The sequence below is a fragment of the Trichomycterus rosablanca genome, chromosome 27, assembly GCF_030014385.1.
Source record: "Trichomycterus rosablanca isolate fTriRos1 chromosome 27, fTriRos1.hap1, whole genome shotgun sequence".
NCBI classification, from domain to species: Eukaryota; Metazoa; Chordata; class Actinopteri; order Siluriformes; family Trichomycteridae; genus Trichomycterus; species Trichomycterus rosablanca.
In genome coordinates, this window is record NC_086014.1 from 6,249,547 (window position 1) to 6,321,635 (window position 72,089).

At 40.9% G+C, this 72,089-nt stretch overlaps 3 protein-coding genes and 1 long non-coding RNA gene across 4 annotated transcripts; all 4 read left to right on the plus strand.

Moving 5' to 3' along the window:
* The first annotated feature begins 2,198 nt into the window (after window positions 1-2,198).
* Window positions 2,199-15,092, plus strand: adarb1a (adenosine deaminase RNA specific B1a). The gene is made up of 10 exons (XM_062989303.1): window positions 2,199-2,313; window positions 2,526-2,585; window positions 6,432-7,303; window positions 9,427-9,541; window positions 10,173-10,341; window positions 11,471-11,622; window positions 11,943-12,111; window positions 12,686-12,867; window positions 14,437-14,615; window positions 14,825-15,092. The coding sequence occupies exons 1-10, from the start codon at window positions 2,199-2,201 to the stop codon at window positions 14,999-15,001; spliced, it is 2,190 nt and encodes a 729-aa protein (XP_062845373.1). The 3' UTR covers window positions 15,002-15,092.
* A 10,899-nt stretch (window positions 15,093-25,991) lies between these two features.
* Window positions 25,992-27,415, plus strand: LOC134304112 (uncharacterized). The gene is made up of 3 exons (XR_010007758.1): window positions 25,992-26,166; window positions 26,294-26,517; window positions 27,240-27,415. It is a non-coding gene; the product is annotated as an uncharacterized LOC134304112 (long non-coding RNA).
* Window positions 27,416-38,592: 11,177 nt separating this feature from the next.
* On the plus strand, window positions 38,593-43,198 carry nr0b1 (nuclear receptor subfamily 0, group B, member 1). The gene is made up of 2 exons (XM_062989858.1): window positions 38,593-39,243; window positions 41,107-43,198. The coding sequence occupies exons 1-2, from the start codon at window positions 38,601-38,603 to the stop codon at window positions 41,346-41,348; spliced, it is 885 nt and encodes a 294-aa protein (XP_062845928.1). The 5' UTR covers window positions 38,593-38,600; the 3' UTR covers window positions 41,349-43,198.
* Window positions 43,199-58,989: 15,791 nt separating this feature from the next.
* LOC134303853 (uncharacterized) lies at window positions 58,990-60,651 on the plus strand (the record flags this gene model as incomplete). The annotated part of the gene is made up of 1 exon (XM_062989304.1): window positions 58,990-60,651. A coding segment is annotated over one exon (1,662 nt), but the record flags the coding sequence as incomplete, so codon positions are not given.
* Window positions 60,652-72,089: the final 11,438 nt, after the last annotated feature.

Genomic DNA, 72,089 nt, shown 5'->3' on the forward strand with positions numbered 1-72,089 from the left:
GTGCCCTGTTATGATGGGAAATGTATTTATTTACATTCAAAATGCAGCTGCCCGTCTGGTTTTTAACCAGCCCAAACTCTGCCACATCACCCCACTGCTGCGTTCTCTTCACTGGCGTCCTGTAGCTGCACACATTCAGTTTAAAACACTGATGCTCGCCTACAAAGCCAAAAATGGACCAGCCCCAAGCTACCTTCGTGGTCTAATCAAACCCCGCTCTGTACCACGCAACCTCCGAGCCACCAGTCTCGCTCGACTCGAGCCTCCATCCAGGACTAAAGGAAGACAAGCATCAAGGCTCTTCTCTGTTCTAGCGCCCAAGTGGTGGAATGAACTTCCTCTGTCTGTCCGAACAACAGTCTCTTGCTGTCTTTAAAAAGCGATTAAAAACCCACCTTTTTACTAAGCACTTAAGCTGACTTGTACTTATTTACTAACATCTTGTTCCATCCTTTTCCATTTCCAAAAAAAAAAAAAAAAAAACCCCCCCAAAAAAACACCAACACTTTGGTTCTAACAGGTTTTAGCAGATTTGTGTTCTTCGACTGTTGTTTACCTAAACTTGAGAAATGAAATGTTCACTTTGCAAGCACTTCTGTAAGTCGCTCTGGATATGAGCGTCTGCTAAATGCTGAAAATGTAAATGTAAATGTATTTATTTATTAATTCTTGTACTCGTACACAGAGAACGTGTAGACGCCTGGAGTTGCTATTGATGTCCGCTAGGCGGCGCCAGATCGCTGTGAATAACAGAGGTCTTAATACTTGACCTGAATTTTCTATTATGGCTGTTGTAAAGTGTTAAGTTTACTCACCCCTGATCAGATTACTTGTTTTGTTAATTTTCTGTCTTTAAGAGACATTAACACAGTGCACATTTCATACAAAATATAGTTTATTTGCTAAATGTAACATATTGTACACACATGTAATTCGTTCAATGTTAAATGTAGAAAATAAAGAGCTCTCGGGCAGCGCAGTAATCTAATGTGCTAGTTTCTCACCACTGTGATCTCCAGTTTCATCTCAGCTGTGCTGTCGACCTGGTTCGCAGTCTAACAGACACAATTGTTCAAAATTAATTGGCATGTCTGCTTTGACAAAACACTGAATTGTCCTATACATACCTAGCCGCTAGATGCACAAATCAGTGCATTGTAGTGCCGGTCCCAAGCCCGGATAAATAGGGAGGGTTGTGTCAGGAAGGGCATCCGGCATTAAAAAAAAAACTGTGCCAAATCCCGCCGGCGACCCCTAACGGGAAGAAGCCAGAAATGCCGACCCTGTATCCGAAAAACGGGACAAAGGCTGAGGAACAAGGAGATGTCTGCTATTGGCAACCTGTTCTCGTCACAGAGAATAGGTTTGGCAGGGGGGTCTATGATTGTCTTGGGAGGCAAATCTCAGCCTATGGTTGGTGAGGTGCCTGTTCGCTCACAGTTTACCCCTGTTTGGGGTTATTTATTCTTTATATCTGGCAAATCTGACTGAGAATTCAAGGTGTCTGCTTGGAAGGCTCTACAAAAAGTTAAGTAGTTTGCATGGTCAGGAGCCCATTGAGCGAATATGACCTCCAGCGGGCTACTGGTGTGCATGTTTCTGACCAGGCTGTTAGAAACGGACTCCTAGAGGCTGGCGTAAGTGCCCGACATTCTCTAATGGGACTTGTCTAATGGGACAGTGCTCATTTAACGTTCGCTAGAGAACACCAGAATTGGCATGTCCGCTATTGGCAACCTGTTCTCGTCACAGAGAACAGGTGTAACAGGGGGTCTATGATGGTCTTGGGAGGCAAATCTCAGACTATGGTTGGTGAGGTGCCTGTTCGCTCATATCTGGCAAATCTGACTGAGAATTCAAGGTGTCTGCTTGGAAGGTGACTGTGCAGTTGTAGGTGTTGTTTTTGTAATAAAAAAAACACTACAGCAAATATGAACTTCACAATTTACCTGTTGATTTAAGGCTCAATACAGCTGTAATAATCTGTCTATATCGCAATATTAATGGTACCAGTAAACACTCTTTAATCATCAGATAGGAAACACCATCATATCATTCAGCCCTACATCACAACTCTCTCCCTCTACCTAATTATGTTTTTATTCTGTTTCTCTCTCTCCTTTGTCTCATGAGTGAAAGGGAGGGTAAGAGGGTGTTGGTGTGGGATGGGGTGTATATGTGAATAGCTGATATTACTCATGAGTCTTCCAAAGTCGTGCTGGAGCATGGCTGCGTTATATCACTGTATGATTCGCAGGAGGTACAAACGCAAGCGCAAAAAACGATCCGAACGCAAAGGTACCACCGGTTGGTGTAAGTGTATGTGCGTGTGTGTGTGTGTGTGTGTGTGTGTGTGTTTGACACTTAATTATAGCATAATCAAAATGTAAGTTATAATATAGAGTTATGTGTTAAGAATCCTATTACAAACTCTTGTACTATTTTACAGTTGTAATTTTAGTACATTAAGCAGTAGTGCTTTGATGTTTATGTTCCATATTTAGAGCGTGTCTCTGTGTTTTCAGGTCGTGTTAAAGATTTACAGTCAGTTCTTGGTGTGATTGTGGATGAGGAGGACATAATGAGTAAGTCTTTCACACCTCTGTCTTGTTTAGAGCGTCTGTACGAAGCATGTCAAAGGTTAACACGTTGTATGATGTATTGTGTGCTGAGTGCTCAAAATGTTAAGCAGCAGGCTGAATGAGGTTAGCTTAAAAGCTTTAAAATGATAATGGCTTTGTATAGCATGTATAGTGTTATTTTACCCTGCAGTACATAAACATAAAGGATTTTAATTAGCCACGCTTAGAATCGTCAGCAACTAAGAGTGCAGTCGGCAGTAAAAGGCTCCAATGTGGAGCATCTTGCATTCAATTTAGCACTTTATCTTATTTGAATATGTTCCGTGCCGCTCAGGTGGCGCAGCGGTAAAATACGCTAGCACACCAGAGCTGGGATCTCTGATACATCGTATGGAATCTTCGGCTCTGCAATCCGGCTGGGCTGGGCAGCCACATGAACAACGATTGGCTGTTGTTCAGGGTGGGATGAGCCGGACCAGGGTTCCTCATAACTGGTGCAATTACGACCTCTGCTGGCAGAGTTGGGGAATAATGCCGATCAGGGTGTGGCTCTCCGTGCACAAGGCTGATCTGCATATGAACTCGTTTCGTGCAGGTGAAAAGATGCAGTCGGTACTGCTCACGTGTCGGAGTCACGTCAGCAGTGGAGGGTTGTATCGGTAGAGGTGAAGTGTAACACAGGGTAATTGGATACGACTAATCCAAGTCGTCTTTCAAGTAACTACATGCTAGTTTTTTATAAGCTTTGTCCATAAAAATCCTGATCTTTGCATCCCTGAATAATCCTTTCACTAGACGTGTTAAATAGAACTGCCAGACGTTTCTATTAACATGGACTTGTCTTTTATCCACTGAACTAACATTAGCTGACTAGCTTGCTCAGTTGCCCGTATGTGCTCTGTCCTCATAACCTTATAATCAACTGTACAGTAATACTCTCGTGGCTCTGTGGGACCAAGATACATCACATCACCAACAAAGTAAATTAGCGTCCAATTTTTACCCAATTGCATTATGCTTCCTCACGCCCCCTCCGACACGGGTGCAGTAGCCGAGTGCATCTTTCCACCCTCATGATGCGAGTTCATATGCGGATCAGCTTTGCACAACCTGATCGCACCGTTCCTACGACTCCAGCCAGCAGAGGTCGTAATTCGCTGTAATCCGTGTCCATCAGGCTTATCCTACTCTATGAACAACAAGCCACAAGTTGTTCATGTAGCCGCCCAGCCCAGCCGGATGGCAGAGCTGAGTCTCGAACCGACGAGTTCGAAATGTCAGCTCTGGTGTGCTAGTGTGTTTTACCTCTGCGCCACCTCATGCTTTGTGTTTCTAGTTCTGTAATTGTGTTAATTCCTTCTCATCACCTGCTTCTCTCCCTTGCCTTTGTAAATAAATGTGCTTTAATATAACTGTATTATATTGAATTACAGGTAATTACTACACACTGAATGTTTTGATATAAAACACTGGATCAGAAATGTGTCGAGCATTCATCAGCACTTGATTATCACAGCATGTCAGAGAGGGATGATTGTTTATGTTACTTTATTGTTTATGCCTAACTGAATTGCTGGTTCAGACAGGCGCCTGACCTTCATAATGACTTAGTTGTGTGTCTTCCTTATTCTCCTTGCTCTCCTATTGTTCTTTTTAACTTTCGTCCTTGTGCACCAAAAAGAGTAAGCTAACGAGCTTTTGCTGCAGGATGTTATAAATGAGAATTTACACTTAACGTTAGGGATGTAACGATTCACCACAATACAGTTAATAATCGAGAACCGAAAATTCCACGATTCAAATCGATTGGACATGTAAAATGAATCGATATTCACTTTAAACAGCAGAGAGCACTGGCGCTATACACCTCGCCTTGTTGAACGTCACTGGCGCTATACTCCTGGTTGCCAATTGGTCTTAATTCAAAATTGTTTTGCGTAGTTTGTACCTACCTCAGAAATACTGGGCATTTATTATTTAGATAAATAAAAGATAACCACAAATACAGTATATTCTTTTCTTTTTTAAGAAAAATAATGAAAGGAAACTGTGGCATAATTTGTCTTCAATTTCAGTTCAAAAAAATCGGGGAAAAAATCGTATCGTGAACCCAGTATCGTGAATCGCATCGCATCGTGGGTAGAGTGTATCGTTACATCCCTACTTAACGTTGCTAACTAGAGTTGATGTGGGTTTCTTTAAAACTGGGTTTTGAAGACATTCAAAACTCAAACATGCTTAGTCAATATCCACACTTGTTTTGTTCCTTTAGTAGTTAATGCACACTATTCAGCCAAGCTGTAATTAAAACACATTAGGGCTGGGCGGTATGATCAAAAAATTTTTTTAAGATTCGCGGTATATCTCGGTATGTTTTTTATTGTGTGACAGGGACTTTTTATGTCTGTGGCTTATTCTACTGTCATAAGTACATAGAATATATTCATTCATTCATTCATTTTCTTAACCGCTTATCCAATTAGGGTCGCTTTAGCCTACTCCAGCTTTTCAATGTGCACAAGGCACACAGTAACACCCTGGACGGGACGCCAGTCCATCGCGGGGCAGACACACACACACACCCATTCATAGGGCAATTCAGTGTCTCCAATTAACCTGAATGCATGTTTTTAGACTGTGGGAGGAAAACCCACGCAGACACGGGGAGAACATGCAAACTCCGCACAGAAAGGACCCGGACCGCTCCACCTGGGGATCAAACCCAGGACCTTCTTGCTGGGAGGCGACAGTGCTACCCACCGAGCCACCCAGAGTACTATAAGCTTTGCTTGGCCCCACAAAATGACACAATATATGATGGGATTAGTACGCGTGAAACAGTTGCAATAAATACAAACATATTTTAATTTTTAAATTTCATATTTAAGTATTGTACAGTACAATTACACTTAGTTCTCCCTTTAACAAATAAAACGACGTTTGCAAACTCCACTGTACAACCTGACCACAGGTCTGTTGTAGAGAAGTGGACGACTTTGATACTTCTCTGCCTCCAGTTTGCTTATAACGTCGGTTTAGCAACTGACCTGAAGTATTTTCACCCTGTAAGACATACCCGGAACCCACCGTTTTAATTATTGCTCTGAAAGTGTCTTTCTCGACTGTGTATAGAGGAATATTATATGATTTGCTGTCTGCTGAAGCCTACAGCTGAAATTTAACTGTGAAAAATCCATACGGTATGAGGAATCAAAGACGAATGTACCGTCATACCGTCCAGCTCTACATCACATCATTTAAAAACATGACATGACAACATAAAGTGCTTTTGTGTTTCATCTGGATACTGGATTTGTCTAATAAGAGGTATAATTGTGCAAACATGAATCACAAAGATCTGAAACCACATGAAACACTGTTTAGTTCTCTTAAAATATTGACCTAAATACTTCTTCCCACTAAACAAAATGGCATTTGGGATTTAGCCACAAATTTAACTTTCTGTATCGTAAATCGTAAATTGGGTCTGTATGTTGATTTCCATTTAACAACAATATAATACCACTAACAAAAGAATAATTACATAATTACAAAATTGTTATTATTATTTTCTATTCATAGCATTTTGTGCAAATTGGCTGAAATTAAATTCACATCTTACAGCTACTCATAGACTAGTAATATTTTTTTACTGCTGCGTAAATACTATTCAGTAACAGGGATAAATACAACCCTCCAAAATGGGTGATAAGATTTATTGAACATTTTTTAAAAGAACTCACATCAACTTGAACTGGTTACAAAGCAGAGGTGAACTCATCTCTAAATTTTGCATTTACAAGATCCTGCATTGAAGGCGTTGTAAGTTACTCTCTCTGGGCATCGCAGGTTCATGCAGCACTGACATTAAAGAGAACTGCAATCTGGACAACCGCTCAGCCAAGACAGGACCGGGGACGGGGTTACAAACAGCTAATGGGAGCCTGCCGAGGGGCTCAAACCGTAAGCGCCCGTTGGAGGAGGGCAATCGAGGTCATGCCAACTCCAAATTCCGTCCCAAGAGGCGCAAAAAAGCAGCGAGTCAGGTGTCGCCCAAAAACGCGCTGATGCAGCTGAACGAGATCAAACCTGGCCTACAGTACAAGCTTCTGTCGCAGTCGGGGCCCGTTCACGCTCCCGTCTTCTCCATGAGCGTGGAGGTCAACGGACAGCGTTTCGAGGGCATCGGGCCCACCAAAAAAAAGGCCAAGCTAAACGCTGCGGAGATGGCGCTGCGTTCCTTCGTTCAGTTTCCCAATGCCTCAGAGGCTCACGTGGCCATGGGTCGCACACTCAGCACAGACACCGACTTCACCTCAGATCAAGCCGACTTCCCGGACGTCCTGTTTAACGGATTTGAGACGCCCCGCTGCCCTAGCACCAACGGTCAACGACGCCCCCCGAATGAGCCCCTGATGCCGGTTTTAGTGTCGCAGCAGAGCCACATGAGCCACGGCAAGAACGCAGTAATGATCCTGAACGAACTCCGGCCTGGCCTCAAGTACGAGTTTGTTGCCGAAACCGGAGAGAGCCACGCGAAGAATTTTGTGATGTCTGTAACCGTGGACTCGCAGGTTTTTCAGGGCTCAGGACGGAATAAGAAGCTGGCGAAGTCACGTGCTGCTCAGGCTGCACTTTCAGGCCTCTTCAACATGCAGCTAGATCAGACGCCATCCAAACAGCCAATACCAAGAGACGGGCTGCAGTTACACCTACCGCAGGTAAAGAAAAACACATACAACGTACAAACCCAGCTGACATTCCTAGCAGTCTATACTATTTATTTTGTTGAATAAATGTTGTCCTCCAGACTTTTAATATAATCAATTCATTTTTTGCATCAGTGGTTTTGTTGATCTGACATTAATCTGCACAAAGCCTGTGCCAATCTTCATTAACTTGATATTAATTAAATCAAAACCTAAGGCGGCTTTGAAAGCAAGTCAGACATTAAACCCTCAAGCTTTTCGTTTTTTATTTACATACCTTATAATTTGACTTGCATAATTCCTTTGTTTTACCTATGAAAGAAGCTTAAAGAAACAGAATCATAATATTTAGAAACAGAAAATGCATCACTGTTACATTTCCTGCCTATACTAAAAAATCCAACACGTGGGCAGTACCGACTGCCTCTTTTCACCTGCACGAGGCGAGTTCATATGCGGATCAGCCTTGTGCGCGGAGAGCCACACCCTGATCAGCATTATTTCCCAACTCTGTGCAGGTGCCATCAATCAGCCAGTTATGAGGAATGGCTTACCCACCATATAAACAACAGTCGTTGTTCATGTGGCCTCCCAGCCCAGCCGGATGGCAGAGCTGAGATTCAATACAATGTATTCAATGGGCCAGAGATAGCTCAGTGGTTAAGGTACTGGACTAGTAAACAGAAGGTTGCCGGTTCAAGCCCCGCCACCACCAAGTTGCCACTGTTGGGTCCCTGAGCAAGGCCCTTAACCCTCAATTGCTCATCGTGTTCAGCTCATTGTGTAAGTCGCTTTGGATAAAAGCGTCTGCTAAATGCTGAAAATGTAAATGTAATGTATTCGAAATCCCAGCTCAGTGTTTTATCACTGCGCCACCTGAGCGGCCCATAAAAGAGCAGCACTTGGCAAGGGTGATGGGCTGACATGAGAATCATGTACCTTCCTGCCTCGAATATAATCATGGTGTAAGCAGGGCGTAAAACAAATAAATAAATAAATAAATGTTTGTGGCTGACATCCTTCAAACCAGTATTTAGACTTTGGATGTAAAGTGGAGTAATCACATTCAACTATTTAACTGTAAAGAAAAAGCCAGAGAACACTTGACCACTGAGGTCACTATGTCTCTATGAATTATGAACACTGGAGAAGAAAGTCATTTATCAGGGAAGTCTGGGGAATACAGTTTATGCTAGAAAATAATTATTGGGAGATAAGTCAGGGCTTGACCTGAATTACTAAAACAATGTTGTTCTCTTGGTTCTTTTGCACATGGTTTGAGGGGAGAGGTAAAATATCTGGCATTAAAAACCCTTTTTTAATATCAATATTTATAAGGGATAATAATTAATAATAATAATAATTTTAATATTAAATAAAGACAATTTTCTCTGTACTTCTCTGCCAACCAGGGGATTTAAGATTAGATTAGATTAGATTAAACTTTGTCATTGTGCAAGTTCAAAGCCAACAAAATGCAGGAGCATCTAACCAGAAGTGCAAGATAGAGATTATTTATATATATATAATACAGTATAAAGTGCAGTAGTGACCAGATAAGTAAAAAATGAAGGTGCATATATTAAAAACAGTAAACAGGTAATGGTTGTGCAGTGTATAGGCTACTATATAATTACAAGGTGACTACAGTGGCTAAATCAATTAACTACAAGGGCTAAATGAATGATAATAAATAGAAGAGAGTATATAAGTATAATGGATAATATACAATACATACATTATTGTTGTGCTGGTGTGATTAGTGCAGTACTGCCATGTGCAAATTTGCAAATACTGATATGTAAACAGATGAGATGAAACTTTTAAAGTACAAAAGTTTAGTGTGATCCAGGGTGCAGTGATATTTTAAAGTGTTGTGGTAGAGTTTAAAGGCATTGCGTTACTATTTGATAACCAACCTGTCACTGATCCACTATGATGCAGTGCAAGGTTTAGATTTACTTTAAGCTTAGTATGAGTACAGCTTTACACAGGACCTGCATTCAGATAAAATTGGTTCATCATTCTTTGGTAATTATTATAAGCAAATGTAATAAATTTTTACTGTATTAAAGAATGCCAAGGTTTTAAAAAGGCAAGTGTGTCTGTCTGTGTGTTTTTTCATCCGATGCCAGGTCCTGGCAGACGCCGTGTCTCGACTGGTGTTCGAGAAGTTCAGCGAGCTGACGGATAACTTCACTTCGCCTCATGCACGACGGAAAGTACTTGCTGGTGTCGTTATGACTACAGGTACTGATGTGCCCACATGGAGATTAAAATATGCAAATGTGACAATGTGCCACAGATTCTAACGTCTAGCTTTAAAAGTGAAGGTTCTTACAGGACACACGGTCAGGGGCAAGGTGAAAAAACTTCATTAAGCAACGTGAACAGAGCCATAGCGAACACTTGAAACACTGAAGTCCTTTGATGGATTGGCGTCCTGTCCAGGGCATTTCTGCCTTGTGTCCTTTGTATTCCAGTGGTTGTGAAAGAGAATTACAAATTCAAAATCCTTCATACATTTTCTCCTTTTTTGTCAATCAGAGAGACTCACGTGACCTTATGGAATTGAAGACAGTTTGCTAATCGGTAAATCGGCTAAAAATAAGCACAATGCTGCAGCAAGCTCATTTAAAAAACGACTAATATTATAAAAAGACGTCTTAAAGCTGTTCTTGTATTCACTTTGTTTATTCTTTTAAATACATTAACCCCTTAGTATGTATTTGAGACAATGTAAACCCCAATCTTTAACTCTTAAATTGCTTCTTATACTTATTGCTTCTTAAGTCTCATACATACTGATGATTAACATTTGGACTGCACTTTAAAAATATACAATAAAAATGTAGTTTTCAGCAATATTTCTTATTTTCAGGGACTGATGTGAAGGACGCGCAGGTGATCTGCGTTTCCACAGGCACCAAATGCATAAACGGTGAATACATGAGTGATCGAGGCCTGGCACTAAATGACTGTCATGCTGAGATCATTGCACGACGTTCACTAATCAGATATCTATACAGTCAGCTGGAGTATTTCCTCAGGTGGGTAAAAGAATAGGACACATTTTGTGAGGGTGTTTTGTAGATGTTTAACTCTTTATCTTTGATGTTGACAGATAATAAGATAAGATAAGATCTGATTTAAGGAATCAACAGCTCTTAAATTCTACATTGAAGGAATTAATACACAATTAACAATAGCATAATGTTCAAGTAGTTAAATACAGTTACAACTTAAGCGTTCAAAAATTTGACCTACTCAAGTATGTATAAACATTTTTCACTGGAACATGTGGGGCTCCTTTTTTTAAAGGTCACAGATGTAAAGCACATACATTTGTGAGTACAGATTAATACTAGTACATTTACACCTCACTATAAGATAACCCATACCAACTGCATTACCTGGGGGGGGGGGGGGGGCTGGAGCCTATCCCAGCTTTGCAATGGGCGCAAGGCACACAGTAACACCCTGGACGGGGCACAAGTTTATTGCAGGGTAGATACACACACACACACACACACACACATTCCTATAGGGCAATTCAGTGTCTCCAGTTAACCTGACTGCATGCTTTTGGACTGTGGGAGGAAACCGGAGCTCCCGGAGGAAACCCACGCAGACACGGGGAGAACATGCAAACTCCACACAGAAAGGACCCGGACCGGACCGCCCCGCCTGGGGACCGAACCCAGGACCTTCTTGCTGTGAGGTCACAGTGCTACCCACTGTGCCACCCGCATCTAATATAACCTTCTTGATATTTGTTTATTCTTTTTTGTTTTTGTAAAAACCAGTGTTCTCTCACGATAAAACTAAGCCTTGATGAATGACTGATACTGCTTTGGACAACTTTGGTTTGGATTAATGTAAACCATTTGCATTAATATGGAGCCCCAGTAGTCATTATAACAATTTAGAGGTGGTGATGAGGTCCAAAAATGAGTCCACTGATGTATTTTAAATGCTATAATGCTTTGCCATGTTTCCTTTTACATCAAGTTTGGAAATGTGAAGTGTATTTGTTCTTGAGTGTAAATGGCTTTATAGCATTGGCACTGTGTTAAGCAGAGATTGAGAGATCGATAGTTTGATGGGTGACGGTGCTTAAACCCTGCATTCTTATTTTCACAAGATATTGTCTTCTAAATGTGTGTTTGTTTTGTGCAGTAACAATCCCGAGGACCACGAGAAGTCCATATTCCAGCGGTGTGAACAGAACGGCTACCAGCTAAAGAATGGAGTTCAGTTCCACCTGTACATCAGCACCTCACCATGTGGCGACGCCCGCATCTTCTCTCCACATGAAGCCGCCATTGATGGTGTGTGACTTTTTATTTCCAGTTAAACTGTTAAACTATTAAACTATTTTTCTTTTATTGCATGATGAGCAGTTGTAATCTGTTGAGTGCTACAGGTTTATCGAGTGGGGTAGTGTAAGTACCATACTGCTTGGGAAATTTTGCTTTGAATTTAGCTTGGTTCATTTATTTTTATTGAACTGAGTTTTTTTTTTAGTTTTTTATTCAAATCATATAATCTATTTTAGAAAACAATGCTAATAGGGTATACTGTTGACTGTTGTGGATGAGATGAAACACCTGGACATTACACATAAATTATGTCTTGTTGTTTGGTGCAGATCAGGGGGACAGACACCCAAACAGAAAAGCCAGAGGGCAGCTGCGCACCAAGATTGAATCCGGCGAGGGCACAATTCCTGTACGCTCCAGCAACACCATCCAGACGTGGGACGGAGTCCTGCAGGGCGAAAGGCTGCTCACCATGTCTTGCAGTGACAAGATCGCCAGGTACTACGTCATCACAAGTGCAGTGACACGAGTTGTATTATTACTAGAACACAAAAGTGTATTTTGATTAAAAAAGAGCAGTACTTTAGTCCAATCGATTTAACTAAATCTATGGAACATTCATCTTAATTTACAAGGAGATTAGGATTATAATTGAAGCAAGTACAGAAATGGCCAGATTAGTGCTACCACAGTCGTTCTGCTGTGCATATTTAATGTGAGTTCTTAAATTCAAGTTGAGGTTATCACATGGGCAGAACACAGACCTAAAAATGAGTACTGAAGCTGTTATGATTTATGGTACTGTTGTGTTTGCATGTAATTTTACCGAACATTCTATCACACCTGGAAGTAATAATTAGAGAACTGAAGAAACGATGAAAACCTGTTACACACTGGTCCACAGTTTGTATTGTATTCCTTGAATATAATAGCATATGAAAGATTGCTCACACACAAATATACAATTAAAATAATGTCCTCAAATACACCACAAACATTCACACACACAAACATTTGTGAAAATGTAAAAATGATATCTTTTTGTTTTCTCTACCTCCTTTTTACCCTACAGGTGGAATGTAGTAGGTGTGCAGGGTTCCCTGATGAGCTATTTCTCGAAGCCCATTTATTTCTCCAGTATAATCCTGGGCAGTCTGTACCACGCCGATCACTTGTCCAGGGCCATGTACCAGCGTGTCGCAGAGATGGAGGAGCTTCCATCATCGTTTACCCTCAACAGACCCCTGCTAAGCGGTAAAGCCCACCTCATCATAACACCACTGACCCAGTTCACCTGCAGAGTGGTATTTTAAATATGATTAGCCTTGTGCATAAGCTTTGCAGTTTTGCATTATCATTATAATTAAACCATACCTCACTACTGTCACAACATGGTACCATTTAGTAACACTATCAATACAAACTACAAAAAATGCTCTTGATGCAAACTGGAACGTTTGGCTGCCCATGACCCTGTTGCCGGTTTACCACTGTTCCTTCCTTGGACCACTTTTGATAAGATACTGACGGCTGCAGGAAAAGTGATAGTGAAAGATGAAGAGATAATCAGTGTTATTCACTTCACCTGTCAGTGGTCATAATGTTATGCCTGATCAGTATATATATATATATATATATATACTGTATATATATATACACACACAGTGGGGTCAAAAAGTATTTAGTCAGTCACTGATTGTGCAGGTTCTCCTACTTAGAAAGATGAGAGAGATCTGTAATCTTCTGGATCATCCATATGCTCTCTGGCAAACTTCAGACGGGCCTGGACATGTACTGGCTTAAGCAGGGGGACACGCCTGGCACTGCAGGATTTGAGTCCCTCTCGGCGTAGTGTGTTACTGATGGTAGCCTTTGTTACTTTGGTCCCAGCTCTCTGCAGGTCATTCATCAGGTCCCTCCGTGTAGTTCTGGGATTTTTGCTCACCGTTCTCATGATCATTTTGCCCCCACGTAATGAGATCTTGACCCCAAGGGAGATTATCAATGGTCTTGTATGTCTTCCATTTTCTTACAATTGCTCCCACAGTTGATTTATTCACACCAACCTGCTTGCCTATGGTAGATTCACTCTTCCCAGCCTGGTGCAGGTCTACAATTTTCTTCCTGGTGTCCTTCGACAGCTCTTTGGTCTTAGTCATGGTTGAGTTTGGAGTCTGACTGTTTGAGGCTGTGGACAGGTGTCTTTTATACAGATAACGAGGTCAAACAGGTGCCATTAATACAGGTAACGAGTGGAGGACAGAAGAGCTTCTTAAAGAAGAAGTTACAGGTCTGTGAGAGCCAGAAATCTTGCTTGTTTGTTATTGACCAAATACTTATTTTCCACCATAATTTACAAATAAATTCTTTAAAAATCCTACAATGTGATTTCCTGGATTTTTTTTTGTCATTTTGTCTCTCATAGTTGAAGTGTACCTATGATGAAAATTACAGACCTCTCTCATCTTTCTAAGTAGGAGACCCTGCACAATCAGTGGCTGACTAAATACTTTTTGACCCCACTGTATATATAGATACATTAATAAATAGATAGATAGATAGATAGATACATTTACATTTTCAGTATTTAGCAGACGCTTTTATCCAAAGCGACTTACATGATGAGCTGAACACGATGAGCAATTGAGGGTTAAGGGACCCAACAGTGGCAACTTGGTGGTGGCGAGGCTTGAACCGTCAACCTTCTCTTTACTAGTCCAGTACCTTAACCACTGAGCTATCACTGCCCTAGATAGAGCTAGATATATAAATATAAACATCATCATGTTCTGCAGTTATTTACTAAACGTTGTATTGGTGCAGGTATCAGTAATGCAGAGGCACGGCAGCCTGGTAAAGCTCCAAATTTTAGCGTGAACTGGACACTCGGAGATCAGGGACTGGAAGTCATAAACGCCACCACAGGGAAAGACGACCTCGGCCGACCTTCTCACCTCTGCAAACATGCCCTGTACAGCCGCTGGGTCTGTCTGCATGCCAAGGTATGGCATCCATATAATCCTTATAAAACACGTTACATCTAGTACACAATTCTGCTTCGATACGCTGCGTTCCCGTCAACAGCAACTAGACAGGTAGGATGTTGAAAATGGAAGCAGTTGGAATGGAATCACATCAGCAGTCCCTTTATCCTGAATGATTCTCAAGTTTGTCCCCTTTTCTCCTATATTTCTCTGTTTTTGTCTCTCAGCTCTCCCAGACTATGAGGATCAAACTGACGACGCCCAGTTTGTACCACGAAGCCAAACAGGGCGCGGTCGATTATCACACAGCCAAGCAGACTCTGATCCAGGCCTTCCAGAAAGCAGGACTCGGCGCCTGGGTCAAAAAACCCATCGAGCAGGACCAGTTCTCCCTCAGACAGTGACGGAGAGATCCGGAACAGGCAGCGAATGAAAACGAGAGCATGACTGGAAGGGGTTTTGTTTTATAGACCAGCATTTGAAAGTAATTTTAATAAGCGACTCGCAGCTTATGACTCTTTAGTCTTACTGCACTGTTATAACCTGGTTATTACATGTTGCTGTTTTATTGTAAGCGTTTGTTCAGACTGGGTGCCTTATTTTACCTTGCATGTTTTGCGAATGTGGATGCATGGCTATAAGAATGTAGTCGGTTTCGAAAATGCTCCTTTGTAACTGGCTCGTTTATGGCGAAGGTTTAAAGCCAAGGTGAACCGCCTACTTCTCGCCATAGTTAACCACCTCCTTGTTTCTACACTCACTGTCATTTTATCAGCTTTACTTACCATATAGAAGCATTTTGTAGTTCTACAATTACTGACTGCAGTCCATCTATTCCTCTGCATACCTTTTTAACCTGCTTTCACCCTGTTCTTCAATAGTCAGGACCCTCACAAGACCACTACAGAGCAGGTATTATTTAGGTGGTGGATCATTCTCAGCACTGCAGTGACACTGACATGGTGGTGGTGTGTTAGTGTGTGTTGTGCTGGTATGAGTGGATCAGACACAGCAGCGCTGCTGGAGTTTTAAACACCTCACTGTCACTGCTGGACTGGGAATAGTCCACCAACCAAAAATATCCAGCCAACAGCGCCCCATGGGCAGCGTCCTGTGATCACTGATGAAGGTCTAGAAGATGACCGACTCAAACAGCAGCAATAAATGAGCGATCGTCTCTGACTTTACATCTACAAGGTGGACCGACTAGGTAGGAGCGTCTAATAGAGTGGACACGATATTTAACACTAACACACCACCACCATGTCAGTGTCACTGCAGTGCTGAGAATGATCCACCACCTAAATAATACCTGCTCTGTAGTGGTCTTGTGAGGGTCCTGACTATTGAAGAACAGGGTAAAAGCAGGTTAAAAAGGTATGCAGAGGAATAGATGGACTGCAGTCAGTAATTGTAGAACTACAAAGTGCTTCTATATGGTAAGTGGAGCTGATAAAATGACAGCGAGTGTGGAAATAAGGAGGTGGTTTTAATGTTATGGCTGATCGGTGTATGTAAAATTGGACAATGGATTTTGTTAATCTGACCAATACCAAGGCACCCAGTCTAAACAAAAGTTGCTCCCTACCAGCAAAGAATTGTGACGTTATTGTGTTTTAATGTTATGTAAATTGTGTGAGTATAGATTGTGTGCATGTTTTAGCACAGGAATTATTAATGACTTTTTCCTTGAATGTTTTATAGTTTTAGTGGCAGCTCTTTTTTAGACTGATATAAATTTTCTCAAGTCCTAACTGCTGCAAAACATCATGAAACTTTTCCTCTTGAGGTCGGTGTAGAAATTGCTGCTAACAGTTTTTATTCACTTATTTATCCTTAGTTACTCCCTAATGATGATTAGAGGCCCATTGGCTAAAAAGCCTCCAAAGTCTAGAAACACTGGCTGCAAAGCAGAAGGCATCAAGGACTCACACTCACTTGCTGTCTCACTCTCAACTAGAGGCAAAACGGAGCCAATCCGCATCTTTAGGAAGTCTTCTATTAATAATTTTTCAATTTTTTAAATGATGGGTTGGGACAAGTTTGCATGAGGGTGTGTGGAGTCTTGGGACCCGGAATTTAAACCTCACTGCCTATAGGGAGTTAAGCACATTTCCCCATGTAGGTTTCTGGCTGATTGAGTGTTGCCTTGCGCATCGCAACACTCTTCGAATGAAGCGGTTACAGATGTCTAGACAGGAGCTTTCGTCATTTGGACAACAGCAGAATCTTGTAATGACTGTAGAGAAACAGAAGCGTGCTTTCCTCCAAACTGGAGGTAGCTAATACTGCCCTAGGCAGGAGCTTGCATCGGTTTCTGTACGAACTAAACACTGATAATAATGCTGAGCTTCTGAGTAGTCAGTATTCATAAGTAGTTTAAAGAAAAGGTTGCCCCTTTTATGAACCAGGTAATCCCATTTTAGTGTTTATCTACTGAATAGATACTGATGTAACAGAGTTTATTGTAAGATTTAACCCGTGCCAATATCATGCTTGCAAATTTTAATGTGTCTGTACCCCTGGACCCCCACTGGATCTTTTATTGTAGGCGGTCTGAACTGTTCTTGAACTCTGGCCTTTATTCATCAAACTTACATGAGCAAAACTTGAGCACAAAACTGTAACATTCATGATTTAGCTGCAATATGGTACACCACCTCCTTGTTTTTACACACTGTCCATTTTATCAGCTCCTCTTACCAAATAGAAGCACTTTGTAGTTCTACAATTACTGACTGTAGTCCATCTGTTTCTCTACATGCTTTTTAAACCTGCTTTTACTCTGTTCTTCAATGGTCAGGACCACTACAAAGTAGGTATTATTTAGGTGGTGGATCATTCTCAGCACTGCAGTGACACTGACATGGTGGTGGTGTGTTAGTGTGTGTTGTGCTGGTATGAGTGGATCAGACACAGCCGTGTCCACTCTATTAGACACTCCTACCTAGTCGGTCCACCTTGTAGATGTGAAGTCAGAGACGATCGCTCATCTATCGCTGCTGTTTGAGTCGGTCATCTTCTAGACCTTCATCGGTGGTCACAGGACGCTGCCCACAGGGCACTGTTGGCTGGATATTTGTGGTTGGTGGACTATTCTCAGTCCAGCAGTGACAGTGAGTGTATCCACTCGTACCAGCACAACACACACTAACACACCACCACCATGTCAGTGTCACTGCAGTGCTGAGAATGATCCACCACCTAAATAATACCTGCTCTGTAGTGGTCCTGTGGGGGGTCCTGACCCTTAAAGTATATAGAGAAATGTAGATGGACTACAGTCAGTAATTGTAGAGCTACAAATTGCTTTTATATGGTAAGTGGAGCTGATAAAATGGACAGTGAGTGTAGAAACAAGGAGACATTCTGTGTAAAACAGATGCAAGTGAATAGTGAATTTATGTGTTTCATGTGGATTAAATTAATGTTATGCTTAAATGGGTTTTTCTATATGATGGCAAATGAGGTCACGTTTACGTTTGCATGAGATTAAAGATATGCCTTTTTAAAATGAGTTTGCACCTGATGTTAAATGACGTGCAAATGATGACTGCTTTGCTCCTTTTAAGTATCTAATGCGGATTATGATGAATAAATGAAGGCAGATTTTATGTAAATAATGTATGTATGGGGAAAATCGAAGCATGTTTATGTTAATTGTTTGCATACATTAAATGGAAGTTTTATGTTCTAATGATGGACACTTAAATACATTAAAGATTGGGATACCTGTAATAATAAGGTGTTTTCCTGTAAATAATGCATGTTTTATCCAAATGACAGCAACCCTTCTTTTACTCATTCCTATAAGAGTTTGGTGAATAATGGCCATTGTACATAATGGATGATTTTATTTTAAATGTTCAGTTTATCTTATATTATATGTGAATTTAATAATGTTAATGTGACTATATTTAAACACTGATTCTGTTTGAGATGCACGTTTATATGCTGTACCTAACAGGTGGCATAAAGGGAAGTGTACACTGTGGGTCGAACCTGTTGAGATACTGCTGACAGTACGTTCTAATGCAACCCGTGTTTGTCATTTTTGTTGAATGCTGTAAACTGCACTAAACTTTTTACCCAAAAAAGTGCTAGTTTGTGTTCTGTCTTTATTAATCACTTTATACACCGATCAGCCATAACATTAAAACCACCTCCTTGTTTCTACACTCACTGTTTATTTTATCAGCTCCACTTACCACATAGAGGCACTTTGTAGTTCTACAATTACTGACTGTAGTCCATCTGCATGCTTTGTTAGCCCTCTTTCATGTCGTTCTTCAATGGTCAGGACCCCCACAGGACCACTACAGAGTAGGTATAATTTGGGTGGTGGATCATTCTCAGCACTGCAGTCAAGTCAAGTCAAATTTATTTATATAGCACTTTTTACAATGGACTTCACAGAATCCAGGACCAACAGACAAAAAAACCCTATTGAGCAAGCCGAGGGCGACAGTGACAAGAAAAAACTCCCTTAAAATGACAGGAAGAAACCTTGAGAGGAACAAGACTCGGCAGGGACCTTCATCCTCTTTGGGTGGCCTGGAGGATACTTTAAATAAATAGGATTTGTATTAGTGTGTGTTGTGCTGGTATGAGTGGATCAGACACAACAGCACTGATGGCATTTTGAAACACCTCACTGTCCCTGCTGGACTGAGAATAGTCCACCAACCAAAAACATCCAGCCAACAGCGCCCCATGTGCAGCGTCCTGTGACCACTGATGAGGGTCTAGAAGATGACCGACTCAAACAGAAGCAATAGATGAGCGATCGTCTCTGACTTCACATCTACAAGGTGGACCAACCAGGTAGGAGTGTCTAATAGAGTGGACAGTGAGTGGACACGGCCGTGTCTGATCCACTCATACCAGCACAACACACTAACACACCACCACCATGTCAGTGTCACTGCGGGGCTGAGAATGATCCACCACCTAAATAATACCTGCTCTGTGGTGGTCTTGTGGGGGTCCTGACCATTGAAGAACAGGGTGAAAGCAGGCTAAAAAGGAATGTAGAGAAACAGATGGACTACAGTCAGTAATTGTAGAACTACAAAGAAAACGAGGTGGTTTTAATGTTATTGCTGATCAGTGTATATGATGCTTATCAAAAGCATGAGCGTTTGATCGTCTATACATTGAGACTTCTCTTGAGAGGATTGAACCTGATTAGCACTGTGTATGTGTTTCTCACACCTGTTCATCTGAATACCATTACTCATCTTGTATATCAGGATTATTTACAGGGTTTAGTTATGGGTGAATGAATTTTGGTTTGAAAAGCTGGTAATTAGTTTCTCCACAAGAGGGCGCACTGTCTTGTATTTTTTTTTGTGACCTCCTATTTGACTTCGTGGCGCAGCGGTCTAACGTGCTGGTGTACCACTGAGGAGTGTTAGAACACGAGGGTTCGAAACTCAGCAGAGCCACCGACCTGGTCCACACAAACACAATTGGCCGTGTTTGAGAGGAGAGTAAAGGTCGGACAGTCTTATAAGTATACACCGATCAGCCATAACATTAAAACCACCTCCTTGTTTCTACACACACTGTCCATTTTATCAGCTCCACTTACCATATAGAAGCACTTTGTAGCTCTACAATTACTGACTGTAGTCCATCTGTTTATCTACATATCTTTTTAGCCTGCTTTCACCCTGTTCTTCAATGGTCAGGACCCCCACAAGACCACCACAGAGCAGGTAATATTTAGGTGGTGGATCATTCTCAGCACTGCAGTGACACTGACATGGTGGTGGTGTGTTAGTGTGTGTTGTGCTGGTATGAGTGGATCAGACACAGCAGCGCTGCTGAAGTGTTTTTTTAATACCGTGTCCACTCACTGTCCACTCTGTTAAGACACTTCTACCTAGTTGGTCCACCTTGTAGATGTAAAGTCAGAGACGATCGCTCATCTATTGCTGCTTTTTGAGTCGGTCATCTTCTAGACTTTCATCAGTGGTCACAGGTTAGGTTTGCTGGACTGAGATTAGTCCATCAACCAAATATATCCAGCCAACAGCGCCCCGTGGGCAGCGTCCTGTGACCACTGATGAAGGTCTAGAAGATGACCGACTCAAACAGCAGCAATAGATGAGCGATCGTCTCTGACTTTACATCTATAAGGTGGACCAACTAGGTAGGAGTGTCTAATAGAGTGGACAATGAGTGGACACGCTATTTAAAAACTCCAGCAGCGCTGCTGTGTCTGATCCACTCATACCAGCACAACACACACTAACACACCACCACCATGTCAGTGTCACTGCAGTGCTGAGAATGATCCACCACCTAAATATTACCTGTTCTGTAGTGCTCCTGTGGGGGTCCTGACCATTGAAGAACAGGGTGAAAGCCGGCTAAAAAGATATGTAGATAAACAGATGGACTACAGTCAGTAATTGTAGAACTACAAAGTGCTTCTATATGGCATTCAGTGATAAGTGCAAGTCGCTTTGGATACAAGCGTCTGCTAAATGCCGTAAGTGTAATGCAAAAGAACTTTCCACTTTTGTTAAAATGCTTTCAGGGACGCAGGTGGCGGCTTTGGAGATAGAACAAACGCTAATAGGAATAGCTCAGTGATGATGGAACTTAAAAATTGCTGGTGTACAGGATAAACAGAGAGAGAGAACATGTGAATATGGTCGTGAATATTCTTACCTTTCGGTCATCTGTTGACGTGGCTGGTGAACATCTATGTCAAATAATTGTGACGTTTCGGTCCTGTTCTTGTCGAGACCAAGTCTGGAGGGATACACACAGCAGAAAAGGTAAAGGGTCTTTGAGGACTTGACAGACGACAGCTGATATAACCACATGGGTGAGGGATTACTTTGGCAAACCTTTGTCAAGCACTACAATACAGAGTTACATGCACAAAAGCCACTTCAAACTTTACTGTGCAAAAAAGAAGCCTTGTGTTAACCATGTCCAGAAGCGGCGTCGACTTCTCTGGGCTTGGAGGCATCAAGGATGGACCATCACACAGTGGAAATGTGTATTGTGGTCAGATGAATCAGCATTTCAGGTCTTTTTTTTTTTAAGGAGAAAAAAAAACAAACAAAAAAAAAAAAAAACATCAAAGACGAAAAGGACCATCCAGACTGTTATCAGCAACAAGTCCAAAAGCCAGGGTCTGTCATGGTATGAGGGTGTGTCAGTGCCCTTGGTAAAGGTCATTTACACTTCTGTGATGGCAGCATTAATGCAGAAAAGTACATTGAGATCTTAGAGCAACATGTGCTGCCTTCAAGACGTCATCTTTTCCAGGGACGTCCAAGCGCAAGTAGAGGGTACGGGTACTGGACTGGCCTGCCTGCAGTCCTGACCTGTCCCCAATAGAGAACGTGTGAACGACGACCCCATACTGTTGCATCTTAAGGTGGTGTTTATTAATAAATTAAGTTGAGCAGACAAAACATGAAATATCTCAGGTTCATCCTGTCTGCAATCAAATAAAAGTCAAAGTAAATGTAAGAAACTGTGTTTTCCATGCTGTCCCAACTTTTTCTGATTCGGGGTTGTATTTTGGATTTCTTCCAGTATCTGTGTTTGGGACCACTTTATCACTTAATATCAGCATTAGTTTGTCTCTTCTGCTTCCTGTTGGCTGGCAAACCCATAATTTAGCTTTTATGCAAACATGACCCTTTGCGCTCACCTGTGAAGTCATTGTATACCCGTCCTGCTCGACCTATTAAAAAAAAAAGCCCATAAAAGTTGATGAAAGGAAGATGAATCGGATCCGAAGTAGCGTTCGACCCCCTCCCGAATCTCCTCCCCTCTCAATTACAGCACCGCAGGCCATATATTAATATGTAAAATTGGCAGAGCATGCTGGTGGATCTGCCACGGTTAAGGCCACAACCATCCATCTCGCCGGGGCGCTGATGGATGCTCCGCCTGGGGAGGCGGCAGGATGATGGAGTGGGAGCAAACGGGGATGAACTGTACTTAACCTCTTTCACCTGTAGATGAGAGAGAGGGACAAGAAAAGGGATTAACAATATAAAAATATATAGATTAGGGGGAAATGGTTAGATCCTCGTCCTCTTGGACCTAACGGCAGCTTTTGACACAGTACATCATGACATACTTATTTCCAGACTTGCATCCGTTATTTTATTCCGGTCTCTGCACGCATCACTTCCACTGGTTACCAGTATCCTCTTATCAAGAACAAACGTCCTGCCCCTGCAGTGCAGCGACACTGACATGGTGGTGGTGTGTTAGTGTGTGTTGTGCTGGTATGAGTGGATCAGACACAGCAATGCCGATGGAGTTTATAAACACCTCACTGCCACTGCTGGACTGAGAATAGTCAACCAATCAAAAACATCCAGCCAACAGCGTCCTGTGACCACTGATGAAGGTCTAGAAGATGACCGACTCAAACAGCAGCAATAGATGAGCGATCGTCTCTGACTTTACATCTACAAGGTGGACCAACTAGGTAGGAGTGTCTAACAGAGGGGACAGTAAGTGGACACGGTATTTAAAAACTCCAGCAGCGCTGCTGTGTCTGATCCACTCACACACACTAACACACCACCATCATGTCATCGTCACTGATTCTGGGAGAGTCCTGACCATTCAAGAACAGGTGAAAGCAGGCTAAAAAGGTATGTAGAGAAACAGATGGACTACAGTCAGTAATTGTAGAACTACAAAGTGCTTCTATGTGGTAAGTGGAGCTGATAACAAGGAGGTGGTTTTAATGTTATGGCTGATCGGTGTATGTTGCTCTAAGATCTCAATGTACTTTTCTGCATTAATGCTGCCATCACAGAAGTGTAAATGACCTTTACCAAGGGCACTGACACACCCCCATACCATGACAGACCCTGGCTTTTGGACTTGTTGCTGATAACAGTCTGGATGGTCCTCTGGTCGTCTTTGCTCATAAAGACTCAGCCTTTCCTGGATGCTGCTTTTGTACCAAACCATGATTACAATCACCTGTTTGGAATCACATGATTATTTAGTTTTTTCACCTCATTACTAGCCCTAAATTGCCCCCGTCCCAACTTTATTTGGAATGTGTTGCAGGCCTGAAATGCAGGAACGGATATTTATTAATAAATGAAATGAAGTTGAGCAGATAAAACATGAAATATCTCAGGTTCAGACTGTCTGCAATGAAATAAAAGTCAAAGTAAATGTAAGGAACACTGCATTATTATTTTATTTGCATTTTCCATACTGTCCCAACCTTTTTTGATTTGGGGTTGTAATTACTATTAATTCCAAAATTCTAGTTTGGCCCCACCTATTAAGACTTTGTTTCGACTCCTAGACTTTTAGACTAGGGTAATTGTGGAGTTAGTAGCTTATACATATTAATATAAGCATGAAGCACTGAAAGCGTATGGATTCTCAGTAATTAAACTGTCAAATCAGGACACACCTTTCATGATGCCTGCAAGCTTAACCATTCATGCTTTTTAAATTGCTGCACCAGGCTATTTTCCAAAAGCAAATCCCTGCCAGGTTATTACAGGAAACAGAACAGCACAAAGCAAATAGACTGCCAACTAACTGGCATACACTCTTAGGCTCTAATAATGAAGCATCATACACTAATCACCTCCTTGTTTCTACACTCACTGTCCATTTTATCAGCTCCACTTACCGACTGTAGTCTATCCGTTTCTCTAAATACTTTTTTAGCCTGCTTTTACCCTGTTCTTCAATGGTCAGGACCACAACAGGACCACTACAGAGCAGGTATTATTTAGGTAGTGGTGTGTTAGTGAGTGGATCAGACACAGCAGTGCTGCTGGAGTTTTTAAATACTGTGTCCACTCACTGTCCACTTTATTAAACACTCCTACCTAGTTGGTCCACCTTGTAGATGTAAAGTCAGAGACGATCGCTCATCTATTGCTGCTGTTTGAGTTGGTCATCTTCTAGAATTTCATTAATGGTCACAGGACGCTGCCCACGGGGCGCTGTTGGCTGGATGTTTTTGGTTGGTGGACTATTCTCAGTACAACACACACTAACACACCACCACCATGTCAGTGTTACTGCAGTGCTGAGAATGATCCACCACCTAAATAATACCTGCTCTGTAGTGGTCCTGGGAGAGTCTTGACCATTGAAGAACAGGATAACAAGTAATAGTTTTAATGTTATGACTGACATTGTATTTTATTGTACGTCAACCTTCCTGTAGTCTACATAACTGCCATTAAAGCAAGTCGACAGAGATGGACGTATTTAAAGTTCCCGTTCAAGTGCGATTTGTTGACGCCAATGCAAAGTCTATGAACTAGCTCTCCTGGCTTGTGTGCATCTAATGACTTGGCTTTTCTTTGCACCTTGAAGGACGGACCCAAGGCCAACAGTCTACGGCTCATCTGTGAATCGGTGCAAAGGAATAGAACGGCTTCAAAGTAACATCCACATGGACGGCAGGACCCAAGGTTTCCCAGCAGAACATTGCCCCAAACATCATACTGCCTCCGCCGACTTGCCTTCTTTCCATAGTGCATCCAGGTGTCATGTTCCCCGGGTAAGCGACGCACACGCACCCGGCGTTACATCCACGTGATGTAGAATAAAACGTGATTCATCAGACCAGGCCACCTTCTTTCATTGCTCTGTGGTCCAGTTCCGATGCTCACGTGCCCATTGTTGGCGCTTTCGGCAGTGGACAGGGGTCAGCATGGGCACCCTGATTGGTCTGCGCCTATGCAGCTCCATACACAACAAACTGCGATGCACTGTGTATTCTGACACCTCCCTATCAGAACCAGCATTAACTTCTTCAGCAATCTGAGCTACAGGAGGTCGTCTGTTGGATCGGACCACACGGGCCAGCCTTCGCTCCCCACGTGCATTATTGAGCCTTAGCCGCCCATGACCCTGTCGCCGGTTTACCACTGTTCCTTCCTTGAACCACTTGTAATAGATACTGACCACTGCAGACCGGGAACACCCCACAAGAGCTGCAGTTTTGGACGCTGCATTTTTCCTGCTTCTAACACATCAAGTTCGAGGATAAAATGTTCACTTGCTGCCTAATATATCCCACCCACTAACAGGTGCCGTGATAAAGAGATAATCAGTGTTATTTACCTGTCAGTGGTCATAATGCCTCGTCGGTGTATGACTTCAACTGTAAGTAATCAAAAAAAATGAACAACTCACATATTCTTATATTTATTTACATTTTACAAAATGTCTTATGTTATGTCTTTTTAGCAGTCACATATATAACTCATCAGAAACAATTAGGTATGTTGACGTAAAAGCAGTGTGTGTGTGTGCGTCTGGAAGGGAGTTGCTGTGTGTTTGACATATGCTTCTTTATGTGTTGTGAACAGACTGACCTTGTGTTTGTGTGCCTGTACGCTGGCCTTGAGCTGGGCTGAAGCGGCAGACAACCACTGCTGCTGCGCGGCCCTGAAACTGAGTGAGAAAGTGTGTGTGTGAGAGTGTGTGTGTACTAAGAAGAGCAACCACTGAAAGTACATAGCAGCATTAACTATTTATGAGTCAAAAGGGAGAGGATCCAGCAATCACATGTTTTATGATTTGGCAGGTAGGACCAAATCCGAGACCATGTTTGCAAAATTGGATTAATTTAATGACATGTGCTTTGTGTTGTGCTTTTTTATTTATTTATATATTTTCTTTATGCATTTTCTCCCCTTTTTCTTCCTTTTTAGAGCATCCAATTGCGTCATGCTTCCCCACCAATGCCGATCTCTGCTCTGATTGAGGAGAAGGAAGCTAACCCACGCACCCTCCGACACGTGGGCAGCAGCCGTGTGCATCTTATCACCTACACTTTGACGAGTGCAGTGCAGCCTAGCTGCGTGTACGGAGGGACACACCCCAAAGGCACTCTTTTTCTCATCTCTGTGCCGGCGCCATCAATCAGCCAGCAGAGGTCGTAATTGCACCAGTCATGAGAGAGAGAGACCCTATCCGGCTTAGTCCCGCCCCATATGAACAACAGGCCAATCGTTGTTCATGTGGCCGCTCAGCCTCAGCCGGCAAGGCAGAGCTGAGATTCGATACGACGTATTCGAGCTCCCAGCTCTAGTTGCAGCGTGTGCTTTTTACCGCTGCGCCACCTGAGCGGCTCTGGCATTACATTTTAGATCAGACACTAAACCGGCTACTGACCCTGACACACCAGTCACATTTGTTTATTTCAGATATATAGTATTTTTAGAGGTCCACTAGAGCAGTGTTTCCCAAGCTTTTTGAGCCACGGCACATATTTCACATTAGAAAAATCACAAGGCACACCACCAAGAAGGTGTACTGCCCTCTAGTGGAAGAGAATGTAATTGTTCTGCCTGTCACTACACACCGCAGTACCAATCAGGTGAAATTGGAAAATCTTCAACCGCAAACCTGATGATTTCTCACGGCACACTTATGTGCCGCGGCACAGTGGTTGGGAAACACTGTACTAGAGACACACACGGTGGGAACTGGTTGTCCATTGAATAAAGTTGGGGTACTTTTGTGTGAAGGCTGTTAGGCTGATAGGTGATTGTGTGTGTTCAAGCATGTATAAGGTGGGATTGTGAATACTTTTGCTCATACAGGTGATTCGCTATGGGTGATTGAAGCTAATTAACCAAACTCTTTCCTCCCCAGGTGTATTGTCTCTCAATGCAAAAAGACAGAGGTGTGGTTTACCTTGGACAGTACTTCTTCATTTGGCAATTCGGGTTCTGATGTTCATCATTTACTAGCCTGCCAGGGGTGCTATCTTGCTTCGTGGCAACAATGCTTCAAGATAAAAAAAAAGACAATGCCATAAGATTCCATAATTAAACATGTTTTAGCAATAATTTTAACTGGTATGTTTGTTGTTTATTAGGATTTTAACGTCATGTTTTACACCTTGTTTACATTCATGACAGAAACGGTAGTTACTCATTACACAAGGTACATCAGTTCACACAAGTTATGGACAATTTAGTGTCTCCAATTCACCTCACTTGCACGTCTATGGACTGTGGGAGGAACCCGGAGCTCCCGGAGGAAACCCACACAGACACGAGAAGAACATGCAATATAACGTGGCATTAACACATACATGCTTATTTTGAAGAACACAATTTCTAAATGAGGTAAATATGATGTTTTCCAACTTTCCAAACGGTGTAACACAAAGTTTAGCTATAATCTATGTAGTTGTTATATCCAATTTTATGCCTAATACATTAACATGCAAAAACTTAGGACCTGAAACTTACCACCACTTTTCATTTTGCCAAAAAAGTCGAACATTAAGCACTTTTCTCTCTCTCGCGGCTTCTGAAAAGCCTATCATCTCCACTCTGTGCTCAACTTCAAAAGCTCCTTAAAAAAATGATCCAGGGCAAACACACCACAGCCTATTTAATTTTTTTAAAAGCAGCAGCTCTAAAACAGTTCCACAAGTGGCCTTTTCATGGATGCATTAATACATTTATATAGATATTTAAATTGAAGTGCGTCGCTTACCTGGGGAACACATGGTACCAGGATGCACTATGGAAAGAAGGCAAGCCGGCGGAGGTAGTGTGATGCTTTGGGAAATGTTCTGCCAATGTACACACTTACATGGAAACAGTATTCCCTGATGAGACCCGTTGTATTTTTTATGGGTGCAACTCTAACCACCTACTACCATCCCACCCCCCACCCCCCACCCTATGCCTTCCGCCAACCCGCCAGCCCAAAGTGTTCCTTATTTCCAGTTTGGAAAGTTGGCATCCCTATGAGGAGCACAACAATGAGTTTGAGGTGTTGACTTGGCTTCCAAATTCCCCAGATCTCAGTCCATTTGAGCATCTGTGGGATGTGCTGGTCAAACAAGTCCGATCCATGGAGGCCACACCTCACAACTTACAGGAGTTAAAGGATCTGCTGCTGACATCTTGGTTCCAGATACCACAGCACATCTTCAGGAGTCTAGTGGAGTCCATGCCTCGACGGGTCAGGGCTGTTTTGGCAGCAAAAGGGGACCGACACAATATTAGGTGTACATACCAGTGTACATATTCTTATATTAATAGCTAGGCCATAAGGAACACTGTGTAAATCATTATATTCAAAATGTAATATGTAAATAACTGTATATATTACAATATTACATGCAGACGTCCCAAGTCTCCCGGAAGTTCCGGGAGTCTCCCGCATATACATAGCGGCTCCCTGATGCCCGCAAGTCAGATAAAATCTCCCGGAATCTAGAACGAGCAGCCAAGAGCGACACACACACACAGAGACTTTTTTCCCCATCGCGTATTATATCCGTATCCGCGTATACAATCTAGTGCACTATGTAGGGAACATAAATCAATTGTCTAATATACTGTCTAGTGCACTATGTAGGGAACATAAATCCATTATCTAATATACAATCTAGTGCACTATGTAGGGAACATAAATCAATTGTCTAATATACTGTCTAGTGCACTATGTAGGGAACATAAATCCATTATCTAATATACAATCTAGTGCACTATGTAGGGAACATAAATCAATTGTCTAATATACAATCTAGTGCACTATGTAGGGAACATAAATCAATTGTCTAATATACTGTCTAGTGCACTATGTAGGGAACATAATTAATTATGTAATACACTATCTAGTGCACTATGTAAGGAACACAAATCATCATCTAGTTATACTTTCTAGTGCACTATGTAGTGAACATGAATGCGTTATCTAATACACTATCTAGTGCACTATGTAGGGAGCAAAAATCCATGATCTGATATACAGTACAATATATGTACTGTGTAGGGAACATAAACCAACTGTCTAATTCCCTATCTAGTGCACTACGTAGGGAACATAAATTCATATCTAAAATACTATCTGGTGCACTATGTAGGGAACATAAATCTGTTATCTGTTATACAATTTAGTGCACTATGTAGGGAACCTAAATCCGTTAACTAAAACACTACCTAAAGCATTATGTAAGAAACATAAGTCTATTATCTAATACACTATCTAGTGCACTAAGTAAGGCACGTAAATTCTTTTCTAATATACAATCTAGTGCACTATGTAGGGAACATAAATCTATTATCTTTCACACTATGTAGTACACATTAATGTGTTTGTAACGCGAACAGTTAGCTAAGTAGCTCAGTTAGCAGCTCCTAAAAGTTCTGTTGACACGGCATATTTCTTTATTTATGTTTTCTTAGCTAGCATGTGGCTAACTACCTGTGAGCCTCAAACAAACTCTAGCAAGCTTATATATAACCTCTTTATAAACTTTCTGCTTATTTTTTAACTCTCATTCTTACGTTAACAAATGAATAAACCATAATTATATGATACCAGTTTCGTAAAATCATACAAACTTACGTTGGAAGCAAATTTGGTCCTAATCCACTCGGTTTACTCCATCAATTAAGGTTAGTGCCGAACGGTGGTACAGGCGTTCATGGGAAATGTAGTCCGATATTACTTCCTTGTAAGCTTCCTTCTACAGATAAAAGTACAACAAAGAACTACAAATTCCTGTTTACACCTTCGCGATGATATCGCCTAATTAATACATGTTTAATGATACTTTGATGCGTCCGAGCATCTCTAGAGTTTGGTGAGTTTATAAAGTAAGAAATAAACTGTACATAGACACAACTATGGGGAACAACATTTAACTGGTTTATTCTGTTGGGGCGCAGCACGGACCTTAGCAAGAGATGATCACGTGATACATACACTACACCACAGAAAATACACTGATCAGCCATAACATTAAAACCACCTCCTTGTTTCTACTCACTGTCCATTTGATCAGCTCCACTTACCATATAGAAGCACTTTGTAGTTCTACAATTACTGACTGTAGTCCATCTGTTTCTCTGCATACTGTTTTAGCCTGCTTTCACCCTGTTCTTCAATGGTCAGGACTCTTCCAGGACCACCACAGAGCAGGAATTATTTGGGTGTTGGATCATTCTCAGCACTGCAGTGACACTGACATGGTGGTGGTGTGTTAGTGTGTGTTGTGCTGGTATGAGTGGATCAGACACAGCAGCGCTGCTGGAGTTTTAAATACCGTGTTCACTCACTGTCCACTCTATTAGACACTCCTACCTAGTTGGTCCACCTTGTAGATGTAAAGTCAGAGACGATCGCTCATCTATTGCTGCTGTTTGAGTTGGTCATCTTCTAGACCTTCATCAGTGGTCACAGGACGCTGCCCACAGGGCGCTGTTGGCTGGATATATTTTTGGTTGGTGGGATATTTTTAGTCCAGCAGTGACGGTGAGGTGTTTAAAAACTCCAGCAGTGCTGCTGTGTCTTTTCCACTAATACCAGCACAACACACACTAACACACCACCACCATGTCAGTGTCACTGCAGTGCTGAGAATGACCCACCACCTAAATAATACCTGCTCTGTGGTGGTCCTGGAAGAGTCCTGACCATTGAAGAACAACAGGAAAGCAGGCTAACAAAGCATGCAGAGAAACAGATGGACTACAGTCAGTAATTGTAGAACTACAAAGTGCTTCTATATGGTAAGTGGAGCTAATACTCATTTCTCATTTCTAATCAAAACACAATTTAAACATTTTGTATGTAAGTAGTCTCAATGTTTAATAAATATAATTTGTATTTCTATTTTTATTCTGGAGTCTGACCCAGTTAACCCAATATTATTAACCCAGTTCTGCACATGCTCAGATAGTGAAATCGATGTTCTTGTTTTGCGCGTAAATAAAGGGGACGCTACTGAGCAAAAAGGATACAAAAAATAGGGTTTATTGACATGGTGGGGGCAATCAGATAAAAACAAACTGCACCACACATATCAGCAGGCTTCACTGAGTTATTTAAGCTAAAACGGATCGTGGTCCCTGTAATGTAATAAAAACACACACACACACACACACACACACACACACACACACACACACACACACACACATGCACACACATACAGTGGTGATTATCAGCAAGTTCAGGGCCAGGAGCTGCCCTACCGGTCTTTCCCATCACGGTCACTACCCCCCAGGCTACTGGTCTTTTTTATTATTATTCCAAAGTGCTACCAGACTGGCATTACATCAGCACTCGGGAACCTTATAGACAAATTTAGTACCTCACTATACACCCGTTTGAGTCTTTAACCGGTCAGTCAAGGCAAACCTGCAGACAGGATGCATTTACATTATTTGACCAAGGTAAAGAGTAAAGTCCTGCTGGATTAATAGGCTTGGTATAAAAACTGTGCCAATTCAGGTACGAAGATCGCAATGATCCGATGGGGTGATTATTAATAGAAAAGAAAGTGCAAAAATAGTAAATAAATAGATAAAGGACAAACGACTGATATCTGATAATTCACAAATAAATAAAACTAATACAATAATAATACAACCACAAATCAGAAAAATTTGGGACAGTATGGAAAATGCAAATAATAAAAAACACATAGTTTCTTACATTTACTTTGACTTTTATTTGATTGCAGACAGTTTGAACCTGAGATATTTCATGTTTTATCTGCTCAACATTTCATTTATTAATCAACATCCATTTCTGCATTTCAGGCCTGCAACACATTTAAAAAAAAGTTGGGACAGTAAAGCATTTACCACTTTGTAATGTTGCTATTTCTTTTCATCACACTGAAAAGACGTTTTGGCACCGAGGAGACCAAGTGATTTAGTGTTTCAGCTTTTATTTTGTCCCATTTTTCCTGCAAACACGTCTTAACGTGTGCAACAGTACGGGGTCGTCGTTGCCGCATTTTTTGTTTCAAAATTCTCCACACATTCTCTATTGGAGACAGGTCAGGACTGCAGGCTGGCAAGTCCAGTACCCGTACCCTCTTCCTCCGCAGCCATGCCTTTGTAATGTGTGCGGCATGTGGTCGTCCCTGGAAAAGATGACGTCTTGAAGGCAGCACATGCTCTAAGCTCTAAGATCTCAATGCTCTTTTCTGTATTAATGCTGCCATCACAGAAGTGTAAATTACTTTTGCCAAGGGCACTGACACAGCACCATACCATGACACACCCTGGCTTTTGGACTTTTTCCTGATAACAGTCTGGATGGTCCTTTTTCGTCTTTGGTCCGGACCACACGGCGTCCATTTTTTCCAAAAAATCCTGGAATGCTGATTCATCTGACCACAATACATGTTTCCACTGTGTGATGGTCCATCCTGGATGCCTCCAAGCCCAGAGAAGCCTGAACATGAGGCTTCTTTTTTGCACAGTAAAGTTTTAAGTGGCATTTGTGCATGTAACTCCGTATTGTAGCGCTTGACAAAGGTTTGCCAAAGTAATCCCTCACCCATGTGGATAACTATTGTCAACTATTGTTGAGTGGTGGTTCTTGATGCAGTGTCGTCTGAGGGATCGAAGATCACGGGTATTCGGCTTAAGCTTGTGCCCTTGTCCTTTACGCACTGAAATTCCTCCCGATTCCTTGAATGGTTTAATAATATTATGCACTGTAGAGGGAGAATATGCAAATCCCTTCCAGTCGTTCTTTGAGGTACATTTTTTTAAACATTTTTAATCATTTTCTCACACATTTGTGGACAATCTGGAGATCCTCTGATCATCTTTGCTCATCAAAGACTCAGCCCTCCCTGGATGCTGCTTTTGTACCAAACCATGATTACAATCCCCTGTTTGGAATCACATCATTATTTAGTGTTGCAGGACTAAAATGCAAAAATGGATGTTTATTATCAAATGAAATGAAGTTGAACAGACAAAACATGAAGTATATTGGGTTACAAAGTAAATGTAAGGAACACTGCATTTTTATATACTTTGCCTTTTCCATACTGTCCCAACTTTTTCTGATCTGGGGTTGTACTTTAAGCCATATGATGTATGTGACAACAAAACTTGAACTGCTTTTTGTATTAAACCTCTTTCTGTCTTTTTCCTGCACACACACACACACACACACACACACACACACACACACACAATATGAATATCCTCTCCCATAGCTCTTTAAGCTACAGACAGAGAGACAGAAGACCTTGAGAAAAAAAGAGTTTTCAATTTGTAAGTCTCTTTGCCACAAGGTCGCCTTAGTTTATGGGAAAAGTCATAGAAGCGAGCAGAGAGCGAATCAAACCGGTTTCTATAGAAACCGTCAGAACTTCTCATAACACAACACGGCACCAAGTAACGTCCTCGCACAGAATGTCTGTAGGAAAATCATGCTTTCGCTTCGTCCTTATTTGTGTTAAACCAACCGCAGGACTTTATTTTTTAAAAGCTTCACAAGGTTGCTGCTGTTCATTTCGGGCCAGTTTCTTATTCCCAAGGGGTCATGACAACCTAGTGGACTGAGTCTGGTTTGTTTCTGGCTAGAGCTGAGCAAGGAGATGACAGGTTCTTTTTAGTAGTAAGGAAAAGTCATTAGTACTGTACACTGATCAGGCATAACATTATGTCCCCCTTTTGCTGCTAAAACAGCCCTGACCCGTCGAGGCATGGACTCCACTAGACCTGGCACCAAGATGTTAGCAGTTGCAAGGTGGGGCCTCCATGGATCAGACTTGTTTGTCCAGCACGTCCCACAGATGCTCGATTGGATCGAGATCTGGGGAATTTGGAGGCCAACACTTGAAGTCAACACCTCAAACTCGTTGTTGTGCTCCTCAAACCATTCCTGAACCATTTCTGCTTTGTGACAGGGCGCATCATCCTGCTGAAAGAGGCCACAGCCATCAGGGAATACTGTTTCCATTAAAGGGTGTACATGGTCTGCAACGATGCTTAGGTCAGGACCCAAGGTTTGCCAGCAGAACATTGCCCAGAGCGTCACACTGCCTCCGCCGGCTTGCCTTCTTCCCATAGTGCCTTCTGGTGCCATGTGTTCCCCAGGTATGCGACGCACACGCACTCGGCGTTACACCCACGTGATGTAAAAGGAGACATGATTCATCAGAGCAGATCACCTTCTTCCAGTGGTCCGTGGTCCAGTTCCGATGCTCACGTGCCCATTGTTGGCGCTTTCGGTGGTGGACAGGGGTTAGCATGGGCACCCTGACTGGTCTGCGGCTATGCAGCCCCATACACAACAAACTGTGATGCACTGTGTATTCTGACACCTTTCTATCAGAACCAGCATTAACTTCTTCAGCAATTTGAGCAGTAGCTCGTCTGTTGGATCGTTCCACTTGTGTCAGTGAGCCTTGGCCGCCCATGAGCCTGTCGCCGGTTTACCACTGTTCTTTCCTTGGACCACTTATGATAAATACTGACTACTGCAGACTGGGAACACCCCGCAAGAGCATTTTTCCTGCTACTAACACATCAATAAAAGAGATAATCAGTGTTATTCACTTCACCTGTCAGTGGTCATGATGGTATGCCTGACTGATGTATGTATACATAGTACACATTTAGGGCTCTACTAAATTCACACTAAAATGTGCTTATATTGCCGTATGAATGTTCAATCACCATCAGACCCATCAGAAAAATGTTCAGTCATCCCACCAGATGGATTTCTGACAGCTGCGAACGTGTGTTCCCGCTCATCTAGGTTTTGCATGCATATCATCTGCCATTTCTTTGTCTGGTCAGAGATCAAAACCACACTCAAAAAGACACTTTCCTTCTCTATGGTGTCTGTTGCTAGCAAATAAAAGCAATGGCCACTCTAGCACGAGCGCGGATAGAGCGAGGAGAGGACGCAACGCCTCGGCCTTCAAGGCCGACTCTCCAAGTAACCAAAGAGAGCATGACCCAGAAAAGAATGCGCGGCGTTTCGTAGAAAGAGGAACGCGCCATAATCAAAAGCAAAACTTTAATTTCCCAGAGAAGCGCGCCTCTTAGACTCGGAGACCTTGAACAGAAGCTCAGTTGGATACAATACAATGTGTGTGTGTGTGTGTGTGTGTGTGTGTGTGTTGAAAGGGGAGGGGTAAAAAAGGATATGAAGGCTGTTTACTTGACATTAGCCTTGATATAAATGGTAAAAATGAGAGAAAAAATCGCTTTCAATATATCAATTGTACAAGATGGCATTTATCTTACAATATTGTAATCCTTAGTGACGGCTTTCATCCACTACACTACAGACTTGTCCTTCGACCATTCAGATCCAAGAGCACTGCCTTGATATGAATGTGTCTGTCTCTCACACATGAGCACAATACGAGTGACCCTGGGCTTTAAAGTTCTTGGGGTAATTGAAAGTATTTTGTTTCATTTGCGTCTTTGCTCTGGTCTGTGTTCTGAGCCACTCATTAACAACCAAGGAATGACACGAGTACATCCGTGTTACTGTTAATCAGACTGCTGCATTAGTCGAGGAGACTAGTCTATCGACACTGATCAGCCATAACATTAAAACCACCTCCTGTCCATTTTATCAGCTCCAATTCCCATATAGAAGCACTTTGTAGTTCTACACTTACTGATTGTAGTCCACCTGTTCTTCAATGCTCAGGACCATCAAAAGACCACCACAGAGCAGGGTGGTGGATCATTCTCAGCACTGCAGTGATACTGACATGGTGGTGGTGTGTCTTGTGCTGGTATGAGTGGATCAGACACAGCAGCACCGTGTCCACTCTATTAGACCGTGTCCACTCTAAGTCCACCTTGTAGATGTAAAGTCAGAGACGATCGCTCATCTATTGCTGCTGTTTGAGTTGGTCATCTTCTAGACCTTCATCAGTGGTAACAGGACTCTGCCTACGGGGCGCTGTTGGCTGGATATTTTTGGTTGGTGGACTATTCTCTGTCCAGCAGTGACAGTGAGATGTTTAAAGACTCCATCAGCATTGATGTGTTTGATCCACTCATACCAGCACAACACACACTAACACACCACCACCATGTCAGTGTCATTGCAATGCTGAGAATGATCCACCAGCTAAATAATACCTGCTCTGTGGTGGTCCTGGACAACAGCATGCAGAGAAATAGATGGACTGCAGTCAGTAATCGAATATACAGTAATATATATATATATTTCAATTGAAGTACCTTTCCCAGCTTTTTTAATGGGTGCAAGGCAAGGTTACCCTGACCAGTCCATTGGGTCCTGGGTTCGATCCCCAGGTGGGGTTTCTGTGTGGAGTTTGCATGTTCTCCCCGTGTCTGTGTGGGTTTCCTCCGGGAGCTCCGGTTTCCTCCCACAGTCCAAAAACATGCAGTCAGGTTCATCTGGGACACTGAATTACCCTATAGGGTCCAGGGTGTTAATATGTGTCCTGCGCCCATTGAGAAGCTGGGATAGGCTCCAGCAATTATTATTACAGCTGGGATTTTTAGCAATTATTATTACAGCTGGGATTGCCCCCTCCTGCCCCCGCCAATAGGATAAGCGGTTAAGATAGTGAGTGAGGGCTTCATCCTGATTAGGATTTGGACACCGGGTGGAATACAACCCGGGCAGGACCCTGGGCTTTAAAAGATTATTATGGCACCAGGAGTCACCGGGGTCCTGGGTTCGATCCCCAGGTAGGGGCGGTCCAAATTTTTTCTGTGCGGAGTTTGCATGTTCTCCCAATGTCTGCGTGGGTTTCCTCCGGGAGCTCCAGTTTCCTCCCACAGTCCAAAAACATGCAGTCAGGTTAATTTGAGACACTGAATTGCCCTATAGGTGAATGGGTGTGTGAATGTGTGTATGCCCTGCGATGGACTGGCGACCTGTCCAGGGTGTTACTGTGTGCCTTTCCCTCCCCCCGCAACCCTAATTGGATAAGCAGTTAGGAAAGTGAGTGAGGGCTTCATCCTTATTAGGATTAGGACAGTGGTGGGGTCTGGCGTCACCTGAAAATACTGGGCACAAGGTGGAATACAACCCGGGCAGGACCCTGAGCTTTAAAAGATGGGAGGAAACTAAAGTACCTGGAGAGAATTGATATAAGGTGAAGTTTAAGCCATTAATGTAAGGCAATACTGTATTTCTGATTGAGATTCTGAAATATGGTGCCAATTCATGCCCTTAAAGGGCATCTTGAAGGAAAACAGACATCCCAAGTGTCCCGGAAGTTCCGGGAGTCTCCCGCATGTTCATAGCGGCTCCCTGATGCCCACAAGTCAGATAAAATCTCCCGGAATCTAGAACGAGCGGCCAAGAGCGACACACGCACACGCATGCAGGCGACACAGACTTTATTCCCCGATCGCGTATTAACTCCGTTATCTGATATACAATCTAGCACACTGTGTAGGGAACATAAATCAATTGTCTGATATACTGTCTAGTGCATACGTAGGGAACATTATTCCGTTATCTGATATACAATTTAGTGCACTATGTAGGGAACATAATTAATTATGTAATACACTATCTAGTGCACTTTGTAAGGACCACAAATCATCATCTAATACTGTATACTATCTAGTGCACTATGTAGGGAATATAAATCCATGATCTGATATACAATTTAGTGCACTATGTAGGGAACCTAAATCCGTTAACTAATACGCTACCTGAAGCATTATGTAAGAAACATAAGTCTATTATCTAGTACACTATCTAGTGCACTAAGTAAGGAACATAAATTATTTTCTAATACACAATCTAGTGCACTATGTAGGGAACATAAATCTATTATCTTTCACACTATCTAGTGCACTGTGTAGTACACATTATTGTGTTTGTAACGCGAACAGTTAGCTTAGTAGCTCAGTAAGCAGCTCCTAAAAGTTCTGTTATCACCCATATCCTTTGGTGTGTGTGTGAGGTTTTTTTAGCATTTTTTTTGGGCTTGGGGGGTCGAGGTCCGGGTCCGGGGGTACCTCCCTGAAATGAGTTTTTGCAACTTGGGATGTCTGGGAAAATAATGAGCAAATAAATACGAATAAATCAATCAATAAATAAACAGCTATTTCTACGTGAATTCTTGACTGATCCCTCCTCTTGTTCATGTTGGTACATCAGTTTTGTATGCGTGCGTCAGAGAGGCGGTGGGAGGCGTCCAGCCCCGGGTAAAACTCTTAAACTAGCGCGTGTTAGTAAAAGCGCCCCCACACGCGCGCACAGACGGTGGAGATGCATGGCAGCGACCAGAGGCGAAGGTCCAGTCCGCCTCAGTCGGGATTTGTAACCTCCATGGCGCACTCGGACGGCTGCGAGTGCGGCGGAGAGCGGCGACACTCCAGCATCCTGTACAGCCTCCTGAAGAAAGAGAGCGCTCCGTGCGCGTCCGCGCGAGCGCCACGCGGCGCCAGAGTGGCCGTGACGGGGCGCATCTGCTCGTGCGCGTGCGGGGCCGAGAGACCCGTGACGCTGCGCTCTCCTCACGCCACTTGCACCGCGGCCTCCGCTGTTCTGGCCAAGACGCTGCGCTTCGTGAAGAGCGTGCCGTGTTTCGGTCAACTCCCCCCCGCGGATCAGCGCGCGCTGGTGCGCAGCGGCTGGGCACCGCTACTCGTGCTCGGCATGGCGCAGGACGGGCTGCACTTTGAGACGCGCGAGAGCACCGAGCCCAGCATGCTGCAGCGCCTGCTCACCGGTGCGCACGAGAGACCCTCCAGCCCGCGCCTGCACGCGGGGACCGACAGCGACGGAGGAGGAGGAGGGGTTGCGCTGGTAGATGCTCAAGCTATTAAAACGTTCCTCAGTAAATGCTGGGACCTGGACATCAGCACCAAGGAGTACGCTTATTTAAAAGGAGCCATTCTGTTTAACCCAGGTGAGCAAAAAGTTTGTTGACATTCCAAATGACCCTATTTTCCTATTAATGCATCCCATAATAATAATAACAATAGTAATAAATAAATGTTTAATATTTTAATAAAAGAAAACACGACTTTTTAAAGCAAAACAAAAGAACGAACAATAACAATAATATTAATTAAATAATTCATTTTAATAAATGCATTGAGTTCAGTGTAGGTCCAGTGCCACCTGGGCACAAAGCAGAAATACACCCTTGACAGGTCATCCCATTAATAATAATAATAATAATTATAATAATAATAATAATAATTGTTATTATTATTGTTTTTATTATTATAACGTTAGATAATGATACATAAATAATACGAGTAATAACAATAATAATAATAATACATTATACATAAATTATAAATTATTATTATTAAATGTATCGTTTTATGTTACCAAATATTATTGTTATTTTATTATCTTTTTATTACACATGTAGTGCCACTTGGGCACAAAGCAGAAGTACATCCTTGCCAGGGCATCTAATTGATAATAATAATAATAATAATAATAATAATAATAATTATTATTATTATTATACAATACATATAATACTTTAATTACACATAATTATTATATTTACGTATTTCTTTTATTAACTATTATTATTATTTATCTATTTATTACACATGGAAGAAACCCACATGTAAAAAATGCCACCTGGGCACAAAGCAGAAATGCACCCCTGACAGGGCATCTCATTAATAATAATATTAATAATTATTATTATAATAATTGTTATTTTTATTACGACGTTAGATAATGATACATAAATAATAATAATACATAAATTATAGATTATTATTATTAAATGTTTCTTTTTATTTTATCAACTATTAGTGTCACCTGGGCACAAAGTAGAAATACACCCTTGACAGGGCATCCCATTAACAATAATAATAAAAATGTAAATAATACTTTAATTATACATTATTGTTATTTTTTATTTTATTAACTATTATTATTATTTATCTATTTATTACACATGGAAAAAAAAAACACGTGTAGAACATGCAAAACTTCTCACAGTGTAAAACACCAGACAGTAAAGGGAGGCAAGGATTGAACCCAGTTTCATACAACAAGTGCCACCTGGGCACAAAGCAAAAATACACCCTTGACAGGGCATCTCATTAATAATAATAATAATAATAATAATAATAATAATAATTAATAATTGAACCCAGTATAGTAGGACAAGTGTATGAGAAACCCACTCTACCCCCTGTGACCATGCAGCTTGTAATAATAACAACAACCACAACAACAACAACACTAATAATAATAATAAAAATAATTCTAATAATATTGGGTGGCAGGGTGACACCTCACAGCAAGAAGGTCCAGGGTCCTTTCTGTGTGGAGTTTGTCCCTAGGTACGTGGGTGTGTGAGTGTTTATTTTGTAATGGACTGGCGACCTGTCCATCACTGTTTCCTGCCTTTCGCCCAGTGAATCTCAACCAACGCAACCCTGAATGGGATAAAGTGGTGGAAAAACAAACAATGAATGAATAGTAATAATAATAATAATACAAAGGAAAAATGATATTAATAGTAACAATAACAATAATGGTCAAGATTGTGGCAGGATTTACTGGACTGGATAAAATTTGATGAATTTTCCAGCTGTATGTAGTCTTGCTTTATACAGGACAGATCATACTAAACAAGATTTGCTTGCTGAACCTGATCACTATAAAGGTGGCATTAATAAATGAGGTTTGCCACACATTGTTTGATATTATTATGGAATAAAAAAGGGATCTACATGACTCACTGGCCTTCTTTCACGTCTGTTTGCTTGTGCCTGTGCTTTATTTTTTGCAGACATGGTCGGCCTGCAGTGTCAGCACTACATCCAGGCTCTGCAGAGCGAAGCACACCAGGCCCTTAATGAACACGTCAAACTGATTCACAGAGGAGACACCACACGCTTTGCCAAACTCTTCATTGCCCTTTCGATGCTACGATCCATCAATGCCAACGTCGTGGCGGGGCTCTTCTTCAGACCGGTCATCGGCGCGGTAAACATGGAAGAACTTCTACTCGAGATGTATTACGAGAAATAGAAAGGACTGTTGCACCAAGCAGGGACGGAAGCCGGAGAACTTTTTACACATGCTATTTTTGTACAATGTTTCATGGGACTGTATCGTCCACTATTGACTCCAAAACCCTTTCCTCTATCCATTGTTTTCTTTGTTAATTACACTGATCAGCCATAACATTAAAACCACCTCCTTGTTTCTACACTCACTGTCCATTATTATTATATTATTATTATATTATCAGCCCCACTTACCATATAGAAGCACTTTGTAGTTCTACAATTATTGACTGTAGTCCATCTATTTCTTTACTCACTTTTTTGGGCCTGCTTTCACCCTGTTCTTCAATGGTCAGGACCCTCACAGGACCACCACAAAGCAGGTATTATTTAGGTGGTGGATCATTCTCAGAACTGCAGTGACACTGACATGGTGGTGGTGTGTTAGTGTGTGTTGTGCTGGTATGAGTGGATCAGACACAGCAGCGCTGCTGGAGTTTTCAAACACCCAGATTGACCCAGATTCAAACACCCAGTTTCATAGGACGAGTGCCACCTGGGCACAAAGCAGAAATACACCCTTGACAGGGCATTTAATTAATAATTATAATACAAATGATTATTATTATATTGTTTAATATAATGATTATCTTGATGATGACATGGTGGTGGTGTGTTAGTGTGTGTTGTGCTGGTTTTTAAATACCATGTCCACTCACTGTCCATTCTATTAGACACTCCTACCTAGTTGGTCCAGCTTGTAGATGTAAAGTCAGAGATGATCGCTCATCTATTTCTGCTGTTTGAGTTGGTCATCTTCTAGACCTTCATCAGTGGTCACTGGACGCTGCCCATGGGGCGCTGTCGGCTGGATATATTTTTGGTTGGTGGACTATTCTCTGTCCAGCAGTGTCAGTGAGATGTTTAAAGACTCCATCAGCATTGTTGTGTCTGATCGACTCATACCAGCACAACACACACTACACACCACCACCATATCAGTGTCACTGCAGTGCTGAGAATGATCCACCTTCCTGTCCATTGAAGAACAGCATGAAAGGGGGCTAACAAACATTGTAGAGAAACAGATGGACTACAGAGTGTAGAAACAAGGAGGTGGTTTTAATGTAATGGCTGATCGGTGTATTGTTTTGTACAGCTTTATTATGATGTTAGCTATTTATTTGAATATATTTGAATCTAAGAAAATATACTAGGACGTTTTATTGTTACATCAATAATTGACCGCACTGAACTGGCTGGTGTACACATTTTACAACTGTATATTATTTATGATACTTTTATTCTGCATTGCAAGAAAAATGGATAAAAAAGCAAGCTATGGCATCCCAAACAGTAAAGAATGTAAATGAACAGTAAATGTGAATGTTTCCTGCCAGAAGAGGGCAACATCAGCACGCAGACCTGAACCCACCAATACCTGTATTTCAGCATAAACAATTTGCCACAGCATCAGTAACGAAGAAAGCCGCTGGTGTGGAAACGAATGTTCGGTGTCTCAGTGACAGGATTGGGCATGCTTGGATGGTGCAGGACGCCACGCCATATGTTGGCATCTGAGAACATTAGTCATAGCGGCGTTAAGCAACAGGTCTGGCTGCTGGAGCAGCCGAGCGGAACGTTCAACAGCGGCCTGCCAACTCGACTGTTTCAGGAGGAAACAAGTCTATAATATAATATGATAATAAAATGCTCTGAGCAAAAAGAGGCTCAGATCTCAGAGGTCAGATCAGGATGTGGGCTGAGCCCCTGATCTGCAGCTATAACAGCCTCTAGTTTTTTGGCATGACTTTGCCAATCTGTTGTATATATATTCAACCATACCATTAAAACCACCTCTGTTTCTCTGCATGCTTTGTTAGCCCCCTTTCATGCTGTTCTTCAATGGTCAGGACTCTCCCAGGACCACTACAGAGCAGGTATTACTTAGGTGAGGGATCATTCTCAGTACTGCAGTGACACTGACATGGTGGTGGTGTTTTAGCGTGTGGTGTGCTGGTATGACTGGATAAGACACAGCAATGCTGTCACTGCTGGACTGAGAATAGTCCACCAACCTAAAATATCCAGCCAACAGCACCCCGTGGGCAGCGTCCTGTGACCACTGATGAAGGTCTAGACGATGACCAACTCAAACAGCAGCAATAGATGAGGGACCGTCTCTGACTTTACATCTACAACGTGGACCAACTAGGCAGGAGTGTCTAATAGAGTGGACAGTGAGTGGACACGTTATTTGAAAACTCCAGCAGCGCTGCTGTGTCTGATCAACTAATACCAGCACAACACACACTAACACACCACCACCATGTCAGTGTCACTGCAGTGCTGAGAATGATCCACCACCCAAATAATACCTGCTCTGTGGTGGACATGTGGGGGTCTTGACCATTGAAGAACAGGGTGAAAGCAGGTTAAAAAGTATGTAGAGAAACAGATGGACTACAGTCAGTAATTGTAGAACTATAAAGTGCTCCTATATGGTAGGTGGAGCTGATAAAATGGACAGTGAGTGTAGAAACAAGGAGGTGGTTTTAATGTTATGGCTGATCAGTTTATATTTAGTGTATGTATATCCCACAGTCCAAAAGCATGCAGTCAGGTTAATTGGAGACACTGAATTTCTGCCCTGCAATGGACTGGCGCCCCGTCCAGGGTGTTACTGTGTGCCTTGTGCCCATTGAAAAGCTGGGATAGGCTCCAGCACCCCCCCTCGACCCTAAATGGATAAGCGGTTAAGACAGTGAGAGTGAGTGAGTGTGTAAATATATATATATATATATATACAGTGTATCACAAAAGTGAGTACACCCCTCACATTTCTGCAGATATTTAAGTATATCTTTTCATGGGACAACACTGACAAAATGACACTTTGACACAATGAAAAGTAGTCTGTGTGCAGCTTATATAACAGTGTAAATTTATTCTTCCCTCAAAATAACTCAATATACAGCCATTAATGTCTAAACCACCGGCAACAAAAGTGAGTACACCCCTAAGAGACTACACCCCTAAATGTCCAAATTGAGCACTGCTCGTCATTTTCCCTCCAAAATGTCATGTGACTCGCTAGTGTTACTAGGTCTCGGGTGTGCATAGGGAGCAGGTGTGTTCAATTTAGTAGTACAGCTCTCACACTCTCTCATACTGGTCACTGAAAGTTCCAACATGGCACCTCATGGCAAAGAACTCTCTGAGGATCTTAAAAGACGAATTGTTGCGCTACATGAAGATGGCCAAGGCTACAAGAAGATTGCCAACACCCTGAAACTGAGCTGCAGCACAGTGGCCAAGATCATCCAGCGTTTTAAAAGAGCAGGGTCCACTCAAAACAGACCTCGCGTTGGTCGTCCAAAGAAGCTGAGTGCACGTGCTCAGCGTCACATCCAACTGCTGTCATTGAAAGATAGGAGCAGGAGTGCTGTCAGCATTGCTGCAGAGATTGAAAAGGTGGGGGGTCAGCCTGTCAGTGCTCAGACCATACGCCGCACACTACATCAAATTGGTCTGCATGGCTGTCACAGAAGGAAGCCTCTTCTGAAGTCTCTACACAAGAAAGCCCGCAAACAGTTTGCTGAAGACATGTCAACAAAGGACATGGATTACTGGAACCATGTCCTATGGTCTGATGAGACCAAGATTAATTTGTTTGGTTCAGATGGTCTCAAGCATGTGTGGTGGCAATCAGGTGAGGAGTACAAAGATGTGTGTCATGCCTACAGTCAAGCATGGTGGTGGGAATGCCATGGTCTGGGGCTGCATGAGTGCAGCAGGTGTTGGGGAGTTACATTTCATTGAGGGACACATGAACTCCAATATGTACTGTGAAATACTGAAGCAGAGCATGATCCCCTCCCTCCGGAAACTGGGTCGCAGGGCAGTGTTCCAGCATGATAATGACCCCAAACACACCTCCAAGACGACCACTGCTTTATTGAAGAGGCTGAGGGTAAAGGTGATGGACTGGCCAAGCATGTCTCCAGACCTAAACCCAATAGAACATCTTTGGGGCATCCTCAAGCGGAAGGTGGAGGAGCGCAAAGTCTCGAATATCCGCCAGCTCCGTGATGTCGTCATGGAGGAGTGGAAAAGCATTCCAGTGGCAACCTGTGAAGCTCTGGTAAACTCCATGCCCAGGAGAGTTAAGGCAGTTCTGGGAAATAATGGTGGCCACACAAAATATTGACACTTCAGGAACTTTCACTAAGGGGTGTACTCACTTTTGTTGCCGGTGGTTTAGACATTAATGGCTGTATATTGAGTTATTTTGAGGGAAGAATAAATTTACACTGTTATATAAGCTGCACACAGACTACTTTTCATTGTGTCAAAGTGTCATTTTGTCAGTGTTGTCCCATGAAAAGATATACTTAAATATCTGCAGAAATGTGAGGGGTGTACTCACTTTTGTGATACACTGTATATATACTGTTTATATGTATATATACATCACACACACACACACACACACACACACACACACACACACACACACACACACACACATATATATATATATATATATATATACAGTGTATCACAAAAGTGAGTACACCCCTCACATTTCTGCAAATATTTCATTATATCTTTTCATGGGACAACACTATACACATGAAACTTGGATATAACTTAGAGTAGTCAGTGTACAGCTTGTATAGCAGTGTAGATTTACTGTCTTCTGAAAATAACTCAACACACAGCCATTAATGTCTAAATAGCTGGCAACATAAGTGAGTACACCCCACAGTGAACATGTCCAAATTGTGCCCAAATGTGTCGTTGTCCCTCCCTAGTGTCATGTGTCAAGGTCCCAGGTGTAAATGGGGAGCAGGGCTGTTAAATTTGGTGTTTTGGGTACAATTCTCTCATACTGGCCACTGGATATTCAACATGGCACCTCATGGCAAAGAACTCTCTGAGGATGTGAGAAATAGAATTGTTGCTCTCCACAAAGATGGCCTGGGCTATAAGAAGATTGCTAACACCCTGAAACTGAGCTACAGCATGGTGGCCAAGGTCATACAGCGGTTTTCCAGGACAGGTTCCACTCGGAACAGCCTTCGCCAGGGTCGACCAAAGAAGTTGAGTCCACGTGTTCGGCGTCATATCCAGAGGTTGGCTTTAAAAAATAGACACATGAGTGCTGCCAGCATTGCTGCAGAGGTTGAAGACGTGGGAGGTCAGCCTGTCAGTGCTCAGACCATACGCCACACACTGCATCAACTCGGTCTGCATGGTCGTCATCCCAGAAGGAAGCTGACGCACAAGAAAGCCCGCAAACAGTTTGCTGAAGACAAGCAGTCCAAGAACATGGATTACTGGAATGCCCTGTGGTCTGACGAGACCAAGATAAACTTGTTTGGCTCAGATGGTGTCCAGCATGTGTGGCGGCGCCCTGGTGAGAAGTACCAAGACAACTGTATCTTGCCTACAGTCAAGCATGGTGGTGGTAGCATCATGGTCTTGGGCTGCATGAGTGTTGCTGGCACTGGGGAGCTGCAGTTCATTGAGGGAAACATGAATTCCAACATGTACTGTGACATTCTGAAACAGAGCATGATCCCCTCCCTTCGAAAACTGGGCCTCATGGCAGTTTTCCAACAGGATAACGACCCCAAACACAACCTCCAAGATGACAACTGCCTTGCTGAGGAAGCTGAAGGTAAAGGTGATGGACTAAACCCAATTGAGCACCTGTGGCGCATCCTCAAGTGGAAGGTGGAGGAGTTCAAGGTGTCTAACATCCACCAGCTCCGTGATGTCATCATGGAGGAGTGGAAGAGGATTCCAGTAGCAACCTGTGCAGCTCTGGTGAATTCCATGCCCAGGAGGGTTAAGGCAGTGCTGGATAATAATGGTGGTCACACAAAATATTGACACTTTGGGCACAATTTGGACATGTTCACTGTGGGGTGTACTCACTTATGTTGCCAGCCATTTAGACATTAATGGCTGTGTGTTGAGTTATTTTCAGAAGACAGTAAATCTACACTGCTATACAAGTTGTACACTGACTACTCTAAGCTATATCCAAGTTTCATGTGTATAGTGTTGTCCCATGAAAATATATAATAAAATATTTGCAGAAATGTGAGGGGTGTACTCACTTTTGTGATACACTGTATATACAGACATACGATCCAATTTTTTACTGGAAATAAATGATGTAACAGGATGGCAATCCACCACAGGGCCTTGGCCATCCCCACCTTAAGATATAGCTAACTCTGCCTGTCTGCATTTAGATTCCCAATTCGCCAATAGCCCCACTGGGCACCTGAGCGCCTGGTACATTTCATCATCTAATGCACACGTGTCAAATTCTATGTTGCCCGCGAGAGCTTAAAAGATGTATGATTGTCTCAAAATACACTGTAAAATCGTACAGAAACTGCATCTCCTGCAATGCAGGCCGATCTTGTGACCCGCAAAGTGACCGCATCCCGCCACTAGATGGCAGCGTTTCCACATCAGCGTTTAACTGAGGCTGTTTTCCAACAAGTGATGTTGAGAAATATTTACAAATAATAAAATAAAATGTACAAGAAGAGAAAATTGAAGCAGAAGGAGGAAATTTAATGAAAGATGGATAATAAAGTAGAAAAACAGGTACGTCTCTTGTGTTATGAGGCCGTGTCTGTGGTAAAGGAGTACAATATAAATGTATCTATACATTATAAATATACAGTATAAATTTGACATTTTGACACCAAACACGGAATTTAGCCTCCAAGAAAAACAACAAATTGTCCAAGACTTAAAAGGCAGACTGCACTGGTAGTTTATCGTGAATAAATAAATCGTAAATATCTATTGTTCAGAAGGTGGACACTCTAGCTATCATCTAGACGGTGAACACTCTAGCTATCATCTAGACGATGAACACTCTAGCTATCATCTAGACGGTGAACACCCTAGCTATCATCTAGGCAGTGAACACTCTAGCTATCATCTAGACCAGGGGTGTCAAACTAATTTTCACCGAAGGGCCGATTGTAACGTATCCTGCTGTGATTGCAGTCACATTGCTGTTTTTCTTGGAGGCTGAATTCTGCATTTATATTGTTCTACTTTACCACAGACACAGCCTCATAACACAAGAGACGCACCGGTTTTTCTTCCTGAAGCACAAACTTGTTTTCACTTTCATTAAATTTCCTCCTTATGCTTAATTTTCTTACTTATCTTCTTGTACATTTTAGGATTATGTGTAAATATGTGTAACATCATCTACTGGCGGGATGTGTCACTTTGCAGGTCACAAAATCAGCCTGCATTTGTGATTGAAAGATGCAGTTTATTTAGGATTTTACAGTGTATTTTTAAGACAATCATTCTGCCCTCACTAATAGTTTATCCCCCTTTCTCAGCTAGACAGACAGACAGACAGACAGACAGACAGCTCTCTTCAGAATACAGTCGGTTTATTTGCTTCCCAGCTGTGTGATACACTGTGTGCATCAAAATGAAGTAAAAATACAAACAATAAAAACAATAAAGAACCTAATACAGTAAAAAGCACACAGCTGTAGTCAAGTGTTACATCTGGTACAATATGAGATTTAACCAAACGTAAAATAACGAGTTAAAATTTTGTGTAAAGTTACTAATTGCTATAGTAACGGTAACATCAGTATTTAATTACGGTAAATTTGTAACTAAAACGCTGTGATATACTCTTACTATATATACTCTTTACTAACAACTGAGAATATAAACGCCACTACTTACAGACAATGCTTGGGTATTATATTGCAATATAATTATTTGTATTTATTTATTATTGTTTACGTTACTGACTACGCTACCCCGCATTCTTTTGCCGTAAAAGTCACATGGCTTCTTAGCGAAGGTTAAAGTTAGTTGCCATGACTACGATGTCACGTTGTCTCTTAAAGGCGCAGGAGTGCATTAAATTATAACCGCGTCTCTGTAACGACTCGAACCATCACAACAATCATACAGTCGTTTAAGCTCTCGCGGGCCGGATCAAATGACGCGGCGGGCCGGATCTGGCCCTCGGGCCTTGAGTTTGACACCTGTGATCTAGACGGTGAACACTCTAGCTATCATCTAGACGGTGAACACTCTAGCTATCATCTAGACGGTGAACACCCTAGCTATCATCTAGGCAGTGAACACTCTAGCTATCATCTAGAAGGTAAAAACCCTAGCTAATGGCCAGAAGGTGGACACCCTAGTTATTGACCAGAAAGTGGACACCCTAGCTATCATCAAGAAGGTGGACACCACAGTTGTTGGCCAGAAGGTCAATACCCTAGTTATTATCCAGAGTGTGGACACTCTAGCTATCATCTAGAGGGTTGACACCCTAGCTATTGTTCAGAAGGTGGACACCCTAGCTATTGGCCAGAAAATGTACACCCTAGTTATTGGTCAGAGGGTGGACACCCTAGCTATCATCCAGAGCATGGACACCCTAGCTATTGGCAAGAGGGTTGACACTTTAGCTATTGGCCAGAGAGTGGAGACCCTAGCTATCATCCAGAGCGTGGACACCCTAGATATTGGCCAGAGGGTGGAAACCCTAGCTATTGGCCAGAAGGTGGACACCCTAGCTATTGGCAAGAGGGTTGACACCCTAGCTATCATCCAGAGTGTGGACACCCTAGCTATTGGCAAGAGGGTTGACACCCTAGCTATCATCCAGAGCGTGGACACCCTAAATATTGGCCAGAGAGTGGAAACCCTAGCTATTGGCCAGAAGGTAGACACCCTAGCTATCGGCCAGAATATGGACACCCTAGCTATTGGCCAGAAGGTGGACACCCTAGCTGTCATCCAGAGGAAGGACACCCTAGCTATCATCCAGAGGGTGAATACCGAAGCTATAATCCAGAGCGTGGGCTCGCTAGCTATTGGCCAGAAGGTGGACTCCCTAGCTATTATCCAGAGGGTGGACACCCTAGCTATTATTCTGAGGGCGGACACCCTAGCTATCATCAAGAAGGTGGACACCACAGTTGTTGGCCAGATGGTGGACACCCTAGCTGTTGGCCAGAGGGTGGACACCCTATCTATTGGCCAGAAGGTGGACACACTAGATATTCACCAGAAGGTGGACACCCTAGCTATTGACCAAAAGGTGGACACCCTAGTTATTGGTCAGAAGGTTGACACCCTAGGTATCATCCAGAAATTGGAAACCCTAGCTATTATGGGGGGTGTTATATTTACACAAATTAGAGCAGTGGTTTTCAACCAGGCCTCTCTGAGTATATGGGTCCCATGCAACATTCAAACATCCGAAATTACAACCTTGCTGCCCAGGTCAGTGATCCATTTCCCATTTTTGGTTGAATGAAAGTGGGGAGGAGGGTTAACATTCTGCTCATTCTGTCTAGGGGTATATCAGGAATGAGGGCTTGCACCATAGGGTGCACCGAGTTCTTATGCCATGCCATGCCCTGACTGGACCTAACTTAGGACAGACTCTGTCTTCTTTAGCTTAAAAGACGTAGGAAATATGATGAGTCTGATGAGATCAGGAGTCAAAACTTCTTTCCTGTATATGTGTCCATCATTCTGATCAAGTGTTGATGAAGTTTAGTAAAATTATGCTTAGTTTTAAAATAATAAACTTTTCTAAACGCATGCTAGAACCTTGCCGTCCTTCCCGCCTCCACCGCCGTCCAACAATTCAATTCAGAGCAGCTTAAGTTAAAGTCAGTGTCTGACACTTGGAGACACGCTCCTACCCCCTCAGGCTTCCCCGAGCGATCTCATCTCATTCCCAAACAGGCAGGAGATCATGACGGATTGATCCGGGAGCCCGCAGTGCTGTCACAGCCCATCCAGATATGGAAGACCTTTCAGCGCATCTCGGCTAATTAATCTGCTCCCCCGAGCCACCACGCTGCGCAGACAGGCAAGAATTTCTCTCACCGCCTCTATTACTTTCCCCCTCGCTCTTTTTCCCCTCTCTGCAAGCTCCTCTTGTTCATCCTCATTTAACAAACGATTCAGGAAGCGTACAGAGAAAAGGTCTGAATCAGCTAGAACGTCGGGGAAAAAAAAAAGGGAGGCCGACTTCAAATAGAGCTCCACGGCAAGAGCGGGCAAATTAGACGGAGAGATCCACACTAATGGAAAATCAGCCAAGCTATCAAAATCGAAAATCGAAAAGTTCTGACAGAAAGAGGTACACCGCTGTCTGGTAATGAGCAGGTTTTTTAATATAAAATGGTGAAATGCTCTAGAAATTTCCATCCTGTCTTTCTATAGCAGTCAGCGTTGATTGAAAGGTTCCCATCTGCCGGCGCATCTCGGCCTGCTCACCGTACATAAAACATCTGGAGAAATAAGGATAACAAGCTGTTGTGAACACTGCAGGCTGGGTAAAAAGTTGAAGAAACTACGAAGCTAAACGGACATAGTAACTACACTAATCAACCATAACATTAAAACCACCTCCTGTGTAGTTCTACAATTACTGACCGTAGCCTACTTTCACCCTGTTCTTCAATGGTCAGGACTCTTCCAGGACCACTACAGAGCAGGTATTATTTAGGTGGTGGATCATTCTCAGCACTGCAGTGACACTGACATGGTGGTGGTGTGTTAGTGTGTGTTGTGCTGGGATGAGTGGATCAGACACAGCAGCGCTTCTGGAGTTTTTAAAGACACTCTATTAGACACTCCTACCTAGTTGGTCCACCTCGCAGATGTAAAGTCAGAGACAAACGCTCATCAATTGCTGCTGTTTGAGTCGGCCTTCATCAGTGGTCACAGGACGCTGCCCACGGGGTGCTGTTGGCTGGATATTGTTGGTTGGTGGACTATTATCAGTCTAGCAGTGACAGTGAGGTGTTTAAAAACTCAATCAGCATTGTTGTCTCTTATCCACTCATAGCAGCACAACACACACTAACACACCACCACCATGTCATTGTCACTGACGTGCTAAGAATGATCCACCACCTAAATAATACCTACTCTGTAGTGGTCCTGGGGAAGTCCTGACCATTGAAGAACAGCATGAAAAAGGGCTAAAAGGGGGACCAAGACAATATTAGGAAGGTGGTCATAATGCTATGCCTATATTACCTATATATGAAGTCACCAAGAGAAGCTAATCATGTCACGAGAAAGCAAGCAGGGAAAGCTGTATTAGACTCGCATTAATTTAATGTCCTGAGCCACATGAGCATTATTTCACTGTAATAACACCAGGAGATCATGACAGGTGATCACATTTCTCCAAAGTAGCTCCTAATTAGCCGACGGCTTTTTGCCCCCATATGTGCTACCTGTCAGAACTCTCAAAATAACTCCTCTCAGTGTGTATCTGGTGCAAGTCCTGATCTACACCCTGTGCCAATTAAGAAGCCCTACGAGAAGCGTTCTGTCCTCTCCACCTGACATATCCATATACCTCTGTTTCACTGGGAGTTTCGTAATGCTTAATTTTCTTAATTTCCTCCAGTTTACGTGTACGATTTATTCCAGTCCCCGAGGACAAGTAAAACTACAAGGTACATAGAGAACAGAGCATTCAAATATCAAACATTGACTTTATTTCTTGGGACGCTCTGTACTTCAATTCTTAGCTCTTCCATTTTAATACCTCGCCTTCTGTCCCTGGCTAGGTCTGATTTTCTTTCCACTTAAGCCTGTAATTGCGAAAAATCCTAACGAGTTAGTTATGTCTCTACGCTAATAAAAGCACATCTGTCTCTGAGCGCAGCAACGCAGCTGCTGTTTCCAGTCACCCAACCCAGAGATACGAGTCCGAGTCAAGTCTCCTTGTTTCTACACTCACTGTCCATTTTATCAGCTCCACTTACCATTTAGAAGAACTTTGTAGTTCTACAATTACTAAATGTAGTCCATCTGTTTCTTTGCATGCTTTGTTAGCCCCCTTTCATGCTGTTCTTCAATGGTCAAGACCCCCACAGGACCACAACAGAGTAGGTATTATTTGGGTGGTGGATCATTCTCAGCACTGCAGTGACACTGACATGGTGGTGGTGTGTTAGTGTGTGTTGTGCTGGTATGAGTGGATCAGACACAGCAGCGCTGCTGGAGTTTTTAAACACCTCACTCTCACTGCTGGACTGAGAATATTCCACCAACCAAAAATATCCAGCCAACAGCGCCCCGTGGGCAGCGTCCTGTGACCACTGATGAAAGTGTAGAAGATGACCAACTCAAACAGCAGCAATAGATGAGCGATCGTCTCTGACTTTACATCTACAGGGTGGACCAACTAGGTAGGAGTGTCTAATAGAGTGAACAGTGAGTGGACACGGTATTTACAAACTCCAGTCTGTGTCTGATCCACTCATACGAGCACAACACACACTAACACACCACCACCATGTCAGTATCACTGCAGTGCTGAGAATGATCCACCACCTAAATAATACCTGCTCTGTAGTGGTCCTGTGGGGGTCCTGACTATTGAAGAACAACATGAAAGGGGGTTAACAAAGCATGCAGAAAAACAGATGGACTACAGTCAGTAGTTGTAGAACTACAAAGTGCTCCTATATGGTAGGTGGAGCTGAGTGTAGAAAAATGGCTGATCGGTGTAATTAAAAACCTCCAAACTTTTCCCGGTTGTGAGAAAGCCAATCAAGAGTTTCATTGACACATCATCTGTGTGACGCAAACTGAATAAATGCAAATAACAGCATTAATTACTAAAAATTAAAATCAGAAGGTCTGATTGTTTTAGAAAGCGGTCTTCCAATCATTAGCGCCAATTCTGTAGGAGCATTTCATTCACACCAGTTGTTCCTGTGAAGTGCACTACGTAGGGTATTCCACAATTTTAAGTGAGAGTCTAATCCAAAGGCAACAAAAATGTTAAAATGAAGTGAACTTCAAAATGTGTAGGTAGTAGGGAGCGACGCTTCATCACTACGCCGGAAGCTGGCTGAAACATTTACCCATTGCGTGCGTTGCGGGTTAAGACGGCGTTATTAGAGAGCAGAAAATGACACGATCAGAATGATGTCGGATCGACGTTTCATTCATCTTTAATAAAAACTAGCAGTAATGTGAGAGTAACCAGTGAACGTCCAGAAACGCTGGACAATCCACCAAAAACACAAATGTAGCTCGTTAACTTTTACACCGTTAATCACAAACAATAAAACACCACGTGATGACATCACAAAGCGGCCGTACGATGATGAAATCAGGTTTATTCCCAGATGACATCACAATATGATAGACGGCTGAGCTTCATTAGTTTGATAGTTTAGAAAGTAAAGAAACGCTCAAACGCTCAAAGAAATTTCGGTAACAAGACGCTGTCATGTACGTGATGATGTCACAGGGCATCCGAATGAATTTGTTTAACCTGCTTGAGGTCCTGTAGACAAGATCACGTGATCAGTGTGTAGGGAACACAAGGGCACTCGGTAGGGACCATGTGGCTAGGGACTCTTGTTGTTCATGGGTCACAAGTCTGAGTCGAGTCTGAAGTCGCTGTGTGTGCGACTTACGTGCGACTCGAGTCCCCATCTCTGACCCAACCACAAAAATCCAGTGCCTTAGGCTTAGCATCACCCAGATCGCCCTTGATGAGCGCTCACACCACAGCTGGTTGGCACAGAGTAAACACTTTCAATTATTTGACATTAGTCTTTTACATAACAAAGGAGAAATTTTAACTGCTTTCAGTTTGAGCTGTTCATGTGTGAATTTGCATCATTGTTCTTTGTAATCCAATTACGCCTCAGCCTCCGCTCAAGGACAGAGGATCTTACCTCGTCCTTGAGAGTTGCTCGTGTTGTGAAGCAGCAAAGCACCCACGAACAATAATACGTCCATCTTAATATTTAACAATATTTGACTGGTCTGTCCATAAAACATTCCTCCCAAGGGATTGGGGTTCAGATAAGCTATCTCCAAGCCCTTGTTTTTATTTTGGCAGATCTTGGCATATTATTCCTCTTAGAATTTTACTTTATCTACCTGACTTTGATGGAAAGCTTTATGTTGAGTAAGATTTATAATGTACACAGCTGGCTGAACTTAAGTCTGGCTCTGTTCAATTAACTGAATTGCTTTATTCGGCTTTCCAATTAAATCTTGAAAACCTGTCGATCAAGCGACTTGGGGATCATTTACTTAGATTTACTAGATAGATAGATAGATAGATAGATAGATAGATAGATAGATAGATAGATAGATAGATAGATAGATAGATAGATAGATAGATAGATAGATAGATAGATAGATAGATAGATAGATAGATAGATAGATAGATACAGTAGATAGTTAGATACAGTAGCTAGCTAGCTAGATAGATAGATAGATAGATAGATAGATAGATAGATAGATAGATAGATAGATACAGTGGATAGATAGATAAATAGATAGATAGATAGATAGATAGATAGATAGATAGATAGATAGATAGATAGATAGATACAGTAGATAGTTAGATACAGTAGATAGATACAGTAGATAGAAAGATAGATACATACAGTAGATAGTTAGATACAGTAGATAGATAGATAGATAGATAGATAGATAGATAGATAGATACAGTAGATAGATTGATAGATAGATAGATAGATAGAGTAGATAGTTAGATACAGTAGATAGATAGATACAGTAGATACAGTAAATAGATAGATAGATAGATAGATAGATAGATAGATAGATACAGTAGATAGATAGATAGATAGATAGATAGATAGATAGATAGATAGATAGATAGATAGATAGATACAGTAGATAGATAGATAGATAGATAGATAGATAGATAGATAGATAGATAGATAGATAGATATATAGATTGATATAGTAGATAGTTAGATACAGTAGATAGATACAGTAGATAGAAAGATAGATACATACAGTAGGTAGTTAGATACAGTAGATAGATAGATAGATAGATAGATAGATAGATAGATAAATAGATAGGTAGATAGATAGATAGATAGATAGATAGATAGATACAGTAGATAGTTAGATACAGTAGATAGATACAGTAGATAGAAACATAGATACATACAGTAGATAGTTAGATACAGTAGATAGATAGATAGATAGATAGATAGATAGATAGATAGATAGAGTAGATAGATAGATACAGTAGATAGATAGATAGATAGATAGATAGATAGATAGATAGATAGATAGATAGATAGATAGATAGATAGATACAGTAGATAGATACAGTAGATAGTTAGATACAGTAGATAGATACAGTAGATAGAAAGATAGATACATACAGTAGATAGTTAGATACAGTAGATAGATAGATAGATAGATAGATAGATAGATAGATAGATAGATAGATAGATAGATAGATAGATAGATAGATAGATAGATACAGTAGATAGTTAGATACAGTAGCTAGCTAGCTAGATAGATAGATAGATAGATAGATAGATAGATAGATAGATAGATAGATAGATAGATAGATAGATAGATAGATAGATACAGTGGATAGATAGATAAATAGATAGATAGATAGATAGATAGATAGATAGATAGATAGATAGATAGATAGATAGATAGATAGATAGATAGATAGATAGATAGATAGATACAGTAGATAGTTAGATACAGTAGATAGATACAGTAGATAGAAAGATAGATACATACAGTAGATAGTTAGATACAGTAGATAGATAGATAGATAGATAGATAGATAGATAGATACAGTAGATAGATTGATAGATAGATAGATAGATAGAGTAGATAGTTAGATACAGTAGATAGATAGATACAGTAGATACAGTAAATAGATAGATAGATAGATAGATAGATACAGTAGATAGATAGATAGATAGATAGATAGATAGATAGATAGATAGATAGATAGATAGATAGATAGATAGATAGATAGATAGATACAGTAGATAGATAGATAGATAGATAGATAGATAGATAGATAGATAGATAGATAGATAGATAGATAGATATAGTAGATAGTTAGATACAGTAGATAGAAAGATAGATACATACAGTAGGTAGTTAGATACAGTAGATAGATAGATAGATAGATAGATAGATAGATAGATAAATAGATAGGTAGATAGATAGATAGATAGATAGATAGATAGATAGATAGATAGATAGATAGATAGATAGATAGATAGATAGATAGATAGATAGATAGATACAGTAGATAGTTAGATACAGTAGATAGATACAGTAGATAGAAACATAGATACATACAGTAGATAGTTAGATACAGTAGATAGATAGATAGATAGATAGATAGATAGATAGATAGATAGATAGATAGATAGATAGATAGATAGATAGAGTAGATAGATAGATACAGTAGATAGATAGATAGATAGATAGATAGATAGATAGATAGATAGATAGATAGATAGATACAGTAGATAGTTAGATACAGTAGATAGATACAGTAGATAGAAAGATAGATACATACAGTAGATAGTTAGATACAGTAGATAGATAGATAGATAGATAGATAGATAGATAGATAGATAGATAGATAGATACAGTAGATAGATAGATACAGTAGATAGATAGATAGATAGATAGATAGATAGATAGATAGATACAGTAGATAGATAGATACAGTAGATAGATAGATAGATAGATAGATAGATAGATAGATAGATAGATAGATAGATAGATAGATAGATAGATAGATAGATAGATAGATAGATAGATAGATAGATAGATAGATACAGTAGCTGGTTAGATACAGTAGATAGATAGATAGAAAGATAGATACATACAGTAGATAGATAGATAGATAGATAGATAGATAGATAGATAGATAGATAGATAGATAGATAGATACATTAGATAGATAGATAGATAGATAGATAGATAGATAGATAGATAGATAGATAGATAGATAAATAGATAGATAGATAGGTAGATAGATAGATAGATAGATAGATAGATAGATAGATAGATAGATAGATAGATAGATAGATAGATAGTTAGATACAGTAGATAGATACAGTAGATAGAAAGATAGATACATACAGTAGATAGTTAGATACAGTAGATAGATAGATAGATAGCTGGATAGATACAGTAGATAGATAGATACAGTAGATAGATACAGTAGATAGTTAGATACAGTAGATAGATACAGTAGATAGAAAGACAGATACATACAGTAGATAGTTAGATACAGTAGATAGATAGATAGATAGATAGATAGAGTAGATAGTTAGATACAGTAGATAGATACAGTAGATAGAAAGATAGATACATACAGTAGATAGTTAGATACAGTAGATAGATAGATAGATAGATAGATAGATAGATAGATAGAGTAGATAGTTAGATACAGTAGATAGATACAGTAGATAGAAAGATAGATACATACAGTAGGTAGTTAGATACAGTAGATAGATAGATAGATAGATAGATAGATAGATAGGTAGATAGATAGATAGATAGATAGATAGATAGATAGATAGATAGATAGATACAGTAGATAGTTAGATACAGTAGATAGATACAGTAGATAGAAACATAGATACATACAGTAGATAGTTAGATACAGTAGATAGATAGATAGATAGATAGATAGATACAGTAGATAGATAGATAGATAGATAGATAGATAGATACAGTAGATAGTTAGATACAGTAGATAGATACAGTAGATAGAAAGATAGATACATACAGTAGATAGTTAGATACAGTAGGGGCTTGAGCGGCTCATCTCGTGGGCAAGGATGAGCTTCAAGCCCGCCAAGTCCAGGTTTTTGGTCTTGAAGAAAGGCAAGGTGGTCGATCGGTTTCGCTTTGCCATAGGAGAGACAGCAATTCCATCAGTGACTGACAAACCTGTGAAGAGCTTGGGCAAGGTCTTTAACAGCTCCTTGAGGGACTCCGGTGCACTCCAGCAAACTAAGGCTGACCTGACTGCATGGCTTGCAGCTATAGACAAGTCGGGGCTGCCAGGGAAATTCAAAACCTGGATTTACCAACATGGAGTCCTGCCAAGACTCCTTTGGCCTTTGCTTGTCTATGAGGTGCCCATAACAATGGTGGAGACGTTGGAAAGAACCATCAGCCAGTTTCTTCGCAGGTGGATGGGGCTTCCCCGATCCCTTAGCAGCATCGCGTTGTATGGCCATTCCACAATGCTGCAGCTTCCAATCAGCGGCTTGTCAGAGGAGTTTATGGTCACACGTTCCAGGGAGCTGATGATGTACAGGGACTCCGCTGACAAAAAAGTCGCCACCGCAGGAATCCAAGTGAAAACGGGGAGGAAGTGGAAGGCCCACGAAGCCATTGACAGAGCTGAGGCACGGCTGCAGCACAACATCTTGGTGGGTAACACAGCAGTGGGTCGGGCTGGGCTTGGTAGCTTCTCTAAACCTCGCTACGATAAAGCTGGAAGAATGGAGAGACGTCAAATGGTACAGGATGAGATCCGAGTAGAAGTGGAGGAAAATCGGCGGATCAAGATGGTGGCTATGTACCAACAAGGCGCCTGGACAAGGTGGGAACACGCCGAAAAGCGGAAAATTACCTGGCCAGAGCTCTGGAGACTGGAGCCCCAGCACCTCAAGTTTCTCATCCTATCCGTGTATGACGTTCTTCCAAGCCCAACCAATTTGCAGCGCTGGGGTATGGCAGACACCGCGGCATGCCAGTTATGTGAGAGGAGAGCCACGCTAGAGCATATCCTCAGTTGCTGCCCGAAGGCCTTGGGGGAAGGGCGTTATCGCTGGCGACATGACCAGGTCCTTAGGGCTCTGGCAGATACGCTCAGCATAGCAATCTCCAACTGCAGATACCAGCCCCCCCGAAAGAAGCTCATTACCTTCGTCAGAGCTGGAGAGCAGGCACAACATCAGCCAGGTTCCTCTGGAGGGCTTCTCACCACAGCACGAGACTGGGAACTCCAAGTCGACCTGGGGAAACAGCTTAAGTTCCCAGAGCACATCTTGGCCACTGCACTCCGCCCAGACGTGGTGTTGACATCGGAGTCAACAAAGCAAGTGGTCCTGGTGGAGCTGACTGTTCCCTGGGAAGACAGAGTTGAGGAGGCCAATGAACGTAAGAGAGCCAAATACTCTGAGTTAGTGGCTGAGTGTCGGAGCAAAGGCTGGAAAGCCCGATGCGAACCAGTCGAGGTGGGGTGCAGGGGTTTTGCTGGCCAGTCTCTACCCCGCACCTTGAAGCTCCTTGGAGTTAAGGGTCAGCTGTGCAGAAAAGCCATTAGGAACATCATAGAGGCTGCGGAGAAAGCCTCAAGATGGCTATGGATCCGGAGGGGGGACCCTTGGAGTAGCAGGCCACTTGGACACAAGTTGGGGGCTGATCACCCCCGGCTGGGTCGCCCGAGCGAGGGTGTTTGATGATCAAAGACCCGAAACACCCAAGGACCTCGGGTTCATCACTGATGATGTGTCCAAGTAGCACCTAATGGTGTATTTAAGAACTGAATAGATACAGTAGATAGATAGATACAGTAGATAGATAGATAGATAGATAGATAGATAGATAGATAGATAGATAGATAGATAGATAGATAGATAGATACAGTAGATAGATAGATACAGTAGATAGATAGATAGATAGATAGATAGATACAGTAGATAGATAGATACAGTAGATAGATAGATAGATAGATAGATAGATAGATAGATAGATAGATAGATAGATAGATAGATACAGTAGCTGGTTAGATACAGTAGATAGATAGATAGAAAGATAGATACATACAGTAGATAGATAGATAGATAGATAGATAGATAGATAGATAGATAGATAGATAGATAGATAGATAGATAGATAGATAGATAGATAGATACATTAGATAGATAGATAGATAGATAGATAGATAGATAGATAGATAGATAGATAGATAGATAGATAGGTAGATAGATAGATAGATAGATAGATAGATAGATAGATAGATAGATAGTTAGATACAGTAGATAGATACAGTAGATAGAAAGATAGATACATACAGTAGATAGTTAGATACAGTAGATAGATAGATAGATAGATAGCTGGATAGATACAGTAGATAGATAGATACAGTAGATAGATACAGTAGATAGTTAGATACAGTAGATAGATACAGTAGATAGAAAGACAGATACATACAGTAGATAGTTAGATACAGTAGATAGATAGATAGATAGATAGATAGATAGATAGATAGATAGATAGATAGATAGATAGATAGATAGAGTAGATAGTTAGATACAGTAGATAGATACAGTAGATAGAAAGATAGATACATACAGTAGATAGTTAGATACAGTAGATAGATAGATAGATAGATAGATAGATAGATAGATAGATAGATAGATAGATAGATAGATAGATAGAGTAGATAGTTAGATACAGTAGATAGATACAGTAGATAGAAAGATAGATACATACAGTAGGTAGTTAGATACAGTAGATAGATAGATAGATAGATAGATAGATAGATAGATAGATAGATACAGTAGATAGTTAGATACAGTAGATAGATACAGTAGATAGAAACATAGATACATACAGTAGATAGTTAGATACAGTAGATAGATAGATAGATAGATAGATAGATAGAGTAGATAGATAGATACAGTAGATAGATAGATAGATAGATAGATACAGTAGATAGTTAGATACAGTAGATAGATACAGTAGATAGAAAGATAGATACATACAGTAGATAGTTAGATACAGTAGATAGATAGATAGATAGATAGATAGATAGATAGATAGATAGATAGATAGATAGATAGATACAGTAGATAGATAGATACAGTAGATAGATAGATAGATAGATAGATAGATAGATAGATAGATAGATACAGTAGATAGATAGATACAGTAGATAGATAGATAGATAGATAGATACAGTAGATAGATAGATACAGTAGATAGATAGATAGATAGATAGATAGATAGATAGATAGATAGATAGATAGATAGATAGGTAGATAGATAGATAGATAGATAGATAGATAGATAGATAGATAGATAGATAGGTAGATAGATAGATAGATAGATAGATAGATAGATAGATAGATAGATAGATAGATAGATAGATAGATAGAGTAGATAGTTAGATACAGTAGATAGATACAGTAGATAGAAAGATAGATACATACAGTAGATAGTTAGATACAGTAGATAGATAGATAGATAGCTGGATAGATACAGTAGATAGATAGATACAGTAGATAGATACAGTAGATAGTTAGATACAGTAGATAGATACAGTAGATAGAAAGACAGATACATACAGTAGATAGTTAGATACAGTAGATAGATAGATAGATAGATAGATAGATAGAGTAGATAGTTAGATACAGTAGATAGATACAGTAGATAGAAAGATAGATACATACAGTAGATAGTTAGATACAGTAGATAGATAGATAGATAGATAGATAGATAGATAGATAGATAGATAGATAGATAGATAGATAGATAGATAGAGTAGATAGATACAGTAGATAGTTAGATACAGTAGATAGATACAGTAAATAGAAAGATAGATACATACAGTAGATAGTTAGATACAGTAGATAGATAGATAGATAGATAGATAGATAGATAGATAGATAGTTAGATACAGTAGATAGATACAGTAGATAGAAAGATAGATACATACAGTAGATAGTTAGATACAGTAGATAGATAGATAGATAGATAGATAGATAGATAGATAGATAGATAGATAGATAGATAGATAGATAGATAGATAGATAGATAGATAGATAGATAGGTCCGAGGTCTGGCTGAAACACCTAAACTCAATAAATGGAAGTGCTATTGACATAAAGTGTATTACAAGGAATTTTCAAAAAGTTTTAGCACTTTTATACTTTCATTGGAAACGGTGCGGCTGGGAGGAGCAGTAATCGGTCATGTCTGAGAGACTGAGAGAGCTTATAGTCAGTATTTAGCACCATCTGATATCCACCTTTTTAGATGCACAGTAAAGCTTTGAGGGGAAGAATATTTTCACGTGATGATGATGTGAAAGCAGCGGTGCATCAGTGCCTCAACCAAAAACATTTTTTGCTAATGGCATTAAAAAGTTGGTAGGACGCTGAGAAAAATGCATGGGAAGGTGACTGTAGAAAAGTAATATAATTTGTTTTTCAAATTCTTAATAAATAGAGTTTAAAAAGTGCGGAAACCTTTTGAAGACCCTCATAGTATGTATACATGGTTACTACATTTTAGTGCACTCTTATTGGAACTGACAAGGGCCAAAATTGCACCTTAACTCCAGCCAAGGGCTATAAAACGTCTGATAAAACCAGCATTTGATAACTTTAACCGCCACTTTGAAAGCACAAAAGCATTTGGAGGGCGAAGCGAAACCCCACAGCGATGCTGGATTAAATTTGCTCTCCAGTCAGTCTTGTAGACGTGTCTGATCGAGATGTGTAGAGCTTGCAGTCATAAACTGTCACTACGCATGCTATACTGAGAAAGAGGGGAGAAGATCTAACATACGCTTGTGGTTTAGGGAAAAATCGGGGCACCACCTTGATCATTATTCAAAAATCTGCTGTTTCACAATGCAGAAATGATAGAATGAGAAGGTTATTAAAGTATTCACTGTATCAGTAAGACGAATGCATCTTTAAACCAGCCTAAAAGATACATTGGATACATTTAGAATACCTTAACAGAGTAGAGCAGCTGGTAGTATGGGTTCCTCCCAAGATTGGCAGCTCTGACCAGGAATAAGCAGTTAATAAATTAATACAACCCCAAATCAGAAAAAGTTGGGACAGCATGAAAAATGCAAATAAAATAAGAATGCAGTGTTCCTTACATTTACTTTGACTTTAATTTCATTGCAGACAGTATTAAGGTGAAAGTATGAGGTGAAAAACTCAATAATGATGTGATTCTATGCAAAACACATGCTGCACACATTACAAAGGCATGGCTGCGGAAGAAGAGGGTACGAGTACTGGACTGGCCTGCTTGCAGTCCTGACCTGTCCCCAATAGAGAATGTGTGGAGAATTTTGAAACGAAAAATGCAACAACGACGACCCCGTACTGTTGCACATCTTAAGACGTGTTTGCAGGAAGAATGGGACAAAATAAAACCTGAAACACTAAATCACTTGGTATCCTCGGTGCCAAAACGTCTTTTAAGTGTGGTGAAAAGGAATAGCAAAATTACAGTGGTAAATGTTTTACTGTCCCAGGTTTTTTTGGAATGTGTTGCAGGCCTGAAATGCAGGAATCGATGTTTATTAATAAACAAAATGAAGTTGAGCAGATAAAACATGAAATATCTCATGTTTATACTGTCTGCAATGAAATAAAAGTAAAAGTACATGTTAGAAACACTGCATTTTTATTTTATTTGCTTTTTCCATGCTGTCCCAACTTTTTCTGATTTGGGGTTGTACTTCACAATACTGCACTGAAATAAGCCAGCCTTTAAAATATAATCACTTGCAGTACCTGCAGTAAGCCGACATCTCCTGTCTTCCATAGTGAGGAAGACCTGGGTGTTTTTTTTCTTCATTCTGTTGTCCCATAAATCTTATGGATTCTATTTACTGTTATTGTGAGAGTGGGTGAATGAATAGATTGTGTTCTGATAGTCTGTTTCTCATTTCTACTCTTGACCTATAAGTTCTTTCTGTAAAAAACTGAGGACTCTGCTGCTGAAACCCTACAACTAGAGACAGACAGACAGATGCACTGCATGTTGGAATTGTCTTAATCTTAAATGATTTCATCTATTAAAAGTGGTCCAAGGAAGGAACTGTGGTAAACCGGCGACAGGCTCATGGGCGGCCAAGGCTCATAGATGCACGTGGGGAGCGAAGGCTGGTCCGTGTGGTCCGATCCAGCAGATGACCTACTGGTACCGTGACAGGATGCCACCTGTGCAACAAGTCCAGTCGTGAAATTTCCTCACTACTAAATATTCCACAGTCATCTGTCAGTGGTATTATAACAAAGTGGAAGCGATTGGGAACGACAGCAACAAAATGACAGAGCGGGGTCAGCGGATGCTAAGGGCACAGTGTGCAGAGGTCACCAACTTTCTGCAGAGTCAATCAGAGGCTACAGACCTCCAAACTTCATGTGGCCTTCAGATTAGCTCAAGAACAGTGTGTAGAGAGCTTGATGGAATGGGTTTCCATGGCCGAGCAGCTCCATCCAAGCCTTACATCACCAAGCGCAATGCAAAGCGTCGGATGCAGTGGTGTAAAGCACACCGTCACTGGACTCTAGAGCAGTAGAGACGTGTTCTCCAGAGTGATTAATCACGCTTCTCTGTCTGGCGATCCGATGGATGAGTCTGGGTTTGCCGGTTGCCAGAAGAACGGTACTTGTCTGACTGCACTGTGCCAAGTGTGAAGTTTGGTGGAGGGGGGATTATGGTGTGGGGTTGTTTTTCAGGAGTTGGGCTCTGCCCCCTTAGTTCCAGTGAAAGGAACTCTTAATGCTTCAGCATACCAAGAGATTTTGGACAATTTCATGCTCCCAACTTTGTGGGAACAGTTTGGGGATGGCCCCATCCTGTTCCAACATGACTGTGCACCAGTGCACAAAGCAAGATCCATAAAGACATGGTTTGGAAGAACTTGACTGGTCTGCACAGAGTCCTGACCTCAACCCGATAGAACACCTTTGGGATGAATTAGAGTGGAGACTCTAACTCCCATAAACACACTCCTAAACCTTGTGGAAAGCCTTCCCAGAAGAGTTGAAGCTGTTTTAGCTGCAAAGGGTGGTCCGACATCATATTAAACCCTATGGATTAAGAATGGGACGTCACTCAAGTTCATATGCACGTGAAGGCAGGTGTAGTGTAGGAACTGAAATCCTAAACATCTAGATGAATTGAAACCCACTGTAGTTATAGGTGTCAGATGATAGATCATTCTCATATTGCTGGTCCTTTACGGTCAGTAAATCTCACAGTCCACGTTGACCTGACCAGCTCAGACCCCACACAACGCCCCAGACCAATAATTCGGCTCAACACAGAGCTCAATACAATTATAAGATTGATGTGTGTCCGAGTACCGAGCTCTGGGAGATTTGCAACAGTGCTTTAAGGGGAGAAACTACAACCTCTATACAGCGCAACCCTTACAGGTCTCGAGGGCCGAATCCACACAACACATAAGATAGATCTTCCTGTCTTTGCTTGGTGGACGCTCTGACGCTGTTTGGTTTTCCCAGCAGCCTCCGGAGAGCCGGAGGAACGTTCAGTGAGTCAGTTAGGGCTTTGTTTCCTGACACTTTACAGCATAAAGGCCAGGGCCTCCCTTTAGGACCTTGACAGGCTGGTCACGCTGGGTCTTTAACAACTGATTTAGGACCTGATCAGCCAGATCCAGGCTTGGCAGAGGCCGCCTGGAACAGTGGATGAGATCTCGGACGCGGCCTGTCGTAAAGGCGTTTTTATGACATATAAACAGGGGCGTAAATTCAAAGCCTGTTTTGGCGAACCGGACAGAAATAAATACAGGCAATGAATTGCTAATCTACTACAGTATATGGCCAAAAGTATGTGGACACCCTATTGTTAGGTTCAGGTGGTTCAGCCTCATCCAGTACAGTGCAGACAGGATGAACCTGAGATCTTTCATGTTTTATCTGCTCAACTTCATTTCCTTTTGTCCCATTCTTCCTGCAAACACGTCTTAAGATATACAACAGTACGGGGTCATTGTTGTCGCTTTTTTCAATACAAAATCCTCCATACATTCTCTATTGGGGACAGGTCGGGACTGCAGGCAGGCCGGTCATGTACCCGTACCCTCTTCTTCCGAAGCCATGCCTTTGTAATGTGTGCAGAAAAATGCATGGACGTCCCTGGAAAGACGACGTCTTGAAGGCAGCACATGTTGCTCTAAGATCTCAATGTACTTTTCTGCATTAATGCTGCATCACAGAAGTGTAAATGACCTTTACCAAGGGCACTGACACAGCCCCATACCATAACAGACCCTGGCTTTTGGACTTGTTTCTGATAACAGTCTGGATGGTCCTTTTCCATGGTGTCCATTTTTTTTCCAAAAAAGACCTGGAATCCTGATTCATCTGACCACAATACACGTTTCCACTGTGTGATGGTCCATCCTTGATGCCTCCGAGCCCAGAGAAGTCGATGCCGCTTCTGGACATGGTTACCATAAAACTTCTTTTTTGTACAGTAAAGTTTTAAGTGGCATTTGTGCATGTAACCCTGCATCAATTATCAAATGTGGTGTATAGTAACGAAGTAATAATACTTCGTTACAGTATAGTAGACCCTTGAGTTACGAACGGTTTACCATACGAACATTTTGGGTTACGAACGATCTTTTTCAACTTAACGTATGAACAAATTTCGGATTACAAACCAAAATTCGCAAAACACGTGACGTCGCGAACAAGTTCACTCCAACCGTCTCTCTCTCTCTCTCTCTCTCTCTCTCTCTCTCTCTCTCTCTCTCTATATATATATATATATATATATATATATATATATATATATATATATATATATACTGTATATATACCGTGAGTGAACATTCGGACAGCGGACAGTGTTTTTTCTGTGTTTTCTTTTTTGTATTTTGTAAAATTCAATATTAAGATGTCCCCAAAGAATGTGCAGAGAAAGCTTAGTGGTGAGAAAATGAACAAATCTATTACTATTTGTTGTGTTGTATAATTACTCCTGCCAGTAGGTGTCACTGTGTATCAGACAGAGGGGACATTGAGTAAGAGAGAAGAAGGAAGTTATTCTTTGGTGCAGTTACACCTACAAAATACAACGCTACTGAGTAATTTCAATATTAATATTAATAATTAATATAAATTAATATTAATAATATATTAATATTAATATTGAAATTACTTGTGAATGTAAATGTAAATATTTAAAATACCCTATCATAGTTATTTTTTTATACTTATTTTTTATATCTTAAGTTTTATTTTATACTTAACATAGTTATTTGTTATTCATTTTTCATTATGTTACACACACCGAGGCCTACGTAAATGCATTTCGTTGTAATCATGTACATGGTTTTGAATGACAATAAAGCTGAGTCTGAGTCTGATAAAAAAATGAGATAATAGAGACATATGAGAGTTATTGTTGTTTCTGGTAGATACATTTTATAAAAAAAAAAAGAAGGAAATGTAATATGGAGTATGGTACAGCACACGTACTGTACTGAAATGTGATGTGTGTTTATGTACAGTACAGTACTACTGTGTATTGTTGTTCATTATTGTTTATTACAGTATTATCTATTGTATAATTTAAGATTATAGTTGTATTTATAACAACAAAGACCTTTTAGGCATTAGAAAGGTTAGGTAAGGGGGGGGGGGGGTTTGGGAGGTCTGGCACGGATTAATTCTATATACATTATTTCTTATGGGAAAAATAGGTTTAACTAACAAACATCTTGACTTAAGAACAGCCCTTTGGAACCAATTAAGGGTCTACTGTACATTTAATATCAGAAAATGACTTTTGATACTTAAGTACATTAAACATCAGATACTTTTAGACGTTTACTCAAGTAATATTCTAAAAGGTGACTTTTACTTTTATCAAAGTAAAGTTCTGGTAAGATACTTGTACTTTTACTCAAGTATGGCCTTCAGGTACTTTATACACCACTGTCTATTTGTAGGAGCCAAACTAATGGTTTGTTATTGAGGAGAACGTGAAACGTTTTATAGATATAAATATAGCACCAACAGATGGCACTGTACCACAAAGAAAAACAAGCCTTACTCCCATAACCCGATTGCAAAAGCTTTAATCCTCCTGATTTTGCTTAGATGTTTTTGATAATTGATGCAGGGCTTTTTTTCTAGCACCCACACTAGATAATTCATGCATGGTTATATAACATTCTTGCATATTTCCAGCATGTTGCTTAAAAACCTGTTAGAAGAGATGACAGTCGTGTCTGGATAATTAATTTTTTTCTTCATAATTAGTTTTTTTTCTTTTGTGTGTTTTATTTATTTATTTTTCCCAAAATCTACAATGCAGATTTTATTATTCTGAAATGACTGCTTTTACATAACATTAAAACCACCTCCTTGTTTCTACACTCACTGTCCATTTTATCGGCTTCACTTACCATATAGAAGCACTTTGTAGTGCTCTGCATGCTTTGTTATCCCCCTTTCATGCTGTTCCTCAATGGTCAGGACCCCCACAGGAGCAGGTATTATTTGGGTGGTGGATCATTCTCAGCACTGCAGTTACACTGACATGGTGGTGGTGTGTTAGTGTGTGTTGTGCTGGTATGAGTGGATCAGACACAGCAGTGCTGCTGGAGTTTTTAAAATACCATGTCCACTCACTGTTCACTCAATTAGACACTCCTACCTAGTTGGTCCACCTTGTAGATGTAAAGTCAGAGATGATCGCGCATCTATTGCTGCTGTTTGAGTTGGTCATCTTCTAGACCTTCATCAGTGGTCACAGGACGCTGCCCACAGGGCGCTTTTGGCTGGATGTTTTTGGTTGGTGGACTATTCTCATTCCAGCAGTGACAGTGAGGTGTTTAAAAACTCCATCAGCGCTGCTGTGTCTGATCCACTCATACCAGCACAACACACACTAACACACCACCACCATGTCAGTGTCACTGCAGTGCTGAGAATGATCCACCACTTAAATAATACCTGCTCTGTGGTGTCCTGACCATTGAAGAACAGCATGAAAGGGGGCTAACAAAGCATGCAGAGAAACAAATGACCTACAGTCAGTAATTGTAGAACTGCAAAGTGCTTCTATGTGGTAAGTGAAGCTGATAAAATGGACAGTGAGTGTAGAAACAAGGAGGTGGTTTTAATGTTATGGCTGATCAGTGTATAGCTTATACATTACATTTAATAGAATCAGATCCCAAAATATGATTTTAACAAGTCTAACTCCTGGTCTGTTACCTCTTATCCAGCAACCAAAGCCAAGTGACTCAATAATGAACCATTAAGACAGCAGACTGGCTCTTTGCATTTTCATTATGAGAGTAACACTACAGTTAGGTACATACTTACTCATTTCAATACTTACATACTTATCTAGATACTTACTTAGATATTTTTTTATCTGCGTAGATACGTATTTAAATATTTAGATACATAGGTACTAACTTACTGATCTAGATACTTAACTAAAAACTTTTTACTTACTGACCCATCTAGATACTTACTTAGATACTTATTTACTTATCTAGATAATTATTTACTTATCTAGATACTTAGATACTTATTTTGATACTTATTTAGAAACTTATTTATCTAGATACATATTTAGATACTTATTTAAATACTTATATACTTATCTACGTAGATACTTACTGACCCATCTAGATACTTACTTAGATATTTATTTAAATGCTTAGATGCTTATTTAGATACTTACTGATTAATCTAAATACTTACTTAGATACTTATTTAAATATTTAGATAATTATTTAAATACTTACATACTTATCTAGATACTTACTGACCTATCTAGATACTTACTTAGATACTTACTGATGTACCTAGATACTTACTTAGAAACATATTTAAATACTTAGATACTTATCTAGATATTTACTTAAATACTTACTGACCTATTGAGATACTTATTTAAATACCTAGGTACTTATAAACATATCTACATACTTACTTAGTTTCTTAATTACTTATCTAGATACTTATATACCCATCTAAATACTGCTCTAGAAACTTACTTACTCATCTAGATACTGCTCTAGATACTTATATACTCATCTAAATACTGCTCTAGAAACTTACTTACTCATATAGATACTGCTCTAGATACTTATATACTCATCTAAATACTGCTCTAGAAACCTACTTACTCATCTAGATACTGCTCTCGATACTTATATACTCATTTAGATATTGCTCTAGATACTTACTTACTCATCTAGATACTGCTCTAGAATCTTACTCATCTAGATACTGCTTTAGATACTTACTTACTCATTTAGATACTGCTGTAGATACTTATATACTCATCTAGATACTGCTCTTAGATACTTAGATACCTACTGACCTATGTAGATACTTACTTAGATACTTATTTACTTGTCTAGATACTTATTTACTAATCTAGATACTTACTTAGGTACTTTTCTAGATACTTATTTACTCATCTAGTTACTTAGATACTTATTTAAATACTTAGATACTTATCTAGATACTAAAAAAAACAATGTTGCAACGATAATAACAGAATTAAAAAGCAAAAGATGACCATAAAACAATAAACAATCTAGATCTTTACTTAGATCCTTATTTACTTATCTAGATCCTTACTTAGATACATATTTAAATACTTAGATACTTATCTAGATACTTACTTAGATACTTACTGACCTAACTAGATACTTACTTAGATATTCACTGACCTATCTAGACACTTATTTAAATACTTAGATACCTGTTTATTTATCTAGATACTTACGTAAATAATTAGATACTTAAATACTAATTGACTTATCCAAATACTCAGATACTTATTCAAATACTTACATACTTATCTAGATACTTAGACGCTTATTTATCTAGATACTTATTTAAATGCTATTTAATGATACTTATTTAAATTTTGATTTTATTTAAATTTAAATGATACTAATTTAAATTTAGATGCTTAGATACTAATTTATTTATCTAGATACTTACTTATTTAAATACTTACATACTTATCTAGATGCTTACTTAGATACTTAGTGGCCTATCTAGATAGTTACTTGGATACTTATTTAAATACTTAGATACTTATCTAGATACTTACTTACAAACTGGCA

Bases quoted from the DNA above. Each gene is read 5' to 3' on its own strand.
- nr0b1 (XM_062989858.1), top strand. From the start codon at position 38,601: ATGCATGGCAGCGACCAGAGGCGAAGGTCCAGTCCGCCTCAGTCGGGA. The intron at 39,244-41,106 runs GTGAGCAAAAAG...TATTTTTTGCAG, and splicing joins AGCCATTCTGTTTAACCCAG to ACATGGTCGGCCTGCAGTGT.
- adarb1a (XM_062989303.1), top strand. From the start codon at position 2,199: ATGAGTCTTCCAAAGTCGTGCTGGAGCATGGCTGCGTTATATCACTGT. The intron at 2,586-6,431 runs GTAAGTCTTTCA...TGGGCATCGCAG, and splicing joins GGATGAGGAGGACATAATGA to GTTCATGCAGCACTGACATT. The intron at 11,623-11,942 runs GTGTGTGACTTT...TGTTTGGTGCAG, and splicing joins ACATGAAGCCGCCATTGATG to ATCAGGGGGACAGACACCCA.